This window comes from Eulemur rufifrons, chromosome 30 (genome assembly GCF_041146395.1).
Source record: "Eulemur rufifrons isolate Redbay chromosome 30, OSU_ERuf_1, whole genome shotgun sequence".
In the NCBI taxonomy this organism is placed as follows: Eukaryota; Metazoa; Chordata; class Mammalia; order Primates; family Lemuridae; genus Eulemur; species Eulemur rufifrons.
Window position 1 is genome coordinate 100,260,185 of NC_091012.1, and position 71,072 is coordinate 100,331,256.

At 47.8% G+C, this 71,072-nt stretch overlaps 1 protein-coding gene, 1 long non-coding RNA gene and 1 pseudogene across 5 annotated transcripts; 1 reads left to right on the forward strand and 2 right to left on the reverse strand.

Moving 5' to 3' along the window:
- Positions 1-23,034: 23,034 nt before the first annotated feature.
- LOC138378554 (cyclic AMP-dependent transcription factor ATF-1 pseudogene) lies at positions 23,035-23,966 on the reverse strand (annotated as a pseudogene).
- A 4,764-nt stretch (positions 23,967-28,730) lies between these two features.
- On the reverse strand, positions 28,731-39,461 carry LOC138378028 (uncharacterized). Of its 3 annotated transcripts, none has more exons than XR_011231922.1 (5): positions 39,222-39,461; positions 34,678-34,860; positions 31,290-31,426; positions 30,256-30,338; positions 28,731-29,083 (listed from the first exon to the last, which is right to left on the reverse strand). It is a non-coding gene; the product is annotated as an uncharacterized lncRNA (long non-coding RNA). The 3 variants fall into 3 exon arrangements; XR_011231923.1 differs by lacking the exon at positions 39,222-39,461 and adding an exon at positions 37,942-37,984; XR_011231921.1 differs by lacking the exon at positions 39,222-39,461 and having other exon boundaries at positions 34,678-35,037.
- Positions 39,462-39,705: 244 nt separating this feature from the next.
- Positions 39,706-50,382, forward strand: LOC138378020 (protein FAM156A/FAM156B-like). 2 transcript variants are annotated; one of them, XM_069463265.1, is made up of 3 exons: positions 39,706-39,782; positions 42,493-42,566; positions 48,979-50,382. In XM_069463265.1, the coding sequence occupies exon 3, from the start codon at positions 49,089-49,091 to the stop codon at positions 49,731-49,733; it is 645 nt and encodes a 214-aa protein (XP_069319366.1). In that variant the 5' UTR covers positions 39,706-39,782; positions 42,493-42,566; positions 48,979-49,088; the 3' UTR covers positions 49,734-50,382. The 2 variants fall into 2 exon arrangements, with proteins under 2 accessions (XP_069319366.1, XP_069319367.1); XM_069463266.1 differs by lacking the exons at positions 39,706-39,782; positions 42,493-42,566 and adding an exon at positions 45,066-45,178.
- Positions 50,383-71,072: the final 20,690 nt, after the last annotated feature.

Below are 71,072 nucleotides of genomic sequence, written 5' to 3' on the forward strand. Positions count from 1 at the left end.
TAAATTTCAGCTTAGGAAGAGCTTTTCCCGTGTTTAATACTGCAGTAAGCATGCAGTCAGAGTTTTCGTCTTGTCTTTGCATTTTCAACCTTTGGAGACCAGCCTAGAAGGGTCCATGGGTATCTGCATCAACCTGTAGTTCCTTGTTTGCACCACCAAGGGGCGTAAGGGAGGGAACGTTCCGTGCTGGGACATACCACTGAGGGGCGCAGAGGTAGGACAGTCTACTGCGAGAGGTACCACTGGAGAGGGGGGCGTCCATTTTGGAATAATCCTTTGTGTGAGTGTGACACTAAGGGTCTTCTTAAATCCAAGTGGGGCATCAACCACAGTTCACAACGGAGGCACTAATGGCCCCGTTCGGTCCATCCCTACTCCCACCTCTCCGTTCTCCAGACCTGGCCCATTCGAGCCTGTTGCGGCCATCACTTCTCCACCTCCACCCCTTCGTTTCCACATAATGGATCCAGCCGAGACCAAGAAAGGGCAAGCGATTGGCTCCGGGATGTAAAGGGCGGGGTCAATGACCATCCTGGGCGGTGATTGGTTACCGCGGGAGTGCGGGACTAAGCCTTTCCGGGGTACGGAGCAGCCCCGGATGGAGGACCTTGTCCCTGCCTCCCTCTCTACGTACCCGTTCCCATTGGTAGTCGGCTTGGGGCGGCACTATGATTGGAGAGCTGGAGTTCAGGCATTGGGATGACGGAGGTGTGTGTGGCTTTTTAGACTTAGAACTTTTTGGACTACTCACCCTTGACTGTCCCAAAGGAGCTGAAGATGCTACCCCGGCAAGTTTCGCCCTAGTCACTTGCTTATGGCCAGAGTCTGACGCTGAATCCCCGGGATGACGGGTGCGTTTTTAACGTGAGCTCTTAAAGTCTTGTTTACCTGTCAGTCAGTCACAAACCTGGTCAGGCACTTTTAGCAAGGGCACCATCATTCCTACAGATGCACTCAATTAACTTCCAGGTAGCGGTCTCTGAGCTTGTTTGCTATCTGCTTAGGAAGTAAAGTGAGTAAGGCGGTTTGGGGGATGTGTATCGCTAGGTATGGCATCTCAGATGCTCTTTGGGTATATTTGGTCACTCTGGGCCGTTTGGGGCCCCGTTTGTGTCTGGGTAGGATATTTCATTTGAGTGAATTTTGTGTGCCACGATATGAGGTCCTTGGGTGTGAGTTTTCTGAGCTTTTTCGGCATTTGTGTCCCTGGATGTAAGATCTCTATGTAGGCATCGGCATCCCAGAGTGTGAAGTCTCTGAACTGTTTGTGATTCTGGGTTCTAAGTTGTGATGTCTCTGAGCTGCTAGGGTGCCGGGAACGACGTTGTCTTAAGATGTAAACTGTAAGTATCTGAGCTGTTTGGAGGTCTCTGTCTGGGATGTAGGTTCCCTGATTTGTCTGAGGACTTTATCTTAAGGTTATATGATGTTTTTGAGCCATTTGAACTTCTGTATTTCTGTTTTGGGGGTCTTTGTATTAGGCTGGAAGGTGTCTGAGTGGTTTGGGGGTCTGTCTCTAGGGTGTGAGGTATCTAAACAGTGTTACTATTTTTCCCAGGAGTCAGAACGTTGGTCTGTTGTGTGTGTGGATCTTTGTCACAGTGTGTGTGGTCTCTGTTCTGTTTGAGGGTCTGTGTCTCAAAGTTATGAGCTCTCTGTAAAGGGATTTTTGGAGTCTGTCTTAAGTTGTGAATTCAGTGAGCTGTTTTTGATATCTCTGAGTATCTGAGCTGTTTGGTGGTCTATGCCTCAGGTGTGAAATCTCTTACCTTTTTAGTTGTGAGGTCTCTGTGCAGGAACTGTGAGTTTTGGAGCCTGGCAGAGATGATTCCAAAGCCTGGAGCCCCCAAGTTCTGGTTATGTTACATTGGGCAAGTCACTTGTCTCCTTGAACTTCAATATATATTATAATTAATAGAACAGGGCCAATGTCCATCTTGAAGGGTATCTGTGTAACTTAGCAATGTGTGTAAAGGGCTCCACTCCCAGCTATCCTTCAACAAGAATTTTCTGAACACCTGCTATGTGCCTAAGTATTGTTCTGGGTTCTGGGAATACAACAGAGATCAAAACTGACAATGTCCCTGATTTCATACAGTTGGTAAGTAAATATATAGCACATCACAGGATGGCAGGTGCTATGTAGAAAGCTAAGACAGGGTCAGAGTAAAGGGTAAGTGAGCAGGATGTTGTCATTTTATTTAGGGGACACAGGGAAAGCATCTTGAAAAGGTGGTGACGCCCTGGAGGCAGTGAGGAAGCAGGCCATGGCATTCCCTGGGGGAAGACCCTTCCAGGCAGGGGCAGAAGGTGCAACAGCCCCGGGGGGCAGAGCTTGGTGGATTCCTGGATATCAAGGAGTCCTGTGATACTCGTATAGCCTCATCCCAGGTTTTGGCACGACGCGCTCATTGGAAGGTGCCTGGTGTCCCCGTCTCTATTTCTCCCAATACATGTGAAGTTGGTGGGGTTGTCCCCCTGGTACAGGTGAAAGACCGAGGCTCAGAGAAGTGCCCTGAGCCTGCTCTCCTGCTCACAGCTGAAATTCCTAAAGGATGCCTGACCCAGTGCCCCATGGAGGACAGAGGGCGTGAGCCCCACAGCTAGAGGGAGGATGCCACCCATGCCAGATGTCAGCCACAGCCAGTATAAATTGTAAATTATACTAAAGGAAGCACGGCTGTGACAGCATTTCCACTTTAGACAGAGGGCAGGACTTCAGCAATGAGAAAGGAACTGGGGTGGGGGACAGAGGCAGGGACGGGAAGAGGGGACAGTGAGGGAGAACGCTGATTGGGAGGGGACCCTGAGGACTTCTGGGATGATGATGGGCCTTGAACTTGATGGTTCTTACACAAATGTGCAACTTATTAATTGTAATTAGCATGTACATTTATATTTTATACGCTCTTCGGCCAAAAACCCGCAAGTGAAACAAAGCACAGCGAGAAAGGGGAGCAACGTGCCTGTCCGGACTCCCCCCGCACAGACCCCCGGCGACCCCGCCCCCGGGCCTACACCCCGCAGTGTGGGTGGCCACTTCCCTCACAAGCTGCCTGGGCTTCTAGCCTGGGGGCTGCACAGGCTCCCTGGGCCCTGCTCGTAGAGATCAGCTTGTGGGGACTGTTGATCCTGTGTCTCCTGACCCCAGCTATGCAGCAGGGACAGCCATCTCTGGGGATGGACAGGACCTCCCCATTCGTCCCCAGATGCTGGGGTCCCTCTCCTCCTGGGCCTCCCTCACACCCACAACAGCCCGGGACACACGCGCTTTGGAGCATGGCAGACCTCAGTTAAATGCCTGGAAGCCCAAGCCCTGGTTGTGTGACCTTGGGCAAGACACCTGTCCTCCCCGAGCCTCAGTTCCCCATTCCTAAAAGGGGGCCATCGCCCACCACACAGGGGAGGTGCAGGCCCGGGGGAGAACACAGGACGTGTTCCTTGCCCGTGCACACAGGCAATGGATCTGATGGTGAGACGGTGCAGCCAGGTGGGCAGGAGCAGGGACTGGAGCGACACAGGCCAGGACCACACTGCCCGTGTGCCACACAGTGGGCAAGTGACTTAAGCTCTCTGTGCCCACTTTTCTCCTCTGTCACCGGGGTAATAGCTTCCCCTCCTCGCAGGGTTCTGTGAGGGAGAAAGGAGACGCCTCCTCAGACGGCGAGAGCAGTCCCTGGCCCAGAGCGACACTGAGTGTGTGCCCGCCTTACCGCCCTGGCTAGAATAGGTTCTAGGGACCAGGGCGTTGGCGTGTCTGGGGCCGTTATTCTACCTACCACACACCCTCTCCCTCAGCAGGCCTTTCTGGTGACTGTCGCGTCCCCACACTGGGGCCACAGAGCTGGACGGGTGGGATTTACCCTCCGAGGGAGCAAGATGCCCACCCTGCAGAGGACAGCAACATGTCCACAGTCAGTGAACAGACTGATCCCTAACCCTAACAGACCGATTTCACTATCGTGCTGGGGCATTTTAGGTGCCACCTCGCCTGCTTTGGGGAATACCCACACAGCTGGTAAAGCATTCTTTCTGGCTGTGTCCGTGACAGCGTTTCCAGAGGGAGTGGCGTTTGAATCAGGGCACTGAGTGAGGCAGATCAGCCCTCACCCCGTGAGAACGGGCGTCATCCCGTCCCTTCAGGGCTCGGACAGAACACAGAGGCAGAGGAAAGGCAAACGCACTTTGTCTTCTGGAGTAGAGAAACCCATCTTCTCCTGCCCTTGGACACCAGAACTCCAGGTTCTCAGGCCTTCAGACTCCAAGACTTACATCCTTGGCTCCCCCGGTTCTCAGGCCTTTGAACTGAACCGGAATCGCAGCGCGGGCTTCCCTGGTTCTCCGGCTTGCAGACGGCAGCTCGTGGGCCTTGTCAGCCCCCATAACCACACGAGCCAATTTCCACAGTGAGTCCCCTCTTACGTACCTGCACCCATAGATATGTACCCTGTGGGTCCTGTTTCTCCAGACAACCCTGACTAATGCAGCTCTCTGGAACAATACCGCAGCATTTGCCTCCCGCGTACTCTGTGCTAGGCACCGGCTGACCACGTCACAGAAATCATGCTCTTCTCATACCTACTCCAGGAGTGTAAATTCTACTTTTAGTACCACTTTACAGATGAGGACACTGAGGCCCTGGGGGTCTTCTGTGTTCTCATGAGTTCTAAGCACAGTCCTTTGCAGGAACCTTCCAGATCTTCCTCTCCCTCCTCCTCCTCATTACTAGGCCCAGCATGTTAATCTCACGGTGGCCTCTGTTCTCTGTCCTCAGCCCCCAGCCTGCTGTCAATGCCAACATCCTACGCCCCCTCCACTTCCCCTTCTGGGAGCCTGTGGGCCCGGTTGAGACCAGGTCCAAGCCTGAGCTTCCTGCAAAGTCAAAGTGACCTTTTACTTCCAGTCGGGGAAGCATGACTGAAGCCCGTGGCCCCATGGTGAGGTCTTGGTGTCACCAGGTGCTGGTCAGCCATGGACGGTCCACATTGCAGCAATGCCAGCCTTTACCAGCAGGGGGAGACTCATGCCCAAGACCGGGAAGGCCTCGGGGAAGACAGGGGAGGGACAGAGTCTTCTATGTTCATACCTGGTGGGGTCAGTGGCCTCTGAGTACATGAGCCCCTGGCTGGGGCGTCCCTCGGAGTCTCCTTGCCTGCGTGTCCACAGGTGGGGGCAGCCTAGGACCGGGACTGCCTCTTGCTCCCGTAGGGCCCAGGTTTTAGTCAGTGCTGTTCCAGGTCTTTGGCACATGACCCTCCTCTTCCTCTTCTTCCTCCTACCAGGAGCTCATTTTCATCGCTATTTTCTTCTTTAAAGACACAATCTTGCTGTGCTGCCCTGGGTAGAGTACAGTGGCGTCATCTGCAACCTCAAACTCCTGGGCTGAAGATATCCTCCTGCCTTGGCCTCCCAGAGTGCTAGGATTACAGGTATGAGCCACCGCACCCTCCATCACTATTTTTAATGTTCTTTTCTCACTTAGAGGCAGCATTATAGGCTTCTTCTCCACAAGGTGCACTGGCTGAGCAACTTGGACCCTGGAGAAGTCAGGCTATGCCTTGGCCAGTCCTGAGGGCACAGGCCTGGATCCTGAAGACACTGGGGACACCCCCATACAGAGCCTCGGCTTTAGGAAAAGGCCACCAAGCCCCCAGCCTGATCCTGGCCATGTGCCAGCTCTGCGTCCACCCAGTCCCCTCCCAGGGCCTGGGCGCAGGGTCTAGAACCCAGTTGGGGTGAGTCGATGCCCCAGGCCTGGTGGTCTGGGGGAGACACAGGCCAGGGGCCCATAGAGCGGGAGGCAGCAGAAAGTGTCCATATGGCTGAGGGGGTGCACAGCTGTGGGCGAGGCACGGCCCACTGCCCTGCTGTGCAGCGGCAGGCCCTGCTCCTGCCCTCTGTGGACCTCAGTCTCCTCACCTGCACAGTGGGCACAGTTACGCTCCCGGCGTGCAGGGGATGCTCGTGAATGGAGGGGAGCTGAAGCTATGAGGAATATTTCACCCAAGAGCAGACGGAGCCAGTCAGAGTTGGTGGGGGAGGACTGACATGGGCCGCCTTAGGCATGGCCAGGGCTGCCTTCCTGGAGGTGCTCAGGGCAGTCAGACCAAGGAAGCTCTGAGCCTGTCATCAGAACCAAAGTCCTGGAGACAGGTAAAGCCATCTCTGTAGTGCTCTGGGGTGGCCAGACACACAGCTCCTTCCTGTGTGTCTTCATCTCTGCCCATAGTCAGCCCCAAGATGACTCAGTGAGCTCACTGCCCCATTGGTTACTGCAACCCACATGCAATTGTTAGAGCCAAGCTCCACCATCGGCACAGCCAGCATTAATGCTTGTGTAATTTATCCAAATAATTGCTCACAGGTTCTGAGATGATTTTGATGATATGTCTTCATTTATTGTAGCCATAGTTTGTTCAGTGTCTCCTATTGGATGGTTAGGTAGTGTTTGAGTTACTTTTCTGCCTTCATAAACTAGCCGTGGTGAGCATTCTTGGCCATGCATGTAAAACTGGGAGAGATACAGGAATGTTCACATAGTAAAACTATTTGTAATAGAAAATTACTGGAAACAACCCAGTTACACACCAATAAGAAAATGCATAACTAAATTGTGCTATATTGATACCTTGGAGTACCACACAGCTATGAGAAGGAATATACAGGGATAATGTTAGGTGAAAGAAGCCAGATACAAAATGACACCCTATATGAGTCTCTTTATATATGGCTCAAAACCAAACAAAACTAGTATTTAGGCACACACACACCTATGTTAAAACAGCTTTACAGAAAGCAAGAATTCTCACCTGCCTGATTGGTAGATTTTTAATTTTTTAAAAAAATTAGGGGGAAATAGGGAGATGTTGGTCAAAGGGTACAAACTCAGTTATAAGATGTGTAAGTTCTAGAGATCTAATGTATAGCACGGTGACTATAGTTAATAGTACTGTATTGTTTACTTGAAATTTGCTAAGATAGCAAATTTTAAGTGTCCTCACCCCCTGACATTGACACACACAAATAGTAACTATGGGTGGTGATGGATGTGTTAATTAATTTGATTGGCAATCATTACACAATGTATACATATATCACATCATGTTGTATACCTTGAATATATATAATTTTTATTTGTCAATTGAATCTTATTTAAATCACAAAAAATTATTGACATTGGGGAATACAGTTCTATAAATTTGAACACATCTATAGATTCATATTACCACCACCACGATCAGAATACAGAAATGTTTGTCACCCCAAGAACTCCCTTGTGCTGCCCTTTTATAGTCACATCCTCTTCCATCCCTAAACCCTGACAACTATTGATCTGTTTTTTTTTGTTTTTTTTTTTTTGAGACAGAGTCTTGCACTGTTGCCCGGGCTAGAGTGAGTGCCGTGGCGTCCGCCTAGCTCACAGCAACCTCAAACTCCTGGGCTCAAGCGATCCTCCTGCCTCAGCCTCCCGAGTAGCTGGGATTACAGGCATGTGCCATCATGCCCGGCTAATTTTTTCTATATATATTTTTAATTGGCCAGATAATTTCTTTCTATTTTTAGTAGAGACGGGGGTCTCGCTCTTGCTGAGGCGGGTCTCGAACTCCTGACCTCGAGCGATCCACCCGCCTCGGCCTCCCAGAGTGCTAGGATTACAGGCATGAGCCACCGCGCCCGGCCTTGATCTGTTCTTCATCACTATGCTTTTGTCTTTTCATGAATGTCATATAAATGAATAATACAGCATGTAATCTTTTGAGACTGGCATCACTCAGCATGCCTTTGAGTTTCATCCAAGTTGTTGAGTATGTAGTTCACTCATTCTTTTCGTTGCTGAGTAATATTCCATTGTATGGATGTACCAGTTTGTTTATTCTGCACCCAGTGAAAGATATTTGGGTTGTTTTTGGCAATATGAGTAGAGCTGCGGTAACATTTGTGTAGGGGTTTTTGTGTAAACATAAGTTTTCATTCCTCCTGGATAAATACTCTAGATTTCTAATTGTTCCAGTACCATTTGTTGAATAGACTGTCTTCTCTCCAATAAATTAGAGAGAATTCTACAGTTCTTTCCACACAAATATGTCCAATTGATTTTTGCAAAGGTGTGTCTATCCCTTTGCTAATACCACACTGTCTTGATTATTGTAGCTTCATGGTAAGTCAGTGTTACTCCAGTTTTGCTCTTTTTCAAAACTGTTTAGCTATTCCAGTTCTTTTGCCTTTCCACATTTTTTAGTCAATTAGTCTGTATTTATAAAAAAAATCCTGCAGAGATTTTTGATTGGAATTGTATTAAATCTATAAATTAATTTGGGGATTGTTAATAACTTAATTATATCGAGTCTATCAACCCATGAACACAGTATGTTTCTCCATTTGTTCAGATCTTCTTTTATTTCTTTCATCAGCTTCTTGTAGTTTTTAGCATACAGATCCTGCACATTAGGCTTTTTGAGGAAGCTATTGTAAGTGGTATGTGTTTTTTTTTTTTTTACATTTTTGTTTCCAGTTGTTTATTACTAGTATATAGAAATGTGCTTGATTTTTTAATGCTGAACTTGTGTCCTGCAACATTGCTAAACTCACTTATTAGTTCTAGGAGGTTTTTGAAATAGATTTGGGATTTTCTGTGTAGATAATCATGTCGTCTATGAATTGGAGTTGTTTTATTTCCTCCTTTCCAATCTGTAAACCATTTATTTCTTTTTCTTGCCTTACTGGAGTGGCTAGGACTTCAAGGACAATGTCAAATAGCAGGAGTGAAAGTAGATATCCTTGCCTCGTTCCTGATCTTAGAGAGAAAAAAAGCATTTAGTGTTTCTCCATGAAGTATGATAGAAGGTGTATTTTTGGAGATGCTCTATATCAGATTAAGAATGTTCCCTTCTACTCCTGGTTTGCTGAATTTTTAAAAAGTCATGATTGGATGTTGAATTTTGTCAAATGCTTTTTAAAAAAAATTAATTTTTTTTTAAGACAGAGTTTTGCTTTGTCACCCATGCTGGAGTGCAGTGGCGTGATCACAGCTCACTGTAACCTCCAACTCCTGGGCTCAAGTGTTCCTCCTGGCTCAGCCTCCTGAATAGCTGGGAATACAGGCATGCACCACCATACCTGGCTGATTTTTAAAATTTTTTTGTAGAGATGGGGCCTTGCTATGTTGCCCAGGCTTGTCTTGAACTCCTGACCTCAAGCAATCCTCCTGCCTGGGCCTCCCAAAGTACTGGGATTACAGGTATGAGCCACCATGCCTAGCCATCAAGTGCTTTTTCTGCATCAATTGATATGATCATGTGGTTCTTTTTCTTTAGTACACTAATATAGTGGATTTCATTGATAGATTTTTGAATTTTGTACCAGCTTTGCATTTCATGAGTAAACCCTACTTGATCATGGGTTATTATTATTTTTTTATATTATTGGGTTTAATTTGTTAATATTTTGTTGAGGATTTTCTGCATCTATGTTCAGTCTTTGTCTGATTTTACTATCAGGGTAATGCTGATTTGATAAAATGATTGAGAAGTATTCTTGCTCTTCTACTTCTTTGACAAGATTGTGTAGAATGTCTGTTATTTCTTCTTAAGTATTTGGTAGGATTTTCTAGGGAAAACATCTGGGCCTGGAGATTTCTTTGTTGAAAGTTTTTCAACTACAAATTTGATTTTTAAATAGATATACATCTATTCAGATGATCTGTTTCTTTTTGGATGAGCTTTGGTAGTTTGTGTCTCTCAAGAAATTGTTCCATTTCATCTAAGTTGCCAAATGTACATGGGAACAGTTATTTGTAGTATCCTTTTAATTTCTGTGGGGTGAATAGCCTATTTCATTCCTGATATTGGAAAGTTACGTCTTATCTTTCTTTTTATTGTCAGTCTTAGTAGAAGTTTTTGAATTTTATTGACCTTTTCGGAGAACCAGCATTTGGTTTTATTGTTTATCACTTTTTCCCCCCTCATTCTGCTTCAATATTTATTTCTCTCAATGTGCTTGCTTTGGGTTTATGTTGGTTCTCTTTTTCTAGATTCTTGAGGTGAAAGCTCTCATCATTGACTTGAGTCCTTTAATCTTTTCTAATATAAGACCTTAATGCTATAAATTTACTGCTAAGCATTGCTTTAGCTGCAGTTTTTGATATGTTATGTTTCCATTTTCATTCATTTTAGTATATTTTCTAATTTCCTTTGAGACTTGCCCTTTGACTGATGTATTATGCAAAAGTGTATGCCTTCATTCCCATGTGTTTGGAGATGTTCCTGTTAACTTTTTCTTCTTTATTGGTGTTTTTTTTCTACTTTGGTTGGACAACCCTCTTTGTATGATTTTAACTATTTTACATTTGGTAAGATTTGTTTTATGAGCCAGGATATGGTCTATCTTGCTGAAACTTACACATGCACTTGAGAAGAATACATAATCTGCTGTGGGTTGTGTGCAGTGTTCTGCACATCTCAATTAGATCCAGTTGGCCCATGGTGTTGTTCAGCTCATCTGCATGTTGCTGATTTTTTTCTGTCGGTTCTGTCTGATTTGAATGTGTTATTTTGAAGCTTTGTTGTTGATTTCTGTGCAGCAAAGAGTTAACATAGCAGGCCTGAGACTACCATCCTTAGAAAGGCCAGCTTGCAAGATTGGACCTTGCCTGGCATCTGGGAACCTGGATATCAGGAGGTTTCCCACCAATCTCTACCTGATGAGTGGTTTAATCTCCCTAAACCCTTTGTTCAGGCGGTATGTTTATGCTGAACACCAGCGTTCCTTCTGGGAATCTGCAGTCTCGGTGCACGTTAGACAGAGAGTGCCTTTGTGACCAGCCCCCTAATAAAAACTAGGACAGTGAGTTTCCAGTGAGCTTCCTGGTAGACAACATTTCACATGTGTTGTCATGATACATTACTGGAGGGACAAATTGTGAGACGCCACTGGGAAAGGGCTCTTGGAAGCTGGACTGGATTCCTGCAGACTTTGCCCAGGGCACCTTTCCCCTTTGTGGATTCTGCTTTGTGTCCTTTTGCTGTCATAAGTCTTAGCCTTGAGGACGACTATACGTTGAATCTTTGCGTCCTCCTAGGGCATCACTGAAAGTGAGGGTGGCCTTTGGGATCCCTGACACAGCAGTGTGGTTCACTAGCAAGACCCCGACTCACTAAAATATGGGGAAAGCCTTGTGTGAATAAAGGAAGAAGGGAGGGGGAGGGTGATGTGCCTCTGACGCCTGGGACACTATGGATTTCCCCATAATCTGAAGCAGCAGCTGGATTGTTGTCTTATGAGAAATACACGTTACAGAGTTTAAAAATGATATATCCGACTGCAAGAGAGTCGGCTCCCCGGACCCCTTAGCTGCTTTTCCATGCTGGATGACGTGAGGGGGAAAGTGCAGCCAGATGCCCACTATGGCTTTTGTTCTCTCCTCCGGGCAGGAGGAGAAAGGATCCAAAGGCTCCCAAAGGTGAGCTTTGGGGAGGCCAAAATGTTAAAACTTTGAATTGCTCCCTCCTCCGGGGGGGAGGGCAAGAAAATGAATCAGGTCCCTGGGCTGGAGCACAGCCTTAGAGAAACCAAGGGGAAAAGGGGGGCGGGGGAACACACTCCAGCCTTGTTGTCAGCTTGGCTGCTGCTGCAGCCCCTCCCAGCACGGAGCCAGCATCTGCCTCGGCCACGGTCATGGGGACCCTCTGACTCCAAATTTACCACTAGAGGTTTCAAGGAATTTTCGATGAGATGAAAGAAGGGGGAATTTAAAAAATGGCTTTACATTTGGTGACTCTTGTATCTGGTCATATGATGCCAATGATATTGAAAGAAGATACCGGCAGTTTGACCAGTCAGCGCTGCTGCCCCCAGCAAGGGATTGATCTTCCGCAGCCTGCTCCCTGGATCAATGACAGAGATGAAGTGGATAAGAGGTTATGTAAACCCATTTTTTATACTTTTATGAATTCTGGATTTTATCCTGACAGCTTCCTAAACATGATGTATCTTTGTAGTTAAATTATATAAAAATGTTTTTCTGTGAAAATGCTTTTGTCCCTCTTGCATGTAACCCTTCCAGACAAAAGGTCTGGAGGAAAAAGGGATGATTAAACAAATGGTAAGTTTTAATCACAGAATGTTACACGCTGAAAACACACAAAACCTTTGAAGAGGCAAGGAAGGGAGAGAGGACATTAGTTATCTCTGTTTTTGCAAACAGCTGGGCGTGATGGCTCACGCCTGTAATCCTAGCACTCTGGGAGGCTGAGGCGGGCGGATGGTTTGAGCTCAGGAGTTCGAGACCAGCCTGAGCAAGAACGAGACCCTGTCTCTACTAAAAATAGAAAGAAATTATATGGACAGGTAAAAATATATATAGAAAAAATTAGCCGGGCATGGTGGCACATGCCTGTAGTCCCAGCTACTCAGGAGGCTGAGGCAGAAGGATTGCTTGAGCCCAGGAGTCTGAGGTTGCTGTGAGCTAGGCTGATGCCACGGCACTCACTCTAGCCCAGGCAATAGAGTGAGACTCTGTCTCAAAAAAAAAAAAAAAAAAAAAAAAAAAAAACAATTCCTGGAAACTTTCCACTTATTTTAAAGAAATACTCTCCGTTGCAGCCTTTCCAAGCTGCTATGAGCATTTTGAAACTACACTGACTGATGAGCCCATAATTACACCTGACAGAGTTCTGACTATGGGACAGTAAGGGTGACCCCAGCTCCTGAACACCTATAGATGACATCCACACCTGTAAAGAGGAAGAACTGGCGTCAGTGACTAACAGCACTGGCACTGACTGTCTCACTGATGGTCGCTCTGAACCCAAAGACGGAAATGAATTGTTTGGTCAGGACGGGAAACCCCAGCGTGAATGGTCCCACAGTGGGAGGCCACACTGGGGGGCCTGGCCAGCTGTCCTGCCTGATCAATGTATGTCCTGCAGGGGTACCCCAACAGTTGTAAACTCCTGGATTCCAGGGCCATCACGTGTGTCCCTGACTAGCCTGACACTGCCTCAGCCCAGGTAGGCATTCAGGTCAGCGTCAGCTTAGTGGCCAGAATGTGCTGAGCCTGAATTAATGCTGCAGGCCAGGCAAAAAAGGTTAATCCAGAAACTTGACAGGAAGATGCCTGCCTTTCCAAGATAGACCTTCATGGTTAATATGATTTGTATTATCTGGCTATGATGGTTAATTCAATGTGTCAACTAGACTAGGCCACAGTACACAGGTATTTGTTCAATCACCAGGCTAGATGTCTCTGTGAAGGTGTTTTTAGATGAGACTAACATGTAAATTCTACTGAATGGGCAAAGCACATTACCCCCCAACATGTTGGAGTAATGCAATCAGTTGAAGGCCTTAAGAAAAAAAAGACTGGGAGCTATGCGCAGTGGCTCACACCTGTAATCCGAGCTACTCAGGAGGCTGAGGAGGGAGGATTGCTTGAGGCCAGGATTTTGAGACCACTCTGGGCAACACAGCAAGACCCTATCTCTTAAAAAAATAAAAAAGAAAGAAAAAGGAAATGGCCGGGGTCCCTGACTGTGCATGAAGAAAAACTTCTGCCTTCACACTGCCTGTGGATTCAGGCTGCAACATCACCTCTTCCCTGGGTCTCCAGCCTGACATCCTGCTCTGTAAAGGTTGGACTTGCCACCCCCACAGTTGTGCAAGCAGATCCTTAAAATCAATCAATAACTCATTCTCATTCTCTTTCCTCTCTCTCTCTCTCTCTGTCTCTCTCTCTCCCTCTCTCCCTTCCCCCCTTTCCCCACACATGATAATCCTAACTTACATACTGGCTAAATCTGGGACTCTCAAAGGGCATAACTGAGATCAGTACCACAGGTTGGTCTCATTCTGCTATGTGGGTCCTAAGACAGAGACCTGTGGCATTCTCCTCCCACCCTCTGCACACTGACATCCATACGGCTCATCATTATGACACTGGATTTGTCATCCAACCATTTAGAGTCCTACAATTCCACAAGTGTTGACTGGCTTTCTTCTGTGTATCAGGTCCTCTGCTGTATCCTGAGGACACAGGGTTCTACTGGGTTTGTTTCCAACCTTCCAGGAAGGACCTAAGAGTCTGGTGAGGGAGACAGACCTGGAAACAGAACTTCAGCACAGTAACAGCAATGGGCATAGCTGGTTTTGGTCACCCATTCCTGAGAGATGAGACTGTGAACATCTCCCACTTAATTTTATCCATCATTTAAAAGCTTATCCTGGAAAATATCCTTCTGGTTGGTAAGTTGGATTCCCCTCCTTCTGATTTTTCCAGGCATGCACAGCTACAAAGGAAACTGATACTGGGATGTTGTATCAGACTGGAATCCATGAATGGAATTGCCTTCAGTCATGTGATTTTCCAAAGCAGTCAATAAGTCTTTATATGTTTCCAGATGAGGCAACATACAAGCTTCCCTCCATTTGAAGGGAAGGTACATGTATGTATAGAAAATCCAGTTTGTTTAAGTCTCTGCAAAAAAAGGTTTGCATCCCTGTAACCCTCAGCCCCCAAATGCCTCCAATCATTCCAACAGCCTAAACTGCCTTTTGAAATTTCCAAAATGCCCAAATTGGGCAGTAATATTTCTGGTTATTGTGAACTAAAATAAGATCCTAAGTCCCTTACTGACTGAATGGACCCCCTCTCAACCAAAGGGGACCTCAGAGAAACCTTAAAACTGAGTTCCCAGCCATGATGGGATGGAAGGTCAGACGTGCCTCATTTTATCCCCTCCTATGCTAACAACCATTAGGCTTTTTTCTAAGGGCTAAACAGAAACCAGTCTTGTGATCTAGACCAGCATTCTTTCCTGATAAAAGACCACCACTGATGAAGTGGGTTTAACCAGTTTGCATGCAGAAAGGGTTTTTGTGTCTTTGCTTTACCTTTTTGATATAAGAGGGTGGCCATTTCTGAACATGAACCCCATAAAAGGGCAGAAAGCTGCACTGTGCAGGCAGGTTTCTCTTTTCATAAATATTCATGACTCTTCCCATAGCTTGTTAAATATGTATATTTCACTGTCCTGCTCAGGATTAACTCCTGTTCCCATTGTCCTTGCCTTGAAGCACGTGTTCCTGGCTTCTGCTCTGGGGCTTGGCTTTCCAGCCTGTTAGAATGACCACCCACAGGCTGCAATGCTTTATGAGAAAGAAAGCTCTCCTTTCCAAATTATGACCCTGTTATTTCTTCAGTTAATATTATAAACCACAAATTTAGGATTTAAAAAGTACCCCCAAACTTCTTACATCAAAAGGATAGGAATGGTACAGTTGGTGCCGGGATTTGGTGCAGAGCAAATAATCTTGCCGAGCAGAGGAGGGCATGATATTCCCCAGGGAGGATTGTGGGCACCTTCCTCCTCCATCTTGCTTTCTGTGATAAGAAAGTGGTTCAGGCACAGCTGGGGTGTGTGGTGAAGCTTCATTTCAAAGGGTAACTACTGCCATGGGACGCTGATGCTCAGGATGGTTTTGGAGTAGTCATGGCTCTTGCCTCCTGGGACTGGTGTCCTTCTCCTCAGCGAAGACAGCCCTCTCCAGGCTAGGACACCAGAGTAAGGAGCCAGGCTAGGTCTTTAGGCTACCGGGAAAGCTGCCTGATGTGGGATAGCAGATGAGGTCAGGAGAAGGACAGCTGAGAGGAGAAGAGGGGAGATGATCTCCTCAGGTGAGGGGCAGGTTTCTGTGAGTGAAGGGAAGACATTGGCCCCAAGTCCTGGTATCGCCCTAGGCTGGCCTGGAATGGACTGGTGGTGCAGGGAAAGGAACAAAGGCTGGTGGGAGCTGGGACAATAGATTGCATCACTTCACATCCTATGTGCCAATGGTCCCTGAGAAGAGCCCGTGCCCTCTGGGCATCTGAAAGGTCATTTCCTGTCACCACCTTCATCCGCTATCCTTGAAGAGAAGGGATCTGAGATAAACTGAAGCCTTCAGGGAGAAAGGCCAGTGGGAGTTGTGGTATCTTCTCCGAAGAGCCACTGCCCTACCCTGGCCTACTCTTGTGACTCTCACCCTGTGTTCACTATATTCTGTCTTCCTGTGTGCTGTGAGGTTGGTCTTCTCAACTGCTTGTCTGTTCCAGGAAGAGTCGGTATACGGGAGACAGTCTTGCTACCAACAGGATTTAATAAAGTTCCTGCAAGTTTCCTAGGCTGGGCACTAAAAATCCCAGATTCTAGGGCACCATTGTGGCCTCACTAAATGAGATTTACTGGTGTGAATGGTGGAATCTGCATTTTTATAAAGTTCTTGCCTTCCAACTTAAATGGAAACTTGTCTGAGAACTACCAGAGCAGGGGAATAGTCTTATTTTCCCAGCTACCAGACTTTTTAAAAATCCGTTGTGAGGGTGTAGAAATATCAGGATTGGTGCATTTTCTGATGCACAGACCCAAGACCTTCAGGTTAGGAGACTGACATGCTGCCTGTCATACTAAGGAGGCTCTCAGATGATTGTCTCCAAATAATATCCAGATTCCAATCTTTTCAAGTCTGCATCTCTAAAGGATTTCTGAAGAAATCAAATTTCTATTGACTTTGCAGTCCCATGCTGTAAAATTCTAAATATTTTGCAATAGCCTTTGGATCTTACCCTTGATTGCATAAACATGGGGCACAGTAGAAATATTCACAGTGTCTCTGACCTGTGGCTCCACCACTTACTGCTGGGCAACATTGAGCAAGTGACTTAATATCTCTTTGCCTCATTTCTCCATTAGTCAAATGGAAATACTACTAGTAAATTCATTTACTTTTTTTTTTTTTTTTTGAGACTGAGTCTCACTCTGTTGCCCGGGCTAGAGTGCCGTGGCATCAGCCTAGCTCACAACAACCTCAAACTCCTGGGCTCAAGCGATCCTACTGCCTCAGCGTCCCGAGTAGCTGGGACTACAGGCATGCGCCACCATGCCCGGCTAATTTTTTCTATATATTTTTAGTTGTCCAGCTAATTTCTTTCTATTTTTTATTAGAAACGGGGTCTCGCTCTTGCTCAGGCTGGTCTTGAACTCCTGAGCTCAAACGATCCACTCGCCTCGGCCTCCCAGAGTGCTAGGATTCCAGGCGTGAGCCACTGCTCCTGGCCTCCTGGCCGAATTCATCTACTTCTTGGAGCAGTTTAGAACAGTATGTTAAGACATGTAAAGTTGTCAGGAAAGTGCCTGGCATAAGGTAGGACCCCAATCAATTCTAGCTGTTGTTAATATTGTTGCTGTTCCCACATTACCTTGGGGCATGCTCCAGAGAGATGATGTCAAGACTACCTTTGACTCATTGGATGATCTTTGGATTATCACTTCAACTCGTCAGGGACTCAAGAACTGGGTCTACAAGGACTTGGGGGAGGGCATATTTTTATTAGCATTAATGAATATTCAACTCTGCTAATAGGGTTATTTTGAATCCCAAATGCAGTGCTGGGCTTTCATCATTATAAGCTTGTATGGAACATTTGAATAGAAACTTCTCTAGGAAATTAGAACTCTAATGAATTCTTCATGTGATTTATATAATGCTGGAAAAGTAAGTGGTCACTGGATAACGATATTTTTTTTAGATACAGGGTCTCACCTTGTCACTGAGGCTAGAGTGTAGTGGTATGATCATGGTTTACTGTAGCCTCAAACTCCTAGGCTCAAGTGATTCTCCTGCCTCAGCCTCCCCTGTGCAACCATGCCTAATTTTTCTATTTTTTTTTTTGTACAGATGGGATCTTGCTATGTTGCCCAGGCTAGTCTCAACCCCCTGGCCTCAAACGATCATCCTGCCTTGGCCTCCCAAAGTGCCAGGATTATAGGCATGAGCCACCCCACCTGGTGGTTGCATAGATTTTGATGAGAAGTGTGATGACCTTAAATTTGTTCCTCAGTACATAGTGTATTATTTTTCCTTGTCTTTTTCTTGTCAGGGCATTGGTGTTGGTTCTTGAATCAATCTTTTCCATTGAGTGGCACTTCAGTTGTACTGTTCCTATAGTTATTTCCAATATAACATAAGACTTCAGATTCAGCTTACAAGATATAAGATCAATATACAAAAATAAATTATTTTTAATTGACATATAATAATAGGAGAACTTAATCCTCCTATCTGGCTGTAATTTTGTGTCTTTTAACAAATCTCTCCCTATACCCCCCTTTCCCTCTACCCTTCCCAGCCTCTAGTATCCTCTGTTCTGCTTTTTACTTCTATGAGATTAACTTTTTTTAGGTTCCACATATGAGTGAGAACACATGGTGTTTAACTTTCTGTTCATGGCTTATTTCACTTAACACAATGTCCTCTAGTTCCATCCATGTTGTTGTGAATGACGAGATTTCATTCTTTTTTATGGCTGATTAGTATTCCGTTGTGTTTATATACCCCATGTTCTTTTTTTTTTTTTTTTTTTTTGAGACAGAGTCTCACTTTGTTGCCCAGGCTAGAGTGAGTGCCGTGGCATCAGCCTAGCTCACAGCAACCTCAAACTCCTGAGCTCAAGGGATCCTCCTGTCTCAGCCTCCCGAGTAGCTGGGATTACAGGCATGTGCCACCATGCCCCACTAATTTTTCTATATATATTTTTAGCTGTCCATATAATTTCTTTCTATTTTTTAGTAGAGATGGGGTCTCGCTCTTGCTCAGGCTGGTCTCGAACTCCTGAGCTCAAACGATCCGCCCACCTCGGCCTCCCAGAGTGCTAGGATTACAGGCGTGAGCCACCGCGCCCGGCCCCCATGTTCTTTTCTTTTTTTTAAGAGAAAGGGTCTTGCTCTGTTGCCCAGGCTGGAGTGCAGTGGCACAATCATACCTCACTGCAGCCTCAAACTCCTGGGCTCACGCAATCCTCACTCCTCAGCCTCCCAAGTAGCTGGGACTACAGGTATATGCCACCATACCCAGATAATATTTTTCATTTTTGTTAGAGATGGGGTCTTGGTATGTTACCCAGGCTGGTCTTGAACTCCTGGCCTCAAGTGATCCTCCCGCCTCAGCCTCCCTAGTTGCTGGGATTACAGGTGTGAAACACTGTGCCTGGCTTTACATTTTCTTTATCCATTCATCTGTTGTTGGACCCCCTAGGATGATACCGTATCTTGGCTATTGTAAATAGTGTTGCAATAAACATGGGGGTGCAGATGTCTCTTCAATGTAATGATATCCATTCCTTTGGATAAATGCCTAGTAGTGGGATTGCTGGATCAGATGGTGGTTCTATTTGTAGTTTTGTGAGGAACCTCCATACTGTTCTCCATAGTGGCTGTGCTATTAATAGTTTACATTCCCATCAACAGTGTATAAGAGTTACCTTTTCTCTGTATCCTCATCAGCATTTGTTATTTTTTGACTTTTTGGTAGTAGCCATCCTAACTGGGGTGAGATGATACCTCATTCTGGTTTTGATTTACATTTCCCTGATGATTAGTGATGTTGAACATTTTTTCATATACCTGTTGGCCATTTGTATGTTGTCTTTTGAGAAATGTCTGTTCAGATCACTTGCCCATTTTTTAATGGGATTTTTGTTTTCTTGCTGTTGAGATGTTTGAGTTCTTTGTATATTCTAGATATTAATCAGATGAATAGTTTGCAAATAGTTTCTGTAATTCTATAGGTTTCCCTTTCACTCTCGTTTCCTTTGCTGTGCCTTTTAGTTTGATATAATGTCATTTGTTTATTTTTGCTTTTGTTGCTTGTGCTTTTGAGCTCTTATTCATAAAATAATTTCCCAATGTCCTGAAGCATTTCCTCTATGTTTTCTTTTCTTTTTCTTTTTCTTTTTTTTGATACAGGGTTAGAGTGCAATGGCATCAGCCTAACTCACAGCAACCACAAACTCCTGGGCTCAAGCGATCCTCCTGCTTCAGCCTCCCAAGTAGCTGGGAATACAGGCATGTGCCACAGCACCTGGCTAATTTTTCTATTTTTTGTAGAGATGGGATCTTGCTATGTTGCTCAGGCTGGTCTTGAACTCCTGGCCTCAAGCAACCTTCTGCCTTGGCCTCCCAAAGTGCTAGGATTACAGGTGTGAGCCACTGTGCCTGGCCTCCCCTATGTTTTCTTCTAGGAGTTTTATAGTTTGGGGTCTTACATTTAGGTCTTTAATCTGTTTTGAATTGATTTTTGTATAGGGTGAGAGGTAGAGATCTAATTTCATTCTTCTGCATATGGATATCCAGTTTTCCCAGCATCATTTATTGAAGAGACTGTCCTTTCCCTAATGAGTGTTCTTGGCATCTTTGGCAAAATTCAGTTGGCTGTAGATACGTGGGTTAATTTCTGGGCTCTCTATTCTGTTTCATTGTTCTATGTGTCAGCTTTTATGCCAGTACCATGCTGTTTTGGTTATACAGCTTTGTTGTATATTTTGAAGTCTGGTAGTGTGATTCCTCCAGCTTTGTTCTTTTTGCTCAGGATTGTCTTGGGTATTTGGGATCTTTTGTGGTTCCATAAGTATTTTAAGATGTTTTGGTTCTAGTTCTGTGAGGAATACCTTTTGTATTTTCATAGGGATTGCACTGACTCTGTAGATTGTTTTGGCTGGTAATATTTCCATATACTGGCAATGAAAAATCCAAGTAATTAAGAGAACAATTTCAGGTACAATAGAATCAAAAGAATAAAATACATAGGAGTTAATTTAACCAAGGAAGTTTAAGAGTTGTACCTTGGAAATTATAAAACATTGTTGAAAGAAATTAAAGAAGACATATGGAAAGACAAATGGAAAGACATTCTGTGTCCATAGATTGGAAGACTTAATTTGTTAAGATGGCAATACTCTCCAAATGTATCTATACATTCAGTGCAATCCCTATCAAAATTACAACTGCAGTTTTTGCAGAAACTGACAAGCTTATCCTAAAATTCATATGGAAATTCAGTGACCCAAAATAGCCTAAATAATCTTGAAAAAGAAAACCAAAATTGGAGGACTCATTCTTTCCAATTTCAAAATTTAATGCATATGTATTATCAATAGCTGCTTAAAAAAAACTTAATGCAAAGCTACAGTTGAAGACAATGTGACACTGGTGTAAGGACAGACCTACAGATCAATGGAATCAAACTGATACTCCAGAAATAAACTCATACATATATGATGAATTAACTTTGGACAAAGATGCCAAGACAATTAAAAGGCAAAAAAATAGAATTTTTACAAAATCTTTCCAGGACAACTGGAATCCACATATAAAAGAATAAATTTGAGCCCCCACCTCATACCACAGACAAAAATTAAGTAAAAATGAATCAAAATCCAAATGTAAGAGCTACAACTACTATAAGAGAGCATAGAAATAAATCTTTCTGACTTTGGGTTAAACAATAGATTCTTAGATATGACACTAAAAGCTAAAGCAATAAATGAAAAAAATTAGATAAAACTGACTTCATCAAAATAAAAAAGTTGCTTCAAAAGACACCATAAGAAAGTGAAAGAATGACCCACAGAATGGGAGAAATATTTGAAAAGGGTCTGGTATCCAGAATGTTTAAAGAACTCTCAAAAATTAAAAATAAAAAAAAAATCCAATTAAAAATGGGCTAAGCATTTGAACAGACATTTCTATAAAGAAAATATACAAATGGCCAAAGAGCATAGGAAAAGATGGTCAAAAACATTAGTCATTAGAGAAATAAAAATTGAAACACAATGAATTATCACTTCATACCTAGCAGCATGGACATAATTTTTTTTTAATTTTATCAAATATTTTTTTAATTTCATAGACAATATGATACATACTGTGTAAGAAGCACACAATAGTTTTACAGTACAATTTCAAAGTGTATACAAATTGGAATACAGAGGTTAAACACTGGTGTACTGATAGCATTTTTGAACTTTAAACTGTATATAAAATTTACAATTCAAATATGAGCCAATCTGAAAACTTTACTTCCCATAATATAAAAATGATACTTTGCAATGCAAAAATATTTTTTACTAACAAAGTATATCAACATTTAAAATAATCACTAAAAACTCAACGTTAGAATTTATAAAGATTAGCTATAAAAATATATTGGCAGTCACTTTTCTTATAAAGGTACCATGTACTATATTACAAAATAGTCTCTAACATAAAATTGCCTTAATAACTATATTTTAGAATCTGATAAACCTTAGATTAAATTGATTATAAAATCTTCTTGGAAAAACTTTGGTATACATCTTCAGAAAGCTTTTTAAAAAATAATATTTTAAGGGCCTGAAACATTCCATTCTATTAAAGCACAACAGAATAAGTAATAGATATTCAACTGCATACAGAATATAGAATCAAAAAATAATTTATTATATATCTGTAGAAAATCACCATTACCAGAGTAAGCAAAAAACAAACTATTTAAAAGTATCAAACTTTTAAACAGTTCTCTTTCCATTCTGATAAAAAAAATGTTACAAAATCACCATATTCCATTCATGTACCTTCGATGCCTTTTAGGATAAGACTTCAAAAATAATTAACCCAGTCTCAAAAACCCTCTCAAGTCCAACAAACAAACTTTTAAAAACCCATTTAAATGACTTGACAATAGAACAAGTGTATGTAACCAGAACACATAATTTATATATTTAGTAATGTGTTAGGTTTTCTTTTACATTTGTAATTTAGAATTTATTGGCAGAAATAAAATATACACACACACACAAACTGGAAAAGGTAAATTTCAGAAAAACAGTAAGAAATGCAAACCTATAGGGTAAACTGATTTACTTCTAAAAATCCAATTTACCAAATCTCATCTTTATCTGCCATTTTTGGACTGACAATTATTGTTACTTAGAAAATTCAAATTGCTGAAAGTTCCTTTCTTGCTTCTGGAGTATGTTTCATTTTTATAAAGCTAACAGTTGTGCCAGTAGCTTCCTTGAGGTCACTTTCCACTTTATCCTCTGTCAGCAGATATCTTGCAAAGATATTTGAGTTGCAAAAGCCTAAATAAAAAGCTTCACTTTTGACCTTTTAATCTATAAAACTCCACTAAAAAGTCAAATATAATTTTTAGGCAAGTCCACAAAAATATTTTCTTTGTTAAGAATCAAACACTTTTATGGGAATAAAGATCCTTGAAAGTTTTTAACTCTTCTATTAGAGTCTTATTTTGATTTTGCAGGACTGCAACTCGATTTTCCAGGCATTTCACATATTCTTTCTTCTTTCTGTGACATTCTCGAGCGGCCTATTTTTCATTAATCTTATTTCTCTTTTCAATTGGGGGGTCATCTGTCTTAGTTGTCTGAGAGGTAAGAGTCACAGGAGATGTCATCACCACAGTTTGTGGCAGAGAAGTAGCTGAAGGTGTACGAATCTGGTATGTCTGCATATCTCCCGATGCAGTCTGTGCTACCACTTGATTGCTGGGCACAAGTATTTGCTGTCCATCAGAGGTCTGCTCGTACTGGAGAATAGTTGTACCTTGCTGAGTATCGCCTGAATTTTCATGGTTAATGTCTGAAGTCCTGTACTCCATCTGTGCCTGGACTGGCCAACTGTAAGGCTCCATTTGGGGGCAGTGGCAATGTACTGTCCACTGACTGCTAGTCTGATAAAGGGGAGTGGGAACGGACATGTAAGTGACAGCAGAAACTCCAGGGTTTTCTCCATCTCCTTTTCTGCCCTGTGTATCTTCAGGAGATAGGTCTTTAAAATTTTTTCTGTAAGATGGGCGCCGTGCTAGGATCCTGTGGGCTTTCTGTGAGGAGCCTATGCTGTCAGATGAGTCCTGAGACTCCTCATTTTCTGATAAAGATGACACCTGTTGAGCAATATGAGAAATATGGGCTCCCTGAACTGCTGAACCAGGCCGAGGTGCTGTCTCGGAAGTGTTACACTTGTGGGAATCTTCCATAATCAACTGTGGCTGCCACCTAGCTGCTGTCCGGGGGTGGGAACTTCCACGCCCCCACTCCCAGGTGGATCTGAATTCACTACCCACTTCCCCACCCCCTCACGCGGCAGGGGACGTCCCTTCTTCTCCGGGGTCAGGCGGGGCGGGGAGAATCAGTGTCACTTAACAGCCAACTATCCTAGGCTACCATTGCCTCGGCAGTCAGGGCCGCCAGTGGCAGCATGACCAGCAAGCCGGGGGCAGGGAAGGGAAGGGGGGCAAAACTGAGTGTAAGTGTGTCTGGACATAATTTTTTAAAATGACAACTAATAAGTGTTGGGGCAAGATGTGGAGAAATTCGAATCCTCATACGTTGCTGGTGGGACTGGAAAATGGTGCAGCTGCTTGGAAAACAGTTTGGCATTTCCTCATTTAAACGTAGGGTTACCATATGACCCAGCCACCCCAGTCCCAGGTATGTGCCAAACACCGAACGTAAGTCCACACAAAAATGTTCATACAAATGTCCGTAGGGCATTATTCCTCATAGCCAAAGAGGACGGGCAACCCAAGTGTCCATCAACTAATGAATATGTAAACCCAGTGCGGTGGTATGGCCCCATAATGGAACATTATTCAGCCAGAAAAGCAATGAAGTACTGATACATGCCACGACATGGTGAAACCTGAAAATCACCATGCTCAGTGAAAGCAGCCAGACACAAAAGTCACGTATTGTTTGATTCTATTCATATGAAATGTCTAGAATAGGTAAACTTATAGACACAGAAAACATCCTTTGTCAGTTTTCTGAAAAAAAGAGAGACAGACAGACAGAAAGCAGATTAGTGAATACCAAAGGGCGGGGGCGGGGGCGGGGGCGGAGGCGGAAGGGGCAGGGACGGCCAATGCTGTGGAGTATGCTCTGCAGTTAGTGGCGATCAGGTTTTCGTTCGGGTATTTTGAAGTTGCGTAGGCATTCATGACTGTCACGTCTTCTCAGTGAATGGAACTCTCTATCGTTACATAATATCCCTCTTTATCCTTGGTAAAATCCTCATTCTGATGTAAACTGTGTACGATGTTAATTTAGCCTCTCCATCTCCCACTTCATTCAGGATTGTTGGGCACAGCATTTTCTATACTTTTATTTTATTAATTTAGTTATATTTAAAGTGGAATTCTCTGTGAGCATAAAGAATCTGGTCTTGCAATATCATCCAATCTGAAAAGCAAAGCCTTTTAAATGATACTTTTAAATAATTCACACATAATATGTAAACAGTTCACTGTTATGCCTACAATCTGGCTATATCTTTCTTTCTTTTTTTTTTTTTTTTCACTCAGCATGTTTTTTTTTTTTTAAAAACAATAGTTTCATATTTTTTTCCCCACCCCCCCTTTCCCGAGTCAGCACCTTCAAGTGTTACCACTCCCCAAACGGTGCGCAATGCACTCATTGTGTAGGCATACCCCCATCCCCTCCCCCACCCCCCACCTCAGTCTGATGTCCAATTGGTGTCGTTCCCAGATTTGTATTTAGGTGATGATCAGGGAAACCAATTTTCTGGTGAGTACATGTGATGCTTGTTTTTCCATTCTTGGGATACTTCACTTAATATAATGGGTTCCAACTCTCTCCAGGAGAACCGTAGAGATGTCGTATCTTCATCATTCCTTATAGCTGAGTAATATTCCATGGTATACATATACCACAGTTTACTAATCCAATCATGTATTGATGGGCATTTGGGTTGTTTCCACATCTTTGCTATTGTGAATTGTGCTGCTATAAACATTTGGGTACATGTGCCTTTGTTACAGAATGACCTTTTTTCCTTTGGGTATATGCCCAGTAATGGGATTGCTGGGTCAAATGGCAGGTCTACTTGAATCTGTTTAAGATACCTCCATAATGCTTTCCACAGGGGTTGCACTAGTTTGCAGTCCCACCAGCAGTGTATTAGTGTTCCTGTCTCTCCACACCCACGCCAACATGTGTTGTTTTGGGTTTTTTTGATAAAGGCCATTCTCACTGGGGTTAAGTGATATCTCATTGTGGTTTTGATTTGCATTTCCCTGATGATTAGAGATGTTGAACACTTTTTCATATGTTTGTTAGCCATTTTTATATCTTCTTTTGAAAAATTTCTATTCATGTCCTTTGCCCACTTTTTGATAGGGTTGCTTGATTTTTTCTTGCTGATTTTCCTGAGTTCTAAATAGATTCTTGTTGTCAGTCCTTTATCTGATGTGTAGTATGCAAAAATTTTTTCCCATTCTGTAGGTGGTCTGTTTATTCTCTGGACTGTTTCTTTGGCTGTGCAGAAGCTTTTTAATTTAATCATGTCCCATTCATTTATTTTTGTTGCTGCTGTGATTGCCTTGGGGGTCTTCTTTTTTTTTTTTTTTTTTTTTGGAGACAGAGTCTCGCTTTGTTGCCCAGGCTAGAGTGAGTGCCATGGCGTCAGCCTAGCTCACAGCAACCTCAAACTCCTGGACTTAAGCGATCCTACTGCCTCAGCCTCCCGAGTAGCTGGGACTACAGGCATGCGCCACCATGCCCGGCTAATTTTTGGTATATATATATATTTTAGTTGTCCATATAATTTCTTTCTATTTTTAGTAGAGACGGGGTCTCACTCTTGCTCAGGCTGGTCTTGAACTCCTGACCTTGAGCGATCCACCCGCCTCGGCCTCCCAGAGTGCTAGGATTACAGGCGTGAGCCACCACGCCCGGCCTTGGGGGTCTTCTTCATAAATTCTTTGCCTAGGCCAATGTCTGTAAGAGTCTTTCCTACATTTTCTTCTAGAATTCTGTAATCTGGCTATATCTTTCTATTTTCTTCTTTTTGAGACAGTCTCGCTCTGTTGCCCAAGCTAGAGTGCTGTGGCATCAGCCTAGCTCACAGCAACCTCAAATGCCTGGGCTCAAGTGATCCTCCTGCCTCAGCCTCCTAAGTAGCTGGGACTACAAGCATACGTCACCAGGCCCGGCTAATTTTTTCTGTATAGTTTTAGTTGTCCAGCTAATTTCTTTCTATTTTTAGTAGAGACAGGGTCTCCCTCTTGCTCAGGCTGGTCTCGAACTCCTGACCTCGAGTGATCCTCCCACCTCGGCCTCCCAGAGTGCTAAGATTACAGGGGTGAGCCACTGCAACTGGCCTATCTTTCTATTTACGACATTCATTTGTATTCAGTTTTCCTGTTTCCTGACTCCTTTTGAATTAGGTGAGCATTTTTTTATTATTCCATTTTATCTCCACTATTGGCTTCCTAGTCACACATCCCTTATATTTTTTTCTAGCAGCTGCTCTAGTGTTTACAATATGTATTTTTAACTCATTACATTACAGGTAACAATGCTATTCTGCCACCTTACGCATGCTACGAGGACCTTACAACTGTATACTTTCCTTTCCTCCTTCTTACCCTGCTATGGTTGCCTTACATTTTATTTCTACCTATGTGATAAATGCCACCATACATTGTACTATTTTTGGTGTAAATAATTGTCATTTAAAGAGATTAAATATTTTTCAGATTTTGTATTGATCCATAATGTTACCTTTTCGGCGCTATTCAATGCTTTGTGTGCCTCCAAATTTACTTCTGATATCATTTTTCTTCTCCTGAAGAAATTCTAAATCGTGTATCTGATAGGGGCTTAGTATCCAGAATGTATAAAGAACTCTTAGAACTGAATAAAAACACAACCAAATTAAAAATGGGCTAAAAGATTTATTAAAAGAGTACATCTCATGTTAAGTGTTCATACCAAAATAAAGATCCAAACACGCACACAATGGACTAAGCATTTGAACAGATATTTCTATCAATAAGACACACAAATGGCAATAATCACACGAAAGCATGCTGAACAGCAGCAGTCATCTGAGGAAATAAAAATTGAAACCATGATTAAGCACCACTCCACATCCACTAGTATGGATATAATTTTCATCACGAAAAATCACAAGTATTGGGCAGGATGAGGAATAACTGGAATCCTCCCACATTGCTGGTGGGAACGCACAATAATGCAGCTGCCATGGAGAAGGCTGGCAGTTCCTCACATAGTTGAGCAGAGAGCTACCGTATGACCCGAGGTACTCCACTCCTCAGCATATACCAAGGAGAACAGAAAACATCAGTCATACAGAAACTTGTACATGAATGTTCATAGCTGCATCATTCATAACATCCAAGCAATTCACACCACCCAAATGTCCACCAGCTACTGACTATATGGACCAAATGTGGTGCAATATCCACATAATGGAATACTATTCAGGCATAAAAGGAAAGAACAACTGATACGTGCTACACTACAACTCGGATAAGTCTTGAATGTATTCTGCTAAGTGAAAGCACCCAGACACAAGAGAACACATGGTGCATGATACTATTTCCATAAAGTGTCCAGAATGCACAAATCCATAGAGACAGAAAGCAGGTCTGTGACTGCCAACGCTGAGGGGTGGGGAGAATGAGGAGGAACTGCCAGTGCTATGGGTATGTTCTGGAATTAGATACTGATGGTTGCCCAACATTGCGAATGTACTAAAAAAGCACTGAATTATACAATTTCACAGGGTGAGTTTTAATGTACGTAAGTTGTGGCTCTAAACAGTAAACTGTTTTACAAAAAGAAGAGCACATACAACTGGATATATTTTTGGCCACTTTGGCAAATACAGTCGACTGCATCAGAAGACATAGTAGGCAGCACAAAACTTACCTCCATCGGTACAATCATCGGAGGTGACCGTCGTACTCAGATCAGGGGCTTCTGTGCCCGTGTTTTCTGCATTTGCAAACTTCACATGAGCACACGCACACACACACACGCACGCACACGCACACACACACACACGCACGCACACGCACACACACACGCACGCACGCACACGCACACGGGGCAAATATGAGCACTTCTAGTCACTACTCCCCGTAAACAGCGAGGCTTGGAGAAAAACTCCGGGGCCAGAACAAACTGCTTCCCCTCATTCTGTGTCAAGGCAGAGGGGGCTCCAGGGCATAATACGGATACGTCAGCCGTCATTTAACCTTCCAATGGTGGTTGACCAGTAACGGCACTTAGCATTTTCACCCCGGCGGTTTCCTGCCATGGTCACTGTACACACAGCTCTGTGCAGGTGGGAATGTTTCTCAGTGGTGAAATTGCTACTCCGAAGGATGGTTTCCTTAAAGCATCATCCATGGAGCGCCTCCTCTGGGCCAGACACCGTTCTGAGTGCTGACGAGAAATCACACAGTAAGACCCACTGATGTCCGCCTTGCCACTGAGGGAGGAAGGTGCTCCGGCAGTATGTTGACAGGTGCAGCCTCGGAACGCTGCAAAGCTGTCTTGCCAGTTCACGCTTCCCTCTGTGGGGCAGGGAAGGAACGCCCCTTTGCTGGCAGCCTCACGGCAACTCCTGGGGCAGGGGCTCTTGGCAGGGGGCTGGAGGCCATCCAGAGCTCTCCAGAACATCCTCTCAGTCTGTGACTGGCAGGATCCACTAGAAGATTTTAGTACAAGTGGGAAGGAGATGGAACGGGCCACTGAGGAGTGTCGGGGTCACGCAGGCCGTACCCACTGAGATGGATTGGGAGAGAGGGAACCTGGGGATGAAACGACCCACTGGATATAGCTGTGACCCTGCCCTGTCGGGCAAGTCCCCAGAGAATGTGGGGACATGAGGAGAGGGGAGAGGCTGGATGAGTGGTGGGTGGTGCCCTCCTCTACCGGAATGTGCCATGGGATGCCCAGATGAAGCCGTCTGCTCTGGGTGGTGCCACTAGGAAGGGGAGCCTCGTCTTTCAAAACTAATCGCTGTGTGTCAGGCGCACGGGGCTCACCACCAGCAGGGACGTCCACACCTCTGCGACCGGACCGGAGTGAGGCCTCCACCTCCCCGGAGGTCACCATCCTCCCATTTCTGGCCCCAGCCCGTCGGCTCTACACATTAAGTGGGAGCCAGGGACGAGGGCAGAGGAGCAAGTGAATGCTTCCAGGATGGATGAGCAGGGCAGACGGTAAGGACGGCACTAAAATCCGTTTAGTCTGGATGGCACTGCCCGCTCAGGATCTTCCGGGGGCAGAATTCTCATGGGCAGGGGCGGCCACTGTGCTACCCCGGGAGGTTGTGCTGTAGAGGCGGGGCTTCAAACAGTGGACCCGGAGCTGGAGGTGGACGGCTCAGGAGCCTGCCCAGGAACTCGGCAGAATCACCAGCGGAAGAGGCTGAACATGCTGCCGGGCCACTGGCATTCCTGGCTTGGTCTTTTTCGCCTTCTACTCTATCCACCCGTTCTCTTTCTTAACAATGCCATACAGGATCCCATTATATTCATCTCAGAGCCCAGGAAGAGTTCACAAGTGCACCGAGAAGACGGCCGATGTCTGGCGTCTGTCCACCACCATACCTGTGCGTCCTCGATGGGCAGGGACCGTTCAGAGAGGGCTCGTGACCCCTCTGCAACCCAGGTTCCTCCATGGAGACAGTGACCTGCTCAAGAAAAAAAAAAACAAGGAGTCAACGATTAAATCATGAGATTTTAGGCCTTAGACAGGGGGACATGTTTGGGGGAGTGCAGGTAAGTAGGAGATAGGTGGGTTCTTTACACAGTGAACGTCTCACCAGGCATTTATTAAGCCCTGACTGTGTTCAGAGCTCTGCAGGAAGTGCAGGAGATGCAAGACTGGGTTGCTTTTGTCCTGGGGGAGCGCACCGCCACCAGGGCATCAGAGACGGCCAGCGTGCGTGTCCCCCAGCACGCTGCGCACCGCCAGCTGGGCCCAAGACAGCCTCAGTGCCCTCTTCCACAGCCTTGCAGCCGGTTTTGCCCACGAGCAAACAGCCCTGTCCTAGCCCGGGTCTCCTGGTGGGGGATAGAGGCACGGAGAAGCCTGTGCTCCTTCAGTCTGTACAAAGCCCCACGGCAAGTGTACAGCCCCTCGGGTCCCCGTCCCCTGTGAAGCTGAGTTAGGCATGGAGAAGAGGGGGACCGGTCTCGACCTCCTCTGGGATAGGGAGCATGAGGGGAAGGGGCGGCTGTGACATACCCCCCAGTACAACACGGTAAACCGCTTCCCCGCGTCCTTGTCGGCCTCTGGTACCCTCTCTCTCCGGGATCTGCGGGTGTCCCGTTCAGGGCAGAGGAGGCAGAGGAAGCCAGGTGGCCGCAGTGCCTCCTGGGCCCACTTGCTCAGGAGGCCGCAGCAGTGCTGTCCAGGACAGGCGGATAGATGTCCCCGAGCAGTCGACGGGGCTGCGGGACGCCTGGCCCCAGTGGCCCCCAGCACTGCTGCGGCAGCACAGGCCCATCCTCCCGTTCCACCCCGGCAGACTCCCCTTGCCCACCTGAGGCAGCGGCTCCTCAGCAGAAGGGCAGCTGGGGCCTTGGGCGAGTGGGAGCCCCCCTGGAGGACAGCATGGCCCCCCAAACCTAGAACGTACGTCCATTTTGATGAGCAGAGGGCTCCACTGTGTGTCAGGACCCGGTCCTTCCCTCCGGAGTACGGCCCAGGCCCAGAGCAGCTCAGTCACTGCCCAGAAACGGCCTCTGACGGCAGAACCCGGGGTCTTCCTTCCCCCTGGAAGAGAAGAGGCTGTTACTCAGGTGCCTGGCCCGGGGGGCTGAGGGACGGTCTCACTGAACATGGAGGATTTCCAGAAATGGTCTCCCAAAATCTCACCCTGTCCCTGCACCCCACTGCTCCCTTTCATTCTGCCTGCCTGTGTCTCACGCATGAGACGCGGTGGTATTCCTACCTCGCCGTGGCCCTATCTGACGTGTGTCCCGTATGGGGTGACTTTTTGCATGTCTCCAAGGCAAGATGTCATTTCTGCCTTGTTTCAGGCAGGGTCTGTGTCCAGACTTGAGAGCTCTGACCTACTTGGAGGTCAGTGGCACAGGTCGTGAGGTCTCCGACCTGCGGGGCCTTGTGTCCAGGGTGACAGTTCTCTGGGCTGGTTAGGGGTCTGTCCCCAGAGTGTGAGGTGTCTGACCTGTTTCCAGCGCTGTGTCTAGAACACAAGGGACAGGTGCAGTTCTCCTTCTGTGTCTAAGGAATTGGGGCTTGAGCTCTCCTGAGCGTCTGTGCCGAGGATGCGACATATTTGAGCCTCTGAGGCCCCACATCACACAGAGCTTGACTGAAAGAGCTATCTACTGTTTGGGGCTCTGCCTCCCGAGTGTGACCTCTCTGGCCTGGTTATAAGTCTGCAGCCCAGGGATGGAGGTTGCTGATGTTCAGAGGGGTTCACTGTGTCTCGGGTGGCAAACTGCGGGCCGTGTGGGCATCTGTGTGCCGCACTGCCAGGTCTCTAAGTGTACACTGCGTGTAACATTGTACCCTAGGTCTCCGTGTTCCCCGTCACGGTCCTCTCCACTGTTTCTGTGTGTGCTTCCCAGGGTGTGTGCTCTAAGATTTTATGGGCTTCTGGGTCCAGGGTGTGACGGGTGTGAGGTGACTGGGCTCACAGGTTCTGAAGCTGCTACAACGCGTGTGGGTCTGTATTTTCGAATCTGATGTCTCAGAGCTCTTTTGGTGACTCTGTTCTCATTCACTGAGTTTCTACGGAATCTGAGTTCCGTGGATTGTTCGTTGTTCTGTGTCCACAGTCTTGACGCCCCTGCGCTGCCCTTTCCTAGGTTGGTATCTGGGTTCCATTTGTGGCTGGACTATTTGGTGTGGGATGTTTCAGAGCTGGGAGGAGACCTGTGTCCCACAGTAAGGTCTGGTCTGTCTTTGGTTCTGGGTTTCAGGGTTTGAAACGGCTGAGCTATCTGGGCGGTTATCTCAAGATGAGATCCATTGTCACGCAGCAAACTTCAGCCAGAAGTTGTCTGTGACCTCCTTCTGATGTTTCATTCTGACAACTGTCCAGAAACACAGTGGGAGGTGGTTCTCAATTGACTACCTGAGAACGTGTCCACCGCAGGTCCCCACATCCCAGCTTCCTTGTCTAGTCCCTTGAGTTTACGTGGCCGGCTTCCCTCGGACCCTCCCTTGGGGCAGGAATCAGGCCACAGTTTCGAAAGTCACAGGGTTTCCCTCGGCCCCACCTGTAGAAATCTCATCCTGGGGAAGAGTTTATTCTGTGACTCTGACAGAAGACAGAGCAGGAACGCCCTCTCTCGGGGACAGTCAGCACTCACACATCTTGTCCTCCATTGTGTCGTTAGTGTCCCGCCAGACCTCACTGACAGTCCAAAAATAACCTGGACGTGACTCCACAGAACACACACTTTAAAGCCTGGATGCCCTCTGCCCTGCCGGGGTGGTAGGAGATTCTAGCTCTTTGGATCACCTTTCCAAACCTTAGCCTGACGAAATTCTAAAAACCCCTTCCCCCAGTCGCACACATCCTGTGAAAGCAGAATTCAGGGCTGCAGGTGGGAGAGGTGGGAGGGGATGCAGGTGAAGGCCATCTCCAGCCAGGGAGAACGTATGTGCCCGAGACCGGCTCAGTTGGAAGGTAGGAGCAACGTGTCCAGAACATTCAGTAGAAATGGGAGTGGGCTGAGGAAAGAGTAAACTACCCCTGAATGTTACCTCCATCTCCAGCAAACACACAGATGACTTCTATTATCTTGGGAGGACCCTGTGACAGACTCTGCACCACAAGGCAAGGATTCAGACTGAGAAAAATCATTGTTCCACACAACCTGGGACAATCCACACGGGTCTGTAACTTCCCTTGCTCTTGCATAAATTGCACACGTTGGGATCACGTGGCAGGCGGAGGTGAGTTTCTCTGCAACCACTGGGGCTGGCGTTTCGATCTGATTTCAGTACAGCAGGAAGCTGTCTGCCCTACTAAGGGCCACTTTCTAACATTCCCTCTGTCTGATGTAAAGCAACCCCTCTCTTCATCCTCACGTATCCCCAAGCCTGCAAAGGATCAATGCCTCTGCACCAAGGCTGTCATGCAAGAGCACCCCTGTCTCCCCAGGGTGGGAAAACTTCCTTCTCGCTCACAGTTTGCTCTTCAGAAACTCTCCTTCCTGCCTCAGCCCTGTTTGTGGTCATGGTCACGGCCCCCACTGCTCAGTTCTCTGGCCATGTGAAGTCTGGGACGTCTCCTCACCTCAGGGGGCAGGACAAAGGGAGGTCACTCCCCAAGGGACATCAGGGCATTTCTAGCCTTTCCTGAAACTTTCCCTAAAACGCCCTAAGGGACATAGCACAGGTTGATGAGTTATTTCAATGCTACTTCTTCACAACATTTTCAATCAATGCATGCTGAGCCTACGCTTGCCAACAGACATGGCAATCGCCCCGCAGTTGAGTGCCAGGCAGGGGGATGTCCACCACATGGGGAGCAAGTCAGCCGAAACCCTGGGTGTGTGTGGCGGGCGCCGGATACCTGGCACCCTTCTCCTTGTCTGCGGAAGAGAAAGAAGAACTTGCAAGTGGGAAGAACCGGAGGAAAAGGAAGCTATACACACACGGAGATCCAAGCATTTCACCCTGGCCTAATCAAATTAATCACAAACATTGATCTCTTAAGTGTTGCATAAACCGCCACAATTTGTTTTCAGTTTAACAGGTCAAGAAATAACCTGAGGCTCCAAAGTAAAGCCACAATACTGAATAATTCTCAGTTCCTGCCGACTAAGCATTTGGGTTTGAAATCAAGCCCAAAGTTCAGGCCCTCTAGGTCAGATCAGAGCTGCGGGGCCGCAGTTGTGCCTGAAACTGAGGCAGCTGCAGCCAGAGGGGGACTGTGCCTGAGCACACAGAGGGCTCCGTCACATGGCGGAGAACCAGGCCCACAAGGGTCCCATAGCCTGGGATGGGGGGACGCAGACTCGTCTGTTCAAGTAACAAATCCTTACCGAGGGTCTTCTATGTGCCAGGCACTGCCCGAGGATTTGAGACACATACATCAGCGAACCAAATCGACGGAAAGCCCCGCCCTGGATCTCACATCGCCTGAAGGAGAAGTTGCAGGTGGCAGATGGTAAACGCTCCACATGGTGATTCAATAAACTGAACAGTACGTTACAAGGTGATGGGGGCTGTGAAAAAAACGAAAAAGTATTTAGATTGTGGTAACAGGCTCAGGAGTGTGCGGAGGAAGTGGGTTAGCTGCAGGTTAAATTATTAAACAGAGTGACCTGGGTAGCCTGCATTGAGAAGGTGACATTTTGATAAAGACGTGAATGGGTAGAAGAGTCAGCCAAGCAGGTATGGGAGGTCAGGGCTTTCCAGAGGGAACGGGGGGGAAAAAGCGTAAGAGGCAGAGCATGCCCAGCACAGCGAAGACGCCACAAGGACGTCAGCGCAGTTGGGAGCAGGAGTAAGGGCTGACAGGGACAGGGGTTAACAGGACAGGATCCTGCTGGGCCGAGTAAGCTTCTGGTCAGTCAGCTAGACCAGAAAGGACAACCGAGGGACGTAGGTGCCGAGGGCATGTCTGGGTGGACCAGCCAAGTTCAGGCAAAGCAGGGACACAGGGGAGGACCAGTCTGCGACAGGATGGTTTGGGCACACAGCCAAGACCACCAGGTGAGGTGGACACAGCCCACCCGGACGTGTCTCATGTCTGCATCCTGTCTTCACGTCCTGGTTGCCGCGGACATCTGGGCTGTAGCCACAGAACCACATATTCAATTAGCAGGCCTGAACTCTCTCAACCATCCTCCAAATGAACACTGCAACTATGCACACTGGCCACCGGGACACGGGAAGCTTCTGGGGACTGACCAGTGCGGTTCCACCGGGAGGCTAGACCTGAGACTCATAGTGGAACAGATCGGCCAACACATGTCTAAAGAATTTAGCAGGCCCTTTTATCAGGAGTTCCGGAATTAGGGATGGGATGAAAGATACTATCCTCTTCCCTCAACCCAAACCCACAAGAGAATGTGACTGCAGAGACGTCCTCTGCCCACTCAGTTCTCCTGTACCATTTCTAGCGCTGAGAGAACCGCTACAGTAACAGCTGCCCCTTACTGACCAGCATCCTGCACCAAGGTCCTTCATTCACCGAATGAACATGTCCTAAGAGCCAAATGCACAGGAGGTCTCTACGTACGGGACACAGGTGGGGGACGCAGGGACGCACCGTACTATCCCGTGAGCAGATGACCCCCACGCTGAGGTGGGGTGAGGCGAGCCACGGCAGAACTCATGGCACCCTCGGGACGCAGAGGAGAGCACCTTCCTCCTCGCCCGAGGGCTGTGTGCGTGAGAGGCTCTGGTCAGGACAGACTTCTCTGGTCAGGAGAGGAGCTCTGTGCGGTAGACCCTTTGGCCATCCACACTTTACACCAGAGAGCGCGGAGAACAGAGCTCAACGCAGGAGAAGCAGGTTTCCACTCCTGGTTGGTCTCTGGGGCTCCAAAGCACCTTGAGTCTGATCAGCTCCAGGGCTGTGTGGCAGCCACTACAAACACCCCCTCTGGCTGTTCCCCTCCATATTCTTATCTGTTAAACAGGGTGGGGGTGCACTGCAAAAGTCTCTCTCAGGTGGCACAGTGCCTCCCCAGGGGAGCCCTAGAAGGGAAAGTCCTGCTCAGCTGTAAGCTCCCAGGCAAGCCTTTCACACCACGGGGACTCCAGGGCAGCGCCTCAGATGGAAGACGTGCAGCATTTGAGGACCTTTCAAGGTGTCTTTGTCCTGCCTTTCACAGGTGGACACGCTGTTGGAACGCTGCTATCCCATCATGGGGCCATATCTGCATCCCGTCAAGGGGGACTTCAGCAAAGTCTGCCGCGGAAAGCGTGCGAGTGGAGTGGACAGAGGCCTGGCTCTGGAGTCAGACAGAACCAGGGTGTGATTCCCAGATGCAGCCTTTCCAGCATCGGCGACCTAACCTCTGTCAGTTTGGGCCCTTGTCTGCAGATGGAGGTTTGACACTCACCTCTCTAGGTCTTTGGGAAATCAAACCCAAACACGCGCAGCACACACTAGGTCCTCGCTAGCCAGGCTCCAGGAAGAGCCACTCACACTGTGCCATGTGTTAGGGACATGCGAGTGAGGAGGCAGGCATGCCAGGGTCCCAGAAAACCCTGCCCTCAGATTGCATTTCCCATTCATTGGTCCACTGGGGGATTTAAAAGGAATCTCCAACACGTGCTCCTCAGTAAAATATCGAACTGGTAAGTGTGCCTTTTTATCCAGGCAGTGCTGAGGTAAAACAGAAATGGCTCTCCTTAACTTTAGGGCTAAAGGGAAGCAGGCATCAGGCAGAGGAGGAGGGAGGAAGTGCCGGCCAGACGGAAGGGACAGCAGGTAGGAGGCTGTAGGCAGCAGAGAGAGAGAGAGAAAGAGAGGGCATGGGTGGGCATCTGATGAACAGAAAGGTTTAGATTGTCTGGAACATTAAGTGTGGGGTGCAGCAGCAGGTGTCTGCTACAGGTGAGGCGATTTGAGGTAGCCTGGGCCAGATGTGCCTGGGCCAGCAGGCCGGACGTTATCCTAAGGACAACAAGCAACCCCTGCAGAGTTTGAGCAGGGGTAATACGACCCCCACAAGGAGTTATGAAAGGCCCCTAAGGCACCGGCACAGAGGATGCGTGGGAAGGGGACAAGGCTGGCAGCGGGAAGACTACCTATGATGGCCCTGCTGGTCGACAAGGAGAGAGATGAGTGTGACTGGACTAGGGAACTTCCTGTTGGAATGGAGAGAAGTGTAAAGACCTTACTTGGACGTGGGAGGTCAAAGTGGCCAGACTTAGTGATTGTGGGGGAGGTGAGAGAAAGGTAGCAGTCAGGATGGCTTTAAAGTTCCCTGGCCTAAACTGCTGGGTAGAAGGTGCTGCTTTTCACTGAGTTAGGCACCACCGAGGAGGCGCAGGTGTCCAGAGAGTGGGGGTGGATGGGTTCAGCTTGGGACATGTCGGGCATTAGGTGCTCTGGGACTCAAGCACTTGAAATCTGAATGACTCTGGGGAGCTGACCTAACCTCTCTGGGCCTAAGAAGCCTCATCTGTAACAGGAAAATGACAATAATAATTAGGAATAATGACGAATTTGCTGCATTCTTTTGGTATAGGAGAACGTGTCTTTTTATACAGCAGACTAGAGTTTTCTTGTCAGATCCTCCCAGGTAAAATGGGAATCTCTATCCATGTATTGGCTTCATTTTACATACCTGTTTTGGGTATTGTCACCATTGGACAGGTACTGCCAATGCTAAAAAAAAAAAAAAAAAAGTAAATGTATAAATTCAAAGTAACAAGTGTGTATTATCACATGTGTGCAGTGTAATAGTCCATCAGCCCGTCTCTCAGACATACCACCAACCCTCCAATATGCTAATCTTTCTCGTGTAGCCCATCTCTCCCTCCAGAGGGTGGGCTAGGGCCTTTGGGACCCTGCATCCCTCACACTCCTTTCTGTGAAGTCACCTCCGCTGCCCAGGCAGATGTCTGGGACCCTGTGAGTGCAGTCTGCCTTTGGGGTGTCAGTTGGCTCAGGATGTCTGTAGTTTCAGAGAGAGGACTTGGCCGGATAGGTGAGTTTGGAAATGAGAGGTGATGGCTGCACAGCACAGAGGTGCTGAAGCCGCAGACACCTGGATCTGACTCCAGCCTCCACCATTTATTCCTTGTGTGACTTTGGGCGGTTACTTACCCTCTCTCTGACTCAGTTACCTCACTTGTAAAATCAGCATGATGACGATATATCTGGGATAGTTATTCATTTTTGCTGCCTTCATCTAGACCACAAAAACATTAAGTTTCCAAAATTGTAAAATGGTGTTCACAGGTCACATACTTCCAGGCAAAAAAGAGAATCTCTCTACTAATTCACGTTATCTCCTTGGACAGGCAGGAAACATGCCTTGCTTATTTTGACCTGTTGACAGTGGGGAACTTCACCTGATTCCTGAAATAAACCACAGCAGGTGAATCTCTACATGCTTTCCTGTTCTGGAAAAGGGCTGCCCACAAAGGACCACTCGTTTTCATGTGACTTAGATAAGGGTTGCTGTGTGGTCACTCTGCGCCAGGACTCTCACCAGATTGGAGGATGACACACCCTCCCAGTCCTTGTTCTTTCTCTCATGAAGGATTCATCGGGGAGATGGGAAGTTTGTCCTCCAGAAAGTAGCTACCCCAGGGATAAACATTCCCTTGTTCTGCTGACTGAGACCTCCTCCAGTTACAAAAACACCCTCCTCCGTAAGCCACCCCATTAACACTTGTTTACTCCTCCCTATGAAAGTCAAGGCAAAAGCACCCCGCCCAGACACGCTGATCGCCAGACAGGTGCGCTCTCCCTAGGGCAGGAGGCTGAACAAATCCAGTTTCCTGACGTGTTTGCCGTCTGTCTTACCCCTCGAGTGTAAGCCACACGAACCCTCCACCTACAGACAATTATCGCCCACGCACAATTAGTAAATAAACTAATCCAAAGAGCGGGTGCCACTTCTCACCTGTACACAAGAACTCCCAGCCAATCACCAGAGAAGTCGACCCCCTCCAATCCCTCCAGCCAGCTCCCACGCGTCTCGCCTGTGAAGTCACCTCCGCTGCCCGGAATTTCTTCCCACGGCCTCAGGAAGCACTCGTCGCGTCCGGGACGGGAGGGCCGCTCCGGGGACGCCCCCGGACGCTGCCGGGAGGGCCGGCCCTGACGCCATGCCTCCGCGGAGTAGAGCAGGGCAGCGCCGAAACCATAACTCACCTGACGCCCCAGCAGACAAACCCGATCCCCTTTTCCTCCCGGCGTGCACTGCGGCCCCGGCAGCCAATCGAAGGCCAAGTTTCTCTCAGACGTCCCATCCCTGTGTCGTCACACGGCGCCCGCCGCCCGGCGCCAGGCACCGCCCCCTCGGGGTAGCCTCTCTAGCCGGCCGGAGGAGGGCTCCTCTCCCTGGTTTTAACCCTTCAGTTCCGAGCGGGCTGCGCTGTGTCCCAGGGCAGAGGAAAGAAGGCAGCGCGCTGGCGTCTGGACGGCGGGAACCGGCTCCGGAGCAAGAACGCGCGCGTGAGAGAGCCCGAGAGAGGGAGACAGAGAGAGAAGGAGCCCGGGAGTCAGGGGGAGAGCGCGAGCGAGAGCGAGAGCGAGAGAGCGAGAGAGACGGATGGAGAAGGGGGGTGGGACAGAGACTCGGAGAGAGACAGCGAGAGACAGAGTCTCCCTAGAGCGGGGCAGGTGTGCGTTAGTGGCTTGGGACTAGAATCCTTCTGTTTGGCCAGCGGGGAAGGCTGCTTTCTGAGAGAACACCTGCTGTCCTCCGACGCCCTTCTCTCTTCGGCGTGAGAATGGCGGTGGTACAATCTGCGTGTGTCGTATTTCTCTTTGCCTAGTTGGGGATGGCGGTTTTGAAGCGGAGAAATCCCATCCTAAAACTTGCTGTGGGCGCTGTCAGGCATCGGGATGTAATCGGGCAGGAATCAGTGTTCAACAGGTTCAGAAAGAACCTGTTTGCTTGCATCACCTCCCTCCCACCCTCCCCCGTGTCCCACCCCACGGTAGGAGACAGAATGACTGAAGCATTTTCAAGGAAAACTACATGTCCAGTATTGAAGCCGTCGGAGAAACTCTTTCAAGGGCGTGTGAGAGAGACGGGTCCTGATGTGGCATAGGAATAGACATGCGTTCTTTAGTAGGCTCTGTGACTCCTTCATTAGTGTGCAATTAGGTAGAGCGTTTTATTTTAATCAAATAACCATCCAAGCTGCAGTGTTGAAAATTTAGAGAAGGAAGGCGTCTCTGCTTGTCCACTTTGCTGGAGTGCAGCCAATCCCTGGCAGCAGACCTCTATGCCATGCAAAATTTGGTTTTATGATTAGTCACAGATTTCCATTTGCATTTCCAATACAATTTCCCTATATTAACATACCCCTATTGAGTGTAATGAATGTGTGTGTGTGAGGGTCGTTTTATGAGTTTGTGTTTTCAAAAAGGAATAGGGAATGGACTTGCTTGGCTGAGGCTCTCAGGGCCCCAGCAGGGAGAAAAAGGACAAAGAGAAGGGATTTCGATATTTTTAGGAGGAGAATTTCAACAGTTGCCTGTCAGAGGGACAGCGTCTCTTACCTGGAACCTTTTGGCATTTGATAAAATGTTTTGTGAAAACTTTTCATAGGGAAGCACTGGTTTTAGTGTTTCCAGTTGGATATTGATTACATGTAAAATTGTGCTCGGGATTGGGTGACATAACTAAGTTAAAACTCTGAATCGCAGTGATCCATTTCCTTTATCCAGCCTTTGGGTGGAATACAAAGTCAAGATAAATGTTCAGTTCTGGGCTGGGCAATCGTGCGTGGCAAGGGAAATTTACATTTTGTCCCAGTAAAAGGCCTGATGTGCTAAAACGAAATCTATACTGTATTTAGCAGGTTATAAGAATTTGAAGGAGAGGAGAGCCACAGGTAAGTATATGATGGTGGATATGAATTAAAACAGGTGACAACATGGAGAGAGAGAGAGAGAGAGAGGTGGGGATTGGTGTACTGAATAGTGCAGAGACTTTGCATTTTAACAGACCTAAGTGAGAAATGGTCCCCATCACTAGGGAGCTGTGTGACCTTGAGTGAGTTGCTGAACCTCTCTGATCCTCAGTTACCTCATCTGCAAGTGGGCATGATAACATTATGCACCATAGCAGGCCCTGGGAGAAGTCGTTCCCAACCACCCGGACTTCAGGGCCCTCCTTTGCTTTCCACACCTCCCCTGGCTCAGGCCAGCCATGGAGTCGTTATCTTCACTACGGCTCCCTGTCCCCCAGACTGTGAGCCCCCTGAGGACTGTTATCCTGCAGGAAACAGTGCCCCGTGGGCCACATGTACCAAAGCACAGATCCTGCAACCGGGCGCTCTGCAGGGGCTGGGGCACGTTTGTGTGTGAGCGACGATGACCCATGCTACCCGCTCGGCCCGATGTAGCTATCGTTATACCGGCACTTTGTTCATTGGAAACAATACAGTCAGCCCTCCAGACCCCACGTCCCGCATCCCAGGATTCGGCCAACTTCAGATCCAAAACATTAGAACTGAAACAATATAAATAATACAAATTTTTAAAAATACAGCACTATTTCCATAGCATTTACATTGCACTAGGTATTATAAGTAATCTGGAGATGATGCAAAATATATGGGAGGAAGTGCGTAGGTTGCATGAAAATACTGTGCCATTTTATAGCAGGGAGGTGACCACCTGAGAATTTTGGCCTCCACAGGGGTCCCAGCCAATGCCCCATAGACACCGAGGGACCATGGTATTGTAAATGAGTGGATGCAGCAAATATCTCGGTTTAATTTTCTGTTAATCCTAGGGATGTTTGTGTCTTTTCCCCCCACACTGTCCAGAACCATACCATACCCATTTTGTCCCATTCGCTGTGGATGGCTGTTGTGATACCTGCTATTTCCCTACAGGAAATAACGTAGTGTAAATGAGCAAACATGGCCGATCCTGTGCTGAAATTTCTGTTCATCCAGGGCCGTGAGGAGCATCGTGTCCTCTACTCCCACTCTGTCCGCCAGTGTCTATTAATAGTATCAGTGTATTTCCTGCTTTTTTTCCCCTTCATGCTATACGTTGGACAAGATTTTACTTCCTCAGACTAGATGTGCCCTGGGGACGGGGCTGCGTTGGATAAGTCACTGAAGGGATGGCTGAGTGGAGAGGCCCTGGGGCACACCTGTGGGACACGCACCTCGGCCAGTCAGCTTATTTTATTTTGTAGGTGAGAGGTGTAGCGGTCACTCCGGCCCGGATCTGCAGAATCTATGACGTGAACCCAGTGACGGGTGACCTCGGGTGAGTGCACGTGAGCTCTTCTCTGGCAGGACACTCTCCTTGGCTGCCTCTTGCTGCTGTGGCCCCTCCTCCTTGTGGCCCTCCCCCCGTGCCCTCCCTTGCACTCCCGCTGCTTTTCCACAGACTGTGTGTCTCTGTCCCACCTGCTGTGAGACCCCCAAAGGCCGGGACCACGATTGCTTGGTCTGTTCTTTTTGGCCTCTCACACTCAAAAGTGGGCATCTCTGGGTGTTTACGGACTTCACTGTTCCTTTGTGCTGACGCTGCCAAGAGGAGCGTCCCCTCCCTCGTAGACCCGGAGGATGCAGGTTATGTGGGTGGGCATAACAGAGAGAGGACGCATGTGCCGGGTGCGGGACAAATGCTTTTATTAATCTGAGTGGTGTTGCGTGGCTGGGACTCTGACTCCTTCTTCCCAGGCATTGCCCAAGGCCAGGGGCACAGTTCTCAGCACCCAGCGACCTTGCACAGACCCCAGTCACTTAGCTGTAGGGTTTTGCCCTTTCTGGAAAAGCGTCAAACTACTATTTCATGGATGTCACTAAATGAAATTTGTTTCTTTTCCCTGAAATAAATTCATTTTATAAGGGTATTTCCCATCATTGTGCAACATTGAAAAATCTGCGACTTGTCTCTGTGAAAATGAGTGCAGAGCTATGCGTAGGGGGCCTCACCCGGACATAGCACGTTTTTCCTTGTTTGGCTGTTTTCTTTCTCCTTCCCCACGTGAGAATCAAGCTAAGGAGGGCGAGCAGTTTGTGAGGTTCGCTCAGTGCGGCATTCCCGGCACTGAGAACACAGCCCAGCACTAGCACGTCATAGGAAATGGGTGCAGAATCAGTTACCTGGCCCCAGGACCAGCTCTGGACCCCCGAGCCAGCCCCCAGGACTTTCCTGTGTGAAAGCTGTCCCTCAGGACCACTTGCTACCTTAGGCATCTGGGCAGGCTGCGAGTCCGGTGAGGCGGTACCAGCGAGGGTGGCTGCATCTGGAGTCGTTTTCTTTCTGGCTGCTTGTGTGATCTTAGGGACATTACTTAACCTCTCAACGCAGGAATGTCCACCTTTGCAACATGGGAAAATATGGATTTTGCAGGGTTGACATACTGAGGTGCTTATAAAGGGGCCCCAGATTCTCCACCTTAGGTTTGACAGATGTTTGTGAATGTCCACTGGGGTGGAGGCTCTCCCATGGGTGAAGAAGACAAAGTCCCTGGGTAACATCAGCTCCCAGCCTGGTGTGTGGGACAGACAAATAACCATCTGTTGACAAGTGAGTGGGGCTGGGCCGGGGCGGGGAACCGCAGGGCATTATGGGAGCTCAGAGGAGGGTTCCCCATTCAGGACTCGTGAAGGAGGTCAGCGAAGGCTTCCTGGGGGAAGTGCTATCTAAGCTGAGCCCCGAAGGGGGAATAAGAGGGGCAAATCTTGCGAGGAGCCTCTCTGGTCCCGAGCCTTTCATCTATGACCACCGTGGTCCTCCCGTTCCACGTGTCGTAGAGTGATTGAGAAACGCGGCTGTGCCCCGGCGCTGGCCCATGGGAAGGGAAGAAAGTGTCTGTCTGCTGGGCGCTCCTGGCATAGCTCCGTGCTCGCAGGAATCCTACAGGAATAGAGAGTGCCTTTCTGCACTTGGCTATTGCCATATCTCCCTGTCAGTCCTGGAGCAAATGCAGCAGAAAACAACACATCACAGAGATGGTGCTTGGTGGGAACAGTGGGTCACAGATTATACCGTGCCTAGGCCACCCTTCCTGCTGACTTGCCTTTCTGATTCGGCCCGATGGAGGAGGAATTTTCTCTGTCCTCCCAGCCAAAAGCAGACTTCCTGCTACAGGGAGCACTGTGGCATGTTTTTGGAAGGAGCGATACAGAGTAGTGGTTGAGGACACTAGCTGTGATTCTAGACAAGCTTCCTTCCCACCCAGTTCTGCCGCTTGCAGTCATATCATCTTGAGAAAATTACCCTCCTCACTCGTGAAATGTATTTTTTGTTATGAATACTAACGGTGCCAAACTAAGAGGGGTATGTTTGTGAATAAGTAATGAGATATGCAAGGGAAGTTTGTAGAAACGAGCCTGAGATGTCACTTCTCATCACAACTACTGGTAAGGCCATGGGGTACTTGGGAGGAAGGCCCTCACAAACTGCATCATCGCCCAGAGCAGAAAAAACGTGACAATCTCATTAGACTTCTCTGGCCAACCCTAGAGCTTCTTTCATTCTCTGCCGTACTCTTACCTAAGTTTTCCCTCATGCACCAAAGACCTCTGCCCAGAATGCTGGCTGTTCCCTCGTGGGCTCCCCATCTGGGAACCATAAATACACTTTTGTCTTATACTGAGCGGATCCATTCACGTCAGCTCCATTTCTGTCCTCAGGTAGGTCGGTGCCGCTTCTGGTTTGGGGGATGCCCCGGTGCAAGTCACAGAGTGTGTGATTCCTCGCTGTTCTTGCGTGCCACTGGAGGCTCTCCGTGCGTGACCTGCTCCCACCTCGTCTCTCCAAAGTCCTGTCCCTCTGCTTCAGGTCCCAGAGCTTTCACTCATGCTGGCTTCCAACATGGACCCTGCCAATGAACTCTGTCTCCTTAAGCCTCAAATTCCTCATTGGTAAAATGACAATAACTCTACCTACTTTAGAGGGAAACCTACGTGAGATGAGGGATGTAAAACACCTAGCTCACATTCCCTGGCACGTGGAAGGCACTAAATGCTCATACGCTGTTTTCTGTCACGCTGGTTTAAATACAAATTACTGGGCATGTGATAGTGTGGTTCCCTGGGAAATGTTTTTGGATTGGACCACCGACGTTGTGGTATATTGTGGGTGTACTAGGGTTTTTTCCAGAGGAAAAGAGCCCATAGGATATCTGTACATCCATACAACTCTCTCTCCCTCTCTCTGTCTCTATCTATCCGGAGGTTGATTTATTTAAAGGAGTCGGCCCATGGGATTGTGGTTACCGGCAAGTGGGAAATCCGGAGGGCAGGTCGCGTGGCTGGAAATTCAAGTAAGAGTTGATTTTGCAGTCTGCAGTCTGAAGGCTGCAGGCGGGCCAACATGCTGAAAACTCAGGCAGGGTTTCTATTTACATGTCGCAGTCTTTGGCCGAATTGCGTCTTCCTTGGAAGCCTCGGTCTGTGCTCTTAAGGCCTTCAACTGGTTGGAGGAAGCCCACCCCTGTCCTGGAGGATAATGGGCTTTGCTTACAGTCTACTGTTTGCAAGTGTTAGCCACCTCCACAAATTCTTCTCTACAACATCTAGAGTGGTGTTTGACCAAGTGACCCGCACAGTAACCTAGCTGAGTTGACACGTGACGTTAAGCATCACAGTGGGGAAACCCTGCACCAAGGGACATCCCCTCCCTGTCTGAAGCTCTGGTGACTGCTCTTTCTGGGTTCACTCACGGGTTCCCTTGTGCCTAGCACCTTTTCCCTCTGTTCAGAAGCTGCGTTTGATGCAGGAAATTTGAGGCCGTGATATATTAAGCGGGTTTGATGTCAGATTGTTATCCCTCGGGGGCAGGTGACTGCGGAAGGAGTGAAATGGGGTGACGACGAAGGAAGGGAAGTCACATTACCGCCCCAGCTGCTACCCTCTCCCCACAGAGGGGACTTCTCCAGGCCTTATTGTCCTTGATGTCTCTGTAAAGGAGCCTGAGTGGCTTCATGGGTGTGGTTTGAGAACCTCGTGATAGGACAACAAAGTATTTCATTTCACAGAGTGGATGCAGGGAAAAGGAGAGAAAAGAGTGTTGAAAACACGGGCCAGTTGTGAATGGATGTCTCCAAACTCGCTATTTCTTCATGTAGAAGTGTTTGTGAGGCTGTTTTTCCCTTTCTCTGAGGATTAGCTGCCTGTGTGAAGAAATACGATCCTGAGAGAGACCTTGTGACGTGTGAAAATTGGTTGGGAGGTAGTTGTGTTAAGATCATTTTCCAAATGTTTCCTTCACACATGAGTGTTTGTGTAGGCTAGTGATGGCCCAAAGGATGTCACTGAACTCGCTAGTTGGAAACACAGACTTCACTTACTTAAATGTTAAGAGACTCTCTTTCTGGGATGGATGTGTTTGGATGTGTGCACAGTCCGGTCATGTGATTCGAAATGCTCCTAATATCGTTCTGTGTTTCCTGCCCTGGTGTGTGCCGGTAGACACAACGCGGTAATACAAGTTTCTCAGTACCAGCATCCTCTGAATAAAACTAGTGAATTCTGGCTTTCCAAGTTTGCTAAAAGAGCAGAGCCCGGGATGTGAGGTAACGTTTCAATTTAGCATTTAATGTACATTAGTTTTAGATTCATCCAAGATGTGTTTATTGATAGAACGACTGTAGAGAGAGGCCCTTATTCTGGATGCTACCACTGGGGGTTTTGATCTGACGTTTCTTCCTGGGAGTACAGTTCTAGCAGCTTTACCGCACACATAGATTCTCGTAACCACCACTACGGTCAAGATCCAGAACAGTTCCAGAGTCCACAACGCTCATCCAGAGCCACCCCTTCGCAGTTACGCCTTCCTCACCTCTGCTGCCTGCCAGCAAGTGATCTGTGTCCTTCTCTGAGGTGTTGTCTTGTGGGGAGTGTCAGCAATGAAACCGTACACTTTCTGGCCTTACGAGGTGGGCTTCTTTGTGATGCAGCATCTCGGGTGAATCTCAAATGCCTCTGTTGATCGTCTCTTCTATTTTCCTGCTGACCAGTATTCCACGGTATGCCATAGCAAGTTTGTTTCTCCATTCTTCCATCGAAGGACATTCGTGTTGTCTCTAGTTTCGGGCGATCATGAATAGAGCTGCTTTCAGCATTTATGGACAGGCCTTTGTGCAAACCTAAGTTTTCGTGTCTCTAGGGTAAAGAACCAGAAGTGGGATTATTGGGTCCTATGGTAAAAGTCTGTGGAGCATAAAGAAACTGCCAGACTGCTGCTCACACTGGCCGTCCTGCTCGCGTCCCCACCAGCTACGGGTGAGAGTTCCAGTTGCTCGGCATGTTATCGAGCCCTTGATACCGCCAGTCCTTTAAACCTGGGCCATTTTAACAGGTGCGACGGGGTCTCTCGTCTCGGTTTTAATTCGCATTCCCCTAATGGTTCGTGACGTTGGAGTTTTTGTATCATCCGTGGACTTTGAATCTTTTCGAAGGGTTTTTCTGCACATGTTGATGTGCTCTTGTTGTTGTTCTTCTTCCTCTGACGTCTCAATCTGTGGATTAGGTAGATGGATTTTCAGTTATAGAAGGAACATCCCTTGAGTTCCTGGTATAAAACCCCCTCGATCGTGGTTTATTGTTCTTTTCTTATCTTGCTAGATTTGAACAGCGAGTTTATCGTTGAAGAATTTTGTGCCTGATTGAGAAAGAGTATTGATTGGTCTGTAGTTTTCTTGGTATCAGTGCTAGCCTCATAAAATGAGTTGGAAGTGTCCCCTCTGCCTTATTTTCTTGTGTAGGATGGGTGTTATTTCTCCTTTTAACGATTGGTAGAATACGCCGCCGACACTGCCTGGGCCTAGGGATCTTTTTGCAAAGGCTTTTAAACTGCGAGTTCAGTTTCATTAAGAGATACAGGACTGTGCACACCGTTCGATGTTTGAACGACATCTTGGGTGACTTTGGTAGCTTACGGTTCTCGAGTACGTGGTCCATTTGATCTGAGCCGTAGAACTCACACAGAGAGTTGTTTGCCCTATTACTACATTGTCCCTTTTATGTTCTCTGGGTCTATAGTGAAATCTCTTCTTTTATTCCTGCTCTTGGTACCTTGCTGTTTCTCTCTGTTTTTTCCCTGTCAGCGTTGCTACAGGTGGATCAATTTTATCGATCATTTCAAAGAACCGGCTTTTGGTTTAAGTGAGGTTATCTATTTTGCATCTGTTGGAAAATTCCTGGTTTTCTCTTGCTCGTATTTTGTACACATGCTGGGAGTTTTGAAATGATGTCCATAGCTTGAGCGGCTGTTTTGACTAGATGCAAAATCAGTGACCACGAAGGCGAAAATGTAAAAGAATGTGCCACCAGGGTATAAAATTTAGGAAAAGTCTACTTTACGAAAGAAGATGAACGCTTGTGAGAAGAGCACGTGCTAGTCATGCATCGATTGTTCTTAAAATTATTCTAGAGGATGGGGTGGAAAGGGTCGGCAAGGAATTGGCATCGCTGAATGCGTTGCACCCTGTTGCATACCATGTGACAGGGATGCAACGATTGGTGTCGTTTCTAAGACCTCTGCTATATGCCAGCCACAGTCTACGTTCTAGACCCCTATTATCTCAGTTGATCCCCAGAAGACAAGGCGGGGGGGTCTCCTGGTTGTCCCTGTTTTACACACGGGAAGTGGAGGGACAGAGAGGTTAAGTGAGGTGTATAATGATGGCTCTCCTTTCTTCCCTCATCGCCCTTTGTTTCAGTCTGGCCACACACCCTCCTCGCTACCTTCCGGATAGCTGAGAACCTCCAGCTGCAGCTTCTCGTCCAGACCCGAGGGCCGAGCGGAGCGTCCAGCTCAGACTAGACCTCCATGGATCCACTCCAGAAATGGAATCCAGTGTTGATCTCGGGATCTTCCCAGATGACGGCGGCAGAGACTCCGCAGGCGGGCCCGGCAGCCCCTCGGCCTTCCCGCTCGGAGCAGCTGGTGGTGGGCCTGGGAAACCCGCGCCCCGGCCCTGGCACCGGCCACCACCCTGCGCCCCTGCCAGAGGGGCTGCTCCAGCAGCGGTACCGAGAGGAGAAGAGCCTGCCAGAGAGGCGGTGGGAAAAGCTGGCCTTCCCGCAGAAGAAGAAAGCAATCCTGGGCCACCTGAGGCGCAGACACCGTGATCACATGGCCCCTTATCCGGCTGAGAGGGAACCGAGGATCGCTCCCTCGGGGAGCAGGGAGCAGAATCGATTCCGATGCGAGTGTCGATACTGCCAGAGCCACAGGCCCACTCTCTCCGGGCTCCCTGGGGAGAGGAGCGGGGCCCCTCCCGCGTCCTCCTGGGAGGCGCTGGTGCAGGGCCTCAGCGGCCTGACCCTCAGCCTGGGTAGCAGCCAGCCCGGCCTTCTGCCCGGGGGGGCGCTCCAGCAGCAGGAGAGAGAGGAGAAGCGCCAACTGGAGAGGCAGCAGGAGAGCAAGAGAGTGTTCCAGAGGCTGCTCAAGCAGTGGTTAGAGGAAAACTGAGACACCGCTGCTGTCACGCGACGCAGGTCGGAAGGGATTCAGACGGAGACGCGGTGCTGCCGGCTCCGGGGCGTGGGACCAGACCGTGGTGAGCTCTGGTCGGAGGACTGCCGAGACCTGTGTCATCACCGCAATCCTCCCAGTCTGACGTTGGAAGGAAGGTCCTGCTCGCTCGTGCCTGTCATTCCTGGATCGCTGTGAGGCATTCTGTGGCAACGGGGACTGCGTACCAATGGTCCTCACCTCATCTCGTGTGGCTTCCGTGGTGCATGTTGTCGCTTTGCCACCCCGGATCTCCGTCTTTGCTCCCTACCTTGTTGTCAGTAAGAGATAAAATGTCTGTGTAGTGTCAATGCCGTGTTGCTGTCCCTGTGCTTTTGTGCCATTTAACTGACTGCCTCTGAGAAGCAGCGCTGGGTCTGTTGAAACGCAGCGCGCCACCCTGAGGTCCGGTTTCATGAACCGCAAGCTAAACAGAGTGTGGGGAAGGGACGTGGAATGAGACCTTGGTGGCTCCCCATTGTGCTGTGTGTGTAAGCTATTATGAATATGATAAGCTAAATGTAAGTAAATGTTTCCCTGCTCTTTAACAGTCGCGTTGTATTCCCCCTCGAGGGAGTTCCGATGGGGCACCTCATCGTCAATACCAAATAAATATACGTGTGAAAGAAAGTGACCGAAGAATTCAGGTTTGTTTATCAGTAGTGGTTTGTTTCCTGTCGGCTCTGAGATCACTCCCTTGAAATGCCCAACAGCGGCTCAAGAGTTCATCAAGGGGCGCTCTGCGCTGGGGGGCTGCGGAACACGGGAGGGGGCACCAGAGAACACAGTCCGGTCGCCGAGGCCCCGCGACAGGACCAGCATCCACACCAGCCAGGCGGCGCAAACGGAAGAGGGTCCTCCTACTCGCAGGAGACGTGGAAGCAGAGTCCGCTGCCCACTCTGGGAGCCCCTGCCCCTTGGTGCCGATGCCCTGGCTTAGGGGACCCGGGGGCCGTTCTCTGCTGTCTGGTGGGGTGTCTGGGTAGGTGACCGCAAACGGCGGTTTTGTACCTGCTCTGCCAGAACCAGAGCATCCTCGACTTACTTCACAATCCTATGAGCACTTAGACACGTGTCTTTTACTTTCAAGAGGCACCACTGATTAAATCTACCTTTTTTCCCCCTGCAGAATCCTGTCGTGCATACCCAGCAAGGGACCATGTGATTCTTCTGAACTGAAAGCAAATCCTGCTCTGTGTCAGTCTGTTTTCAGGTGGACCCCAGAGCTGCGTGGCCGCAAAAATCTACGCGTCTCCTGCCCACAGAAGGGACTTGAAAACAGGTACGATTCTTCCATTCTGAACTTGGGATCGATCTCATGGGAGAGCTTGACGTGACGGTTAAACCGACCCTGCCAGGATTCCCTCCCAGCTCCGGGGTGAAGGAAATTAAAGCAGGGCTTTTCTTTCTTGAAACTCCAGGGCCTCAATTCAGACAGGCGAATCGGGGAGAGTTTAGAAGGGCGCCATGGCATTGCAGTTCGCCTGATGTGTGCCAGGTTTCTGTGCGTATTTCCGAGGTTTAGCTCATTTTGTCCTCTCCCACAGACCCATCATCATCTACCAACATTCTCCGTCCTCTTAGGACTCTGGAAAGCAGAGTTCAGAGAGGCAGGGAACTTGCCCAAGGTCTCACAGGCGGTAGGAGGTGGAAGTGCCGTGCACACCCAGGCAGGCCGGATTCAGAGCTGGCGCCCGTCACCGGTTTACCTCCGTGAGGCTGAAGGGTGAAGGGCAAAGCGCCAGGGCCTCCAGCGGACCTGCCATAGCTGGTGGCACCACATCCTAGTGAGACACGTCGTTGAATCCCTGCCGCGATGCAGCAGGGCTGGTGGATGCGTCCCCACGTTACAGAGGCTTCATGGAAGCCGTGAATTGGCGCCCAGAGACACACAGGCCTTTCTCTGACTCGCCAAACACCGAATTGCTGGCTGGCGACATCCCCAGTCGATTCCGACCCACGCTGCCAGTGACAGTAATCGTCGAACCAATCAATCATCACGGCTTCAGTTCGCTCACTTTGCCTCCCCCCATTCTGTGTTGTGCTGGCTGTCGTGGGGAAGGGAGGAGGAATAGCAGAGGGTGTCCCTGCCCTCTCGGATTGAGCGTTTCATCAGGGAGAGAGACCGGACGCTGTCTCAGTGCGTTCTGTGTTGCTGTAACAGAATACCACAGACCAGGTGCTGTGGTTTGGATATGGTTTGTTTGTCCCCCCAAAACTCGTGCTGAAGCTGGATCCCCAGTGTGGCAGTGCTGGGAGGGAGGGGTCCCCGTGGGAGGTGTTAGGGTCATGGGGGTGGATCCCTCATGAATAGATGAGTGTCCTCTGAAGCCTCCTCCTGCTGGGGTGAGGCAGTGACCACTCTCCCAGGAGTGGATTCTGTGTCAGGAGAGCAGGTTGTTGGAAACAGCCTCCCTTCCTCAGTTTCCCTCTCTGGCTTCCTCTCGCCATGTGATCTCTTGGCACACACCGGCTCCCCTTCCACTTTCCGACGTGAGCTGAAGCAGCCTAAGGCCGTGAGGAGGTACAGATGCTCAATCTGGACGTGCCAGCCACCAGAACCGTGAGCCAGAGAAACCCGTTTTCCTTATGTCTTACCCAGTCTCCGGCGTTCTGTTCCAACAACACAAAATAGACAAAGACACTGGGTAATTTATAAAGACGAGAAATTTATTTCTCATAGTTCTGGATGCCGGGAAGCCCGAGATCAAGGTAGCGGCTTCTGGTGTCTGGCGAGGGCCTTCTTGCTGTGTGCTCCCGTGGGGGAAGGCCGAAGGGCGAGTGGGGATGAACGTTGTGTCCTCACAGGGCAGAAGAGGGAGAGACAGGGCACGCCCACTCCTCCCAGCCCTCAACAGAAGCGGCATTGATCCCTTCATGACGGCACCACCCTGATGCCTGAAGCACCTGCCGGTAGGCCACACCTCCCAACACTGTCGCATCAGGCATCAGCTTTCCACATGAGTTTTGGAGGGGACAAAAATATTCACACCATAGCAGACACACGTAGACGTGTCAGAGATGAGGTGATTGACCCAAATGCGTGGCCCGAGTTGCCGGGAGATGAGACGAGGGAGAAGACTCTGGGTCGGAGAATGTGGACACCGGGGCTTTGCTGAGGGAGGTCATAGCTGCGGAGTGACCCGTGGTCTGCGAGAGGACGCCTGGAGAACGGCTGGGCAGGTGTAACTGGGGAAGTCAGCACGACCTCCACATGCCCACCTCGACGACTTGGCCCCCATTCCCATGTGTGTGGTGTGGGAGGGGACGCGGGAGTGACAGCCACGACACCATAATATCCCAGGATGCAGACAAGAAGCTGAAATCCAGCGATGTCCACACAGCCAAAGGCACCGGCGGGCCAGAAAATGTTGGGAGGGAGGAGGGTGCAAATGTGATACGCAATTAGAAAATCTGGGTAGACCCGAAGCAAGTAAGGAAAACCAAGGAGTAAATTAAAAACCATCCCATGAGAGAGCCTGGGGCTAGCTGGCTTCATTAGTGAATTTTACCCAACATTTGCAAAAGAAATACTCCCAGTCCTCCCCAGGCTCTTCTGGAATGTAGACAAGGGGGGACCATTCCCCAGCACACTCTCTGGGAGTCCTACTACCCTGCGCTACAGCCGGACAGACACATCACAAGCGCACTGTAGACCAGTAGCCATCCCGCCTATGCGTATGGTTGCACGGAATCTCAGCAAAATATTAGCAAACCAAGTCCAGCAACATGTACAAAAGGTCGTGCAACATGACCAAGTGAGGTTTATCGTAGCAATGCGAGATTGGTTCAACATTCAAAACACGGTTTAGGTATACACTCTGTTAATACGAGACAATCTTCACAGAGAAAGGAAAAGCATCTGACAAAATCCAAGACCTGTTCACAATAGAAGCACTGAACAAACTATGTCCAGAAGAGGAAGGTCCTCAACCTACAAAGGCTATCTACGAGATAGTCCAGCTCACATCATACTTCCTGGTGGAGAAATGCATTGTTTTCCCCTGACATCCAGAGCAAGGCGAGGGTGTCTGCTCCCGCCACTTCTGTCCAGCATCGTGCTACAGGTTCTGGCCATTGCAAGCGTGCAAGGAAAAGAAATGTAAGCACAGAGAAATTAGAGAGGAAAACACCTGCCCCCACAGAGACACCCGCTCGGCTGTTCACAGCAGCGATATGCGTGAAGCCCCACAGTGGAAACTTCCCCCGGTAGGTGAAGGGCTAAACAAGATGTGGCACAGCCACACAGCAGGACAGTACTGAGCAGGAAGGGACAAAGTGCTGATACATGGACAGCATGTTGGAATCCCAGAAAGGTTACGCTCAGTGATAGAAGCCAGACACAAAAGACCACTTACTGCCTGAGTCAGGTTCTAGGAAATGCCCAGAAAGGGCAGATCCACACGGTCAAAAGTGGGCTTGTGCTGGCCTGGGGCTGAGGTAGCAATGGGGACTGACTGCCGGTGGGCAGGCGGGGTCTTTCTGGGGCGATGGCAGTGCTCTCGGCAGGACTGCGGTGAGGGTGCCACCACTGTGTGAACTGACTAAAATTCACTGTGCCCTTTAGGTATGTGCGTTTCGTGGTTGGAAATTAGACCTCAGTAAAGCTGTTCTTAAAATGCAATGCAAATGCGAATGTAAGTCATGGACGGAAAGGTATGCCGCTGCCGTGTCTTTTGTGTTTTTGTTTCTGTTTTTGTTTGTTGCTTTCCAACAGTAAGGTTCCCCCCGCCCTTTCCATGGTCTAGGTCTTGCCTACGTCTCCCGCCTCGTCGCCGGCCTCCCGCGTGTGGACGTGACGCTCCAGCCGGCCGGGGCCGCTGTGCACGTCTGGGCAGAAGGAGTGCTGGTCAGTGCACGTGTCCACATGTGTGTCTCTGTGTGTGTGTCTGTGTGCCCGCGTGTGTGCCGGCGTGTGTGCGCGGGCACCGTGCGGTTGCACATCACTGTTGAGTCACCGTTCCACGTCTGTGGGCGGCTCCGATAATCCCTCCTGGCCCTGAACTCCGCTTGTGTGCTTTTCCATTCACACATCCCAAGGGCTCAGCTTCGGTTTCCCTGGTAACCAACCTCAGCCCTCAGCTTCCACCTCTGGTCGCAGCAAGACATGGAGAGTGGGGAGGGCTGGTGCCTCACCCACAGGGCCCCTGCCTGAGCTGAGTGCGGTTTCCAAGACAACGGAACTGCAGATCCCTTTCCAGCTGTGAGGCCCTTCTCCCTCCAGGCTGCCTGCGGGCTGTCAAGTAGGAACAGGCAAGTCACGGCATACACACGCCCCCGAGGCCTTGAAATTGTTCCACACATGGCTGCAGAATAGATAGGTCACAAACAGCTCTCGAAAACAAGGAACATGATGAAATTTGTTTTTCATTCGGTAACAACAGACAAGGCTATACGGTCTGAGATTGTATTGACAGCCAGGACAGGACAGGACAGGACAGGTGAAGTGGAGTGTGTGCCTATGTCCCTCAACCTCAGCTGTGCATCAGAGCTCCCTCCCGGGGAGCATTCGTAAAGGGACGGATGCCGGACACCGTCCCCTTAGCAGGTCTGGAACGTGGCCCTGGCACGAGTATCATTTTACAGCTCCTCTCCCGAAGGCCTGGGCTGCAGCTGTGGAAATGGAACCTTCCTTGAGGGAGGGAAACCAACATCAGAAATTGGAGGCCCCTCTTTACAGAGGAAAGCAGGTCTTCATCGTCCCCTGCCGTGCCAAGACAGGTTTCTCGGGCTAAGGGAGAAGGACAGTTTCAAATCACTGTAAATGTGTGTTTGGAATCTTACACTGTACTTGGGTTCGTTCTCGGTCTTCCCGAATCAAAATGTTGATGTGAAACCCCTGCCTCTGCTAATGAAGCATACCACTTTTTATTTCTCGTGACGATCCCTTATGCTCGAGTTACTCTCAGAGCCAGGCAAGCTCTTTGGTAGGTGCCGTCACGAGACACAGCACAGTAGTTCTTTGAAAATCAAAGATGGCTCAGGTTTGCATCAGTCGGTGTGGATGAATCAGCTCTTACGCTTCTTTGCTAAGTGTGTCCAGTGGCGTTCTCTCACGTTGCCCAAATTGGTATGATCAAATGAATTCTTGTGCTTAGACAAAAGCCCTGAAGGCACTAGGAAATGTATGATGCAAAATAAAATTCAGCGGTGCGCTGTTCCACGCGCAGCCACGCAGACCTGCCTCCCCACGCTTGCTGCTCTGTAGCCGTCTCTGCTGGATACTGACCTCCGTGTTTCCGAATGGCGGGTTCCTACCGCCACGTCCTCATTCGTGCAGTTATGTGTTATCTGTTGACATCTTGGAGAAGAGGAGGATTTTAGCCTCTCACATACATCACAGTGCCCAGGTCTTCTCCTCGGAGTTCCTAAAGGGGGGCCATCCATTCCAGGGCATATGCCTCTACTCAGGAGGCCTTTAGAGTGTCTGTGCCAAGAACAAAGCCCTCACGGAGACTTTCTGCGAGACCGTGGTGATGTGGAGTTTGTGGTTGGCCCTTTTCAGAGCATTGCAGGGGAGTCGTGGGGCGAGCGAGGTCAAACCTAGAGCCTTCGCGGGTTAGAGGAATTGTGTGGGTGACAGTGTCCACCCATGAGACAGGGCACACAGGTTCGTGGTCCTCCTGCTGGTCTGTAGGGCTCGTGGACGTCTGAGTGGAGGTGCCCTCTACGCCACGGCCTGCGGGGGCTGCGGGCCTCAGCTGAGATTTCCCAGGTAGGGTTGATGATGACAGAAGCCATCCTCACACCAGGGGCTAAGGACAGAAACAGGCCAGACTGGTTTCCAATCGCTCTGGCTGGCAATGCTCATACCGAGGATCACATATAGAGCGCAAAGGGCCCAGGAAAGAGGTTGGAAGCCAGGAAAAAACCCCGATTTTTGAGGTGACCGAAGAGAAAGGACCAAGAAGGAGACTCAGAAGTAATAGTCTGAGGCAGAGGAGGAAAGCCAGGGGGCGGCTGTCACAGACGCCGAGAAAGCAGAGTGTTTTGAATGAAGGGATGTTGACTGTGGCCAAGATGGCACGAGGTACTTCAGTTTGGCAAGGCGGAACTAGCTGGAGATTTTAGCTGGGGAACATTCCACGGAGGTGGGGTACCCGGAGGAAGGAGGGAGAGGCATCCCAGTAAGTATGCTGGTGTAGTCTACACTTTGGACAAGCTCGGCTTGAAAGGCCTCAGAGACACAGGGTGGTCACAGCAGAGGCCTGCTGACTTTTCAGGGTGTGTCATTGTTCTCTCAAAATGTGAGAGGAAAGCAACAGGAAGCAGGTGCCAGAAAAATCTGTGATGATCGCAAGGACTGCTCACTAGGTGACCGTGTCACGGGGAGGGGCACCAGCCGCAGGTGTCTTTCTCCTAAGTTGAGGATCGAGGAGCAGCGGTTCCCAAGCTCCTGCGGAGTTGCAGGAAGGCTTCCGTCATCCCTCTCCCGCCCCGGGTCTCATCGCTGTGGCCCATGGTGGGATGGGTTGGGAGACACAACATCTTCCATGCACAAGGCCTAAATGGGTGGTAACGGGGGAGATCCCAAGACTGAGTTAAGTCGACAAAGCTTGACGCCCAGGGGAGGGGTTGGGAGAGGGTCACAGCAGGTATCGGAGGGAGGAAGAGGCCGCTGGCAGGGCACAGAGCCCTCTTGTGATAGGGGGGACGTAAGGGGCTCGGGTTTGGGGTGACAAGGGCTGGGGACATGGGACCTTGGCTGGGCTGGTGGTCAGGTCGCATGTCTGATGCAAAGATGTTTCTTTGTCCAGGGCGACAGAAGCGTGGGGAGCTACCAGGAGCTAGGAGAGGTTGGCCTTGTGTGCGGCCCCACCGAGGATGGATCGGAAGCCTCTGTGAAACTCAGCCCTGGCGGTGAGACCGGCCTCCATGCCTCATATCCGGTGGCGAGGAGGCCGTGCTTTGGGGCCCTTCAGGGCAGGATCAGACATGCCGAGCCACAAAGCGACATCATAGAACTCCCCTGTGATTCTGCCTCTGCAAAGCTGGGACATCAGAGTCTCAGTCCTCCGGTCACCAGGAAGGGGATGCCAGGGCTGTGGTGCCCAGGGGGTGTTTGCATGTGCAAGGAGAGGCCCGAGTCTGGAGGTTCCGTGATCTTGCATCGGGCCACCTGCATCAGGCCACCATAAAATCACAGCTGTGTGCTCCCCAGTGAAGGTGCAGGGTCCAGTCTAAAAGAAGAGTCCTGCCATGACTACCTGGCCACAGCCCAGGCGCTGTGAGGAAACGAAGGTCCTTGTCAAGGAAACCCCATCGTTGCAAAGCTCCTTAAATTCTCTGTGGGTGGCGGTGGGTGTCAGGGTGCCCGATCTGAGGGGGAGCCCCCATGAGGAGAGGAGACCAGATGGGGCATGACTGTGACAAGAAGAGAACCCCAAGCCCTTCCTCCAAAGTGACCCCTTTCGGGATCCTGGTGGAGACACGAGAGCCCTGGTAGCCTCTTTGGTCCTGGTGCCTGGTTGGCATTTGTCAGACTCGAGGGCCTCAGAGCGCTGCTGTTCCATCAGGAGAAAGTGGGGGCAGAAGGCATGATTTTCGGAGGTTCGAGAACCAAAGGGGGCAACGGTTATATAAATGTTTCTAAATCATACAGCTCCATATGAAGAAAGAATGTTATTACTGATTTTGTTTCTGCTAACTGTTGTCATTGCTTCTATCATCCAATGGGTTCTCCTAGACGGAAAACACACTCAAGGGGCCCAGAACAGCGAACTTGCCCAGAAGTGCAGAGGCGACACGTGTCCTTGACTTGGAGCGTTTGATTGTTTCTCCCCAAGGGACCCAGGGCAGTGTCCCCCTGGAGGGCACGTGACATCTAGGAGAAATGAGGAGGTTCTGCCCTGACGGACAGGTTATCTGACAAACCACAGCATGATGTGCAGGAGATCTGGAAGCTACTTCTGCATCTTTCAGGAACGCCTGAAATTCTCACCCATTCTTCAACTCTTGGGAGGAAACTGGCATTATTGTCCTTCAAAAGAAATAAGAAGGCCGGGCGCGGTGGCTCACGCCTGTAATCCTAGCACCCTGGGAGGCCGAGGCGGGAGGATCGCTCGAGGTCAGGAGTTCAAGACTAGCCTGAGCAAGAGTGAGACCCCGCCTCTACTAAAAGTAGAAAGAAATTATCTGGCTAACTAAAAAAAAAAAATATATATATAGAGAGAGAGAGAGAGAGAGAGAGAGACACAATTAGCCGGGCATGGTGGCACATGCCTGTAGTCCCAGCTACTCCGGAGGCTCAGGCAGAAGGATCGCTTGAGCCCAGGAGTCTGAGGTTGCTGTGAGCTAGGCTGACACCACGGCACTCTAGCCCGGGCGACAGAGTGAGACTCTGCTTCAAAAAAAAAAAAAAAAAGAAAAAGAAAGAAATAAGAAGCAAAAGGCCTCCTTCTTTTAATAAGAAACTTTGGCTTACTGCATTTTTTGCAAGCGTCCTTTTCTGGCTTTGAAATATTCTTTGATTCCCAGCTGTAGGGCTCGGCGGGCCCTGGGACATGGTGTCTGTGTTGCCAAAGGACGCGGGAGCCTGGCATCGTGTGGGGACAGCAATGACGGGCCTCAAGGAAGCCCTGCTCACCTCACCGACAACTCTTATCAGTTACTCTACTGTGTGTCCGTTCGTCTGGTCCTCTCCTCGTGCTGTGCTCTGTTGTTGAGGTCCACGCATGCGGGGTTCAAGTTGTCCTGGGTTAAAGGAGAAGAGGAGGCTAGGACCCCCCAATCCCCCTCTAATGTGGACTGATAAGACGGCAGGCAGAGGAGCCGGAGGAGCTGGTGTGCAGGGACCAGTCGCTCGTGCCCCTCAGACCCCACGGGGACTTTAGGTTCATTTGTTCACTCAGACTAATCGGGTCTTCATCGTGAGTGTCTGCCCTCTGGACTGCACAATAAGGGGAAGAAACCCACTGGATTTTTCTCTAATCTGGTGTCATCTGCTGCAGTCATGTGACCGGTCCGTTTGTATAAAGACACCCCACCTCCCTATTCCTTTCCGAGATGGGGAATGGGTCTCCCTGGTGATGGGGACATGGGGTCTGTGACGTCTTATGTTGTTTGCCGCATCCTCGTTGGTCTCTAAGGGAAGGATGACTCTTGTCTCCCAGGTCCTGCTCCTGGTGGTGCTGACCTGCTCACCCGTGTCTGTCGCTGGTGTGACTCGCATTTTTGTCTCTCATGCTGGCTCCCTGGCTCACCCAGCCTCAGCCCACCTGTGCAGGCACCTGCAGACCCCTCTGAGTCTGGGTCTCATCCTCCACCCTGCCCCTGGCCAGGGCTGTCCACTGCACAGCCTCAGCTGCAGGGTCACCTAGCTCCTAACCAGGTTAGACTTCCTGCACGGTAGCACCCCCGGCTCTTGAATCAGCCACTTTCCACATCCCCCCCTCAGGGAATGTAGCCCCCTGGGGTCTCACTCACAACACAGTATACACCAAGATCAGCCCCAGAAAGCTAAATTCCTAAACTCCTACCATCCCTCTGCCCAAAGGGGCTACTGGCTCATTCTGCAGAGTGAACTCCCTTGGGGCCCAAACATGTGTGGGGTAAATCCCTCCTTTGCCTGGAGCTCCTCTCCACTTCTCTGACACGCCTTCCTCATCTGAGAAGGCTGCTTCTGTCTGCCACTGCCCCTGGCGACCTCCTACCCCCTGTGACTGGAATGGGACACTTTCTTTGGCTTATCTATTGTGTTGACCCCAGGCTGGCCATACTATATCCAGGTCAAAAAGGGCCTACTTTGGAATTTGTACTTTGTCAGCTACAACAGGAGATTATATTGCTATGATATCCCCTTCTCAAAAAAAATATATTATATAAAAAGAAAGCTAAAGAACGGAATGGTCAGTTGTGCCAAAGACATCTAGGAGGTTGGCCAGATGTGCATAGGGGAGTTAGGCAATATGGTGATTACCGGTAGCCTTGACAAGACCGGTTTTATTGCCGTGATAGGGACAGAAGCTCTATCAAAGGGAGTTGAGGAGCAAATGTTCTCGGCAGTTGAAGCAGTTTTGCGTTGAAGGGCGACACGTTATGTGCCAGTAGCTGCTGAAGGACATGTGGGAAGAAGGTGAGTCTCCCCCCCCTCCCCCGCACGATTTTGTTTGTGGAAGGCCCCAATACAGAGGGAGCAGTTGAAGATTCAGAAGAGAGAAGTGATCATTGTAGGAGCAAAGGCCCTTAGGAGGTGGGAGGCCTGGGATCCTGGGTGAGGTGAGGGGCTGGTTTCCGTGAGAAGCACTGTGTGCAGGAGGGAGGCAGGGAATGCCCGGCCAGGCGCGGGTAGATTGGGTTTGGGAAGCTCTGGGAATCCCCACCTGAGTGCTACTGTCTTCTCAATGAATCCTCAGGAGAGGTGATTGGAATGGGGGAGGGCTGTATACTAGTTAGAGGCATAGGTAGGACGGGAGTCCCAGCGAGAAGCAATCCTCTCAGGGTCGCGGACCCATGGAAGATAATTCAGTAGGGCTTTAAGGTTTTTCTCATCAATGCTCAGGTGCTCAGTTACAGGCAGGGCGCCTGGGCGTTATTGGACACCCTGGAGGAGCGCGGTCTCCCCTGGGGCCCAGGGCGTGACTGCGGGCGGGGGGACTCAGGTGCGGAGGGGAAGATCCCCGAGGCCCTAGCGCCTCCGGTGGTGGCCTGGCCAGCCTCGTGGGCGCTGAGGTCGCCAAGAAGGATCAGAGGACGGGGGGCTGAGAGGAAGACCGTGAGTGCGCCACGCGAGAGGCGGGAGGAGAATGACAGGGCGTTCGTACAGGTCTCGAACGTGGGGAGGCGGGGTGACTGGGGCAGTCGTGCCTCAGGTCCTGCACATCAGCGGTCCCATCCCTTAGCCTGCAGCTGGCGACAGAGGAGGGAAGGAATCCTGCAGACGGGCAGCGGGAGCGAGACTGGCAACGGCTTCACCCGTCGCCGACGCGCAGGCCCAGAACCCGCCAATCGCAGGCCAGCCCCGGCTCCGGGGCGCGTATTTCCGGCGGCGCTGGGACTTCCTGCTGCTGTTGCCATGGTTCCCAGGGCGGGACTGGCGTGGGCTTTTGTTCTGGGGTCCGTGCCCCGGGGCGGGTTCGAGGGGGCCATTTTGGCCAGTCGCAGTCCCTTATCTAGTCCTGGCGTTCGTGCCGGTGGGCTTCATGCCGGTGGGCTTCCCCAGCCCCGACCTCCAGGGTTCTGGGCTGAAAACTGGCCGAGAAGCTGGATTTTCCTCGGAGACTGGCGCCGCTCGTTTCTCCCGCTGGCAGGTGGCAGTGTTGCACCCTGGAGCCACTCTGCCCGCCTCGCCCCCGCCCTTCGTGCTTGAAAAAACGCCCCGGAGCCTTTTCTGGCGAAAAGACCTGTTTTTCCTGGCGGGTGGGCCGGCTGAGTCCTGGCTTTTGCAATGTCGCCTTCTGGGGGGGTCCCTGGCAGAAACTCACCGCCAGTGGACAAAGCCCTTTTGCTTTTGGAAGTGGCATTTCTCCTGCTGGGCTGCCTCGGTCTCTTAGCAACCCCTATTTTGCTTCTCTGAATGGTCTTGTTCTTTTTCCCCATGTTGTCCTGGGGCTCATGGACCTTTTCCAATATATTCTTTCTTTATGGACGTCATTCAACCTCATTGCAGAAAATTTGGGGGAGAGAGAAAGTATAGTGAAAAAAACGAATGCCGTCCACAGTCCCACACCCAGCGGTGACCACTAATTACATTTTGTGGTAATTTCCCTACAGCTTTCGTCATCCGTAAAGGTGCATTTTACATGTACTGTGGTTCAGATTTGCATGATTGCTTTATTTTTTTTTTAACTACTCTATTTAGCATGAGTTTTTCTGTCCTAAACAACTATTTGAAAAAGTTCAAAATTTTTTATGCATTTTTCTTCCTCAAAGAATATTTAGTGTAAACGACAGAAAAATTGTCTTTCTAGAACAATATGTAGTTTAGGAGGGTGCAAAAAATTATTTAATAATTCAGATGAAAAACAGAAATAACCCTCTATATTTGAAAGGTAAATATCATAAATGTTTTAAGGATGGTAGGTCTATCTGGTTTGCTTTTTTTTGTTCATCATTGTGTTTTCCGCACACCAGTAGGACAGTGCCTAGCTTTGTCTTCTCAGTATAGATATTTGTTTGAATAAAGGCATAAGTACCTGAGTTTTTCCAGGTGTTTTACTCTGTAAATGTATCATTTCATAATACTTCACATTGTTTGAATAGTTTCCTACGTGGCTTGTTCTTTCTTTCCATTTGGCATTGTAGTGAGCAATGACTATGTTCTTACCATTAAAAAATTTGTTTTTCTGGCTGTTCTCCACTTCCCCAGTGTGACTTTCATTTCAATCTTGTACTAGAGACAGGAAAGCATTCTGCAAACCAGTGTATAAACTAAAGTCTGGCAGACCAACGAACGATATTGGTGAATGTGGGTACCCTCTTGGAGGAGCCCCGAAACCCTTGATAATTGACTCTACCCTCTGTGTGCCACAGTTTCCACAGATGTATACTACGGGTGGTGATAGCATCTGCTCCAGTGGGTTGTTAACGGAAAAGAAGCCAAACTCTGTAAAATAATTTTAAAGACATTCATTCTGAGCCAAATTTGAGGACCGTGACCCGGAGCCACGCACGGGAAGCCTCGAGCAAGTGGACTGGCTGTGGCTGGGTTATAGTTATACATTTCAGGGGTTACAGGTAAAGTCATAAATCAATACGTGGAATGCATACATTGGTTTGGCCCCAAAAGGTGGGCCATCTGGATGGGGTGGGGGGGGGCTTACAAATTATAAGTGGTTTAAAGATTCTTTGACTTGTAATTGGTTAAAAACAGGAAGCTTTGTCTAAAGGCTTGGAATGTTTTAGGATAAGCAGCTGTTAATCTGAGAGAAGCCACCGGACGTATATTTGTTATGTAAATTGAGGACCTGCAGGTGTGCCTTGCATACCCTTAGGCCTGTTAATGGTTCCAGAGGATGTGTCCAAGGAGGGAAGGGGCATGCTGAGGCATGCCTGACCTCCCTCATTGCAGGCTTTTTCGTTTCTGGACATACCCCCTTGGCCAAGAGGGGGTCCATTCAGTCAGTCGCTGTGGGGGAGCTTTAAGATTTTATTTTAGTTCGCAGGGTCATGGCCGTCAGAAATAGCCCAACAGGTTCTTACCTTGGGTCCTGGCAGCCCTAGATGTCATATTATTGTCGTTAAATCCATTATTTCCTATAACACGTGTAGTAGGTACATATTTTTAAGCCAGATTTTCTACAAGTGTGATAAAACTCTTTAAATTTAGTTATAGCTGCTATCTGTTCTTCAGCTTCCCATTTCTGCCTTCTGGTAGAAAACTCACTCTAGTAATTTCTAGGAAAATTCATTCAAGGCAATGTGTAGGAGGAAAGCAAATCGATACATTCCTCAAGTTTGCCCCTCCATAAAATTAAGAGAATTTTTTGTATGGAAATATCTTTCACTATCTCTGATTATAATAGCTTTCCAGAAGTAGATTTACTAGATTGAAAGGCCCAAACACTTTATACTCTCGGTGCATATTGCAGGATACGTAATACCCTTTTTTTTTTTTTTTTTTTTTGGTCACTGACATTCTATGAGAATTCTTGTTTTTTCATACTCTCGCCAGCATTTATTTGTAAAAATAATTTTCTTACTGATTTTAACAGTTGTATGTGCAGAAATTAACTCCCATTTGCTGCGTACATTGCAAATACTTTCCCTGTGTTTTGCTTTTTAATTATGTTTGTGGTTTTCAGATGCACAGATAAGTTTACTTTTATGTAGCCAAATCTGTAAGTCTTTTTTTGCATGGCTTCACTCTTTGGTACAAAGCTGAAATGGTCTTTCCTGATCTACCTGTCCTGTTTCTTATTTTTATCCCTATTCTTCTTTGTGTTTCCAGTGTCCTAAGCTCCCCACTAAAATGCCTTGAAGACCCACAACAAATGAAAATTCACAATATCTAGGTAGTTGGGATTGTCCCCAAACTACTTGGCAGAATCTCAGAGGAGCTCCCACTCCCTACAAGGCTGATTCTCCCAGGACCCTAAGATGTATTTTTTCCTGTGGCTATGGACTTGTAATTTAGCACACTTAGATGGTCTCCTATAATCTTCTCAGCCACTTTTGGCTTCAGCTTTCTCTCACCAGAAATATTCCAGCCCACAGATTTTGATTCAGTAAGTCACCCAGGCATGAACATCATTTTAAACTCCACGTGTGAAGGCAGAGATGGCAGCTGTGGAAACAGATCTCTTCTTCAGAGTTGATGGCAGAGGGCAGGAGTTGTTGAGCGCAGGGTGGAGGCAGGTAAGAGATGATTTTGCTATCAAAAGTTAGAGATGAGGAGGGGGTGTGGATGAGAGTAGTAGCTTCCACTTACCAGAATTGTTCTACCGTTTTCAGACTAAGGGCCTTTTTAGTTTTGCACAGAAGACCAGCATGAAATCCACTTGCTTTTCTCTGTCTCCCAAAAACCTTATTTCATTTGTCCCCAAGGAGAGGACCAACTGCTCCCTTGATTCTGTCTAGTGGGCGTGGGAGTTTATAAAACCTGCTGAGATTATTTTTCATATATTCACACCATTATTTTTCTCTTAGCTGCAAAGGGAATTCTTTTCTATTGTAGTCATTTTAGAATATAGACAAAAGAACAAAGGAAAAAAGTAATCGTCCATGACCCAAGCACTCACAGACAACCATTTTCAACATGTTTTGCTTATCACCTTCATTTTTATGTGTTTGAGATAGTACAGTATCCAGTATTGAATTCTGAATTTTTTTCCTTGACATTAGGTAATTAGTATATTTTCCTGAAATTCAAATTTCCCAATACTCCAGCATAGGTATCTTCCACAACATATTTAACAATTCCTACATTGTGTTTGAAATCTAAAATATAATGCTGCAACAAACTTTTTGAGTAAGTCATTGCCCAGATTTTAGATAATTTGCCTTGCATGAATTCCTACAAGTTGACATCCAGCTGGGTTTATCCAGCTGATGTGCCTTAGGGGTTGTAAGTGGCAGAAGCAGAGTTAGACTGAGGGAAGGAGGTCATTGAGGGGAGAAGGCTGAAGTTGTTTCAGAGAGACCTCCCCAGATTGAAGTTTGCCTGAATTGTTTCTTTTCTTAGAGGCTTCTCTGTACCAATTTAAAAAGCCGCCCATTGTAAGTTAGCTATTTTTACCTTTTTTTGTTCTAAAGTGCGAAACCAAGGGACAAGTTTTGACATGTCCCAAAAGCCCCTAAGGGACTCTTTCAAGAATTCAAGATAGTCTTTACTGAAGTTACTCCAATTAGAGAGGAATTTAACAGTTAGGACCTCAGTGGCCAAACATTTGTCCAGCGGGGGTTCCATTCACATTTGGTTACATTGGAAGTTTCTAGTAGTAAAAGAAGTTCAAAATGTAAAAATAAAGAAGGACATTGTCCAATCTTAGGACCCTCATCTAATTCTCCACTGGGCCACAGAAACCCTAAAGATTGTCTGTCAGACAGTAAGTTAACCAGTTTTAAGAATCAAAGTCTGCAAGCTTCAGACTACAAGGAAACCCCAGAGCATTTGATCAGGAATAGGACTTGCCTTTCCACCTGACAGTGGTCCCCAAGAAGGGAGGTCTGTGTGCTCCCTCTTTGTCTGAAACCTTGTTCAAACCTATCCAAGCCAAGGCACCATACTGTCAGGGGAAAAAAATAAAGTAACTCAAATAGAGGTTAAAGATTTTATTCAACTGACGTACATTAAGGAGCAACTTGAGACTATATAACTCCCATGCTGAAGCAGGATTGGAGTTTATAATAGGGCAAGGACTAGGGGTATATGACTGTGGTCTGTTCCAGGTTGCAGTTTTCTTTATCTGTAACTGCTGTAAAACTTATAGTTGGAGAAGTTGGCAGTTTATTCCACTTTTTCATTCCTCTTGCTTGGATCTGTGGTACAGTATCATGCCAGCAGCTGTCAGAATGGTCCTTTGAGAAATGTTTTTCTAATCCTTGTGATGTGTCAAAGGGGGCACAGGGGTGGGGGGGAGAGCAAAAAATGGGGGAAGAGAGGGAAAAGAAAAAAAGAAAAGGAGGCACGGATTTAGTGAATTTGAACCCATCCTTCAATAACGGGGTGCAAAGTGAGAACTGTGGTAAGGGCCTAGCTAAAAATAATGCACAGGTATAGCTAAAAATAATGATAATAATTAGTAACTGTCCCCCTGTAATTGCCACTCCAGAACAACAGTTTCCATTAAGATTCTTAAATTTCTCCTTAGATAACATCATCTTTTTGGAACCTAAAGGTAGTTTTCAAGCTATCTTCCAGGCCCCACATTCCAGTGGATCCATTGGCCCACCAAGACCAGGGGTCCATACCAAGAAACTGACTCAACTGGAATCATGACCCCAGGGAATGAAGCAACACAGGAAGATGATTTCCACACCCCTATAATTCTGCCCCAATTAACGAACCTAATTACCTAATCCCTTGCCTGCTAAACTATCCTTACAAAACCCTGTCTCCCAAATTCTCAGGGAGGCACATTTGAGAAATTTCTCTGTCTCCCAGTTTAGTGCTATGCAGAATAAAGACTCTTTTTTTTGCCATAAAACCTGTTGGCTCAGGGTATTGGCTGCTTCTAGGGCAGCAGGCAAAGGAACCTGGTTGGGCGGCAACAAATTGACTTCTCTCCTCCATAGCTTCATTTTATTTAATTCTCTTTTCTCCTTTCACTGATTTTCTCAAGTATTCATTGAAAACTGACTAGATCCTCTTTTATGAATTCTTATAAATCCATTACATATACAAGGAGGGTATAAAAATAAATGCATATGTATTAAATGTATTAAATGTATGAAAAGATATTGAATCTCACAAATAATTTTCAAAACATTTTAAATCAAAAACATAATTTTGTAACTGTTGCTAAATTGAGAGGTGGAAAATATGTTTTTGATTTAAAATAATGTTTTGAAAATTATTTGTGAGATTCAATATCCTTTCATACATTTAATACATATGCATTTATTTTTATACCTGCCTTGCATATGTAATGGATTTGTAAGAATTCAGTAATCTCAGGATACAATGATGCAAACACTCGCATATGTTCTTGGTCAAAGGAATCTGGCAATATATGTCAACTTGTAGGAATTCATGCAAGGCAAATTATCTAAAATCTGGGCAATGACTTACTCAAAAAGTTTGTTGCAGCATTATATTTTAGATTTCAAACACAATGTAGGAATTGTTAAATATGTTGTGGAAGATACCTATGCTGGAGTATTGGGAAATTTGAATTTCAGGAAAATATACTAATTACCTAATGTCAAGGAAAAAAATTCAGAATTCAATACTGGATACTGTACTATCTCAAACACATAAAAATGAAGGTGATAAGCAAAACATGTTGAAAATGGTTGTCTGTGAGTGCTTGGGTCATGGACGATTACTTTTTTCCTTTGTTCTTTTGTCTATATTCTAAAATGACTACAATAGAAAAGAATTCCCTTTGCAGCTAAGAGAAAAATAATGGTGTGAATATATGAAAAATAATCTCAGCAGGTTTTATAAACTCCCACGCCCACTAGACAGAATCAAGGGAGCAGTTGGTCCTCTCCTTGGGGACAAATGAAATAAGGTTTTTGGGAGACAGAGAAAAGCAAGTGGATTTCATGCTGGTCTTCTGTGCAAAACTAAAAAGGCCCTTAGTCTGAAAACGGTAGAACAATTCTGGTAAGTGGAAGCTACTACTCTCATCCACACCCCCTCCTCATCTCTAACTTTTGATAGCAAAATCATCTCTTACCTGCCTCCACCCTGCGCTCAACAACTCCTGCCCTCTGCCATCAACTCTGAAGAAGAGATCTGTTTCCACAGCTGCCATCTCTGCCTTCACACGTGGAGTTTAAAATGATGTTCATGCCTGGGTGACTTACTGAATCAAAATCTGTGGGCTGGAATATTTCTGGTGAGAGAAAGCTGAAGCCAAAAGTGGCTGAGAAGATTATAGGAGACCATCTAAGTGTGCTAAATTACAAGTCCATAGCCACAGGAAAAAATACATCTTAGGGTCCTGGGAGAATCAGCCTTGTAGGGAGTGGGAGCTCCTCTGAGATTCTGCCAAGTAGTTTGGGGACAATCCCAACTACCTAGATATTGTGAATTTTCATTTGTTGTGGGTCTTCAAGGCATTTTAGTGGGGAGCTTAGGACACTGGAAACACAAAGAAGAATAGGGATAAAAATAAGAAACAGGACAGGTAGATCAGGAAAGACCATTTCAGCTTTGTACCAAAGAGTGAAGCCATGCAAAAAAAGACTTACAGATTTGGCTACATAAAAGTAAACTTATCTGTGCATCTGAAAACCACAAACATAATTAAAAAGCAAAACACAGGGAAAGTATTTGCAATGTACGCAGCAAATGGGAGTTAATTTCTGCACATACAACTGTTAAAATCAGTAAGAAAATTATTTTTACAAATAAATGCTGGCGAGAGTATGAAAAAACAAGAATTCTCATAGAATGTCAGTGACCAAAAAAAAAAAAAAAAAAAAAGGGTATTACGTATCCTGCAATATGCACCGAGAGTATAAAGTGTTTGGGCCTTTCAATCTAGTAAATCTACTTCTGGAAAGCTATTATAATCAGAGATAGTGAAAGATATTTCCATACAAAAAATTCTCTTAATTTTATGGAGGGGCAAACTTGAGGAATGTATCGATTTGCTTTCCTCCTACACATTGCCTTGAATGAATTTTCCTAGAAATTACTAGAGTGAGTTTTCTACCAGAAGGCAGAAATGGGAAGCTGAAGAACAGATAGCAGCTATAACTAAATTTAAAGAGTTTTATCACACTTGTAGAAAATCTGGCTTAAAAATATGTACCTACTACACGTGTTATAGGAAATAATGGATTTAACGACAATAATATGACATCTAGGGCTGCCAGGACCCAAGGTAAGAACCTGTTGGGCTATTTCTGACGGCCATGACCCTGCGAACTAAAATAAAATCTTAAAGCTCCCCCACAGCGACTGACTGAATGGACCCCCTCTTGGCCAAGGGGGTATGTCCAGAAACGAAAAAGCCTGCAATGAGGGAGGTCAGGCATGCCTCAGCATGCCCCTTCCCTCCTTGGACACATCCTCTGGAACCATTAACAGGCCTAAGGGTATGCAAGGCACACCTGCAGGTCCTCAATTTACATAACAAATATACGTCCGGTGGCTTCTCTCAGATTAACAGCTGCTTATCCTAAAACATTCCAAGCCTTTAGACAAAGCTTCCTGTTTTTAACCAATTACAAGTCAAAGAATCTTTAAACCACTTATAATTTGTAAGCCCCCCCCCACCCCATCCAGATGGCCCACCTTTTGGGGCCAAACCAATGTATGCATTCCACGTATTGATTTATGACTTTACCTGTAACCCCTGAAATGTATAACTATAACCCAGCCACAGCCAGTCCACTTGCTCGAGGCTTCCCGTGCGTGGCTCCGGGTCACGGTCCTCAAATTTGGCTCAGAATGAATGTCTTTAAAATTATTTTACAGAGTTTGGCTTCTTTTCCGTTAACAACCCACTGGAGCAGATGCTATCACCACCCGTAGTATACATCTGTGGAAACTGTGGCACACAGAGGGTAGAGTCAATTATCAAGGGTTTCGGGGCTCCTCCAAGAGGGTACCCACATTCACCAATATCGTTCGTTGGTCTGCCAGACTTTAGTTTATACACTGGTTTGCAGAATGCTTTCCTGTCTCTAGTACAAGATTGAAATGAAAGTCACACTGGGGAAGTGGAGAACAGCCAGAAAAACAAATTTTTTAATGGTAAGAACATAGTCATTGCTCACTACAATGCCAAATGGAAAGAAAGAACAAGCCACGTAGGAAACTATTCAAACAATGTGAAGTATTATGAAATGATACATTTACAGAGTAAAACACCTGGAAAAACTCAGGTACTTATGCCTTTATTCAAACAAATATCTATACTGAGAAGACAAAGCTAGGCACTGTCCTACTGGTGTGCGGAAAACACAATGATGAACAAAAAAAAGCAAACCAGATAGACCTACCATCCTTAAAACATTTATGATATTTACCTTTCAAATATAGAGGGTTATTTCTGTTTTTCATCTGAATTATTAAATAATTTTTTGCACCCTCCTAAACTACATATTGTTCTAGAAAGACAATTTTTCTGTCGTTTACACTAAATATTCTTTGAGGAAGAAAAATGCATAAAAAATTTTGAACTTTTTCAAATAGTTGTTTAGGACAGAAAAACTCATGCTAAATAGAGTAGTTAAAAA

Bases quoted from the DNA above. Each gene is read 5' to 3' on its own strand.
- LOC138378020 (XM_069463265.1), top strand. From the start codon at position 49,089: ATGGATCCACTCCAGAAATGGAATCCAGTGTTGATCTCGGGATCTTCC.